This window comes from Haemaphysalis longicornis, unplaced genomic scaffold (assembly GCF_048455015.1).
Source record: "Haemaphysalis longicornis isolate Haplotype H1 unplaced genomic scaffold, Haemaphysalis longicornis Haplotype H1 scaffold_13, whole genome shotgun sequence".
Classification (NCBI taxonomy): Eukaryota; Metazoa; Arthropoda; class Arachnida; order Ixodida; family Ixodidae; genus Haemaphysalis; species Haemaphysalis longicornis.
The window spans coordinates 19,360,871-19,432,959 of record NW_027526233.1 but is presented as its reverse complement, the minus strand read 5'-3'; the positions used below and the strand labels follow the sequence as shown (position 1 = coordinate 19,432,959).

General features: G+C 46.3%; 1 long non-coding RNA gene across 4 annotated transcripts; it reads left to right on the top strand.

Moving 5' to 3' along the window:
* Positions 1 to 21,104: 21,104 nt before the first annotated feature.
* LOC144164012 (uncharacterized) lies at positions 21,105 to 58,172 on the top strand. 4 transcript variants are annotated; one of them, XR_013320994.1, is made up of 6 exons: positions 21,105 to 21,267; positions 25,072 to 25,192; positions 27,368 to 27,468; positions 46,411 to 46,508; positions 48,623 to 48,776; positions 51,625 to 51,724. It is a non-coding gene; the product is annotated as an uncharacterized LOC144164012 (long non-coding RNA). The 4 variants fall into 4 exon arrangements; XR_013320993.1 differs by lacking the exons at positions 48,623 to 48,776; positions 51,625 to 51,724 and adding an exon at positions 58,001 to 58,172; XR_013320995.1 differs by lacking the exons at positions 27,368 to 27,468; positions 46,411 to 46,508; positions 48,623 to 48,776; positions 51,625 to 51,724 and adding exons at positions 41,052 to 41,250; positions 42,115 to 42,169; positions 44,346 to 44,441.
* Positions 58,173 to 72,089: the final 13,917 nt, after the last annotated feature.

Sequence of the window (72,089 nt, the reverse complement as noted above, 5' to 3'; positions counted from 1 at the left end):
GCTAGATGTCTTTTAAAGTTTTCATGTTGTTCCACACTTCAAAAGTATGTGGGGCACTCGACTGGTGAGGTTGCCGGGAACTCCTTGATAAATGAGCGCCTTCGCGTGGGGCACAAGAAACTGCGTGTTGCGCAAGTATATTACTGCTCGCTCATTGTTGATCAGATGGCTATTGCACAAAAGGTGATATATGACCAAAAAGTGGACAAAACATATGACTTTGTTGACATGGGTCTCGGGGGAGGGGCCGGCACGACACCTCAAGTGGAAAACCGGCTGTAGTGCGTTGTTTTACGGGGATAGTCGAGCAGCTATGAAGATACCCGTTGGATATTTTTTCACGGGATACCTGATGAACGAGAAGCTGTTTTGTGTGACGATAGCAGTCTTCAAAGCTTTCAAAGATGTGGGATTTCTCGTGACGAGAGTCGCAACTGACAATCCCCAAACAAATACTGCCCGTTTCTCACGTCTTTCGGAAGCTGCCACTCTTATTGTTTATGCTGTGCCTCACCCTTTAGGAAGGCTGACCCACTTTTCCTCTATTCTGAATATAGTCATCCCATAAAGATTATGCGCACCAACTTCCTTGAGTGAGAGTTTATGGACGGAGATGGACAAATTCGAGACGGCTTCTACTTGAAAGAGCTATTCGCAATGCAGTTAGAGCTCCTGGTTAAGCCAGTAATATTCTTCACTCGTGCTCACGTGGCGCGAAATAACTTGGAAAAGATGAAAGTTTGCTTTATTCGCGCTTGATTTATTTTTTCTCAAGAAAAAGTCTTAGCTTGTAAATACGTTTTTTTGTTATTGCTGTTGTAAACAAAATAAGGCCTGCATGAAACTCCATGTTCAAACTTTTTTGTCTGCTTCGAACAACAGTGTTCCGCAAATGGGCTCGGAAATTTACAAAGCCGTTTTGCAATTTCAGCTGCAAGTGATTTTTATCAAGAGCAGTATCAATATATATGAAACTGAATCTTAAAGCTCCAATAAACAGAGTCTTTTCCCAATATAAATGTACAATGCAATATGATAGTGCGTGAAAAGCCGGCCAATACGAATGTAGTAAACACATGGAACGCTATGCGAGCTCTTAGTAGTGATGTTCCTAACTTCGGGCTCCTTATGAGCAGTTTTATGTTTGAGCACGGTTTAACTTCATTGCGGAACAACTATTAACACTCAGCAGCAGCTCGATGAGTGCGCGCCTTGTGAGGTTAGCAACGAGCGGCCGTGCGGCACGCAGGTAACCAAGCCAGGTGGCTGTTCCGGCACACGCTAGCTGGCACAAGTGAGACTTTGCCAATATGAAGGCTTTTGCCATATGAATTTTGTCTTGTCCCGCCTTGTCCCTCCATCCGGCGTCGGCGTCGTTGTTCGAATTCTTGCAGATAAAGCAATTTATTTACCACTTCAAAGGGAGCATACAAATTTTCGTCCACTTGTTTTCTTGGTTCTACCAGCACTTAGCTTGAAAAAATCCCTGGCCTACACTTTCGCTTATACTTTCGCCTACCCGTACATATATTGGTTACATATGCAGCCACGGGTATCACAGTGAAAATTCAAAACTTCTTATAGCTGGAAGCATAGCTTCCCTCACCAAAGACTGGCCGGGTACCTTTGCATCCTTTACGATATGTTACAGAGCTTCCGGTTCCCTCCCGGGACTACAAACAAACCTTTCTGCCCCTGCTCGTGGGCGACTACCGCCTCCAGGCATGCCACAATCTGCATGGTTTGGTAAAACTGCCTTAGAATCACCTATCTCACCTCAATTTCAGGTGCACAACCACATACTGGGGCACCTCTACATGAATGGTATTTGGTTTGGCATCACAACGTCTCAATGCGAAGAATTTTTGGAGCTTACGTTCTCGTCCTAGCTTGTTCGATATCACACTGTGCAGCGACTGCTGGGATCAGGTGCCGCATCAAGATAACGGACCCAAGTACAGCCCACGGCGTCATGGGGTTACAGCGTAGAAAACTAAGGCAGAGGCGTCGAAAAACAAGTAGTTTATATAGTCATAACTTTACAAAACTTCTCACAGTTGCTAGTCCGCTCCGTCCTGTGTGTCTCTTCATTCGTCTTCGTGTCTAAGCAGCGCTTTTTAATCCCAAACATATACCAACAAGTCGAACTCCTCAACCGCTGCCGCTATCGTCATACATCTCTCCGTTGCTTTTCGGAAAGAAAACTGCAGGAACATTTCAGGAAATATCTATGTATATAAGCGGCAGCCCCAGCGGTATTTTAATTAGAAACGCTCGTTGCTTTGGCCTTTACGATTGTAAGGACAAAAGTAGCCGCAAAAAAGACGCGTTCCCTAGAGCGCACTAAGGCGCCGGCACGTCCGGAATGAAAGCGAGCACAAAAAGAACAGAACTGCCGCTCACGCTGTGCACGGCTGAAGACGCGCGAACACTGCGAAGGCGGCAAACTTGAATAGTGTTCGACAATCCTGCGCTCAATTCATCAAGAGAGGAGTGAGACCAGGAGGCGAATAGCGGGACGGGCACGAGGACGCGTGAATGTTTATGGTGCAAGGCCGACTGACGGCAAAGAACGCCAAAGGTTGGCTTGTTCATTTCAATGATAAGGTATCCAATATTACACGTAAAATGCAACAAAAGTCAATAAAGATGACTGGTGTAAAGGGCCAGGTTGTCATGATGCATGATAAGAGATGAGATGTAAAAATTTGACATCAGCAAAAACTCTAAAAAGCACTTTATTGAAAACATAGGCTCTTCTCCTAAAAGTAGGGCTGGTGTAGTGGGATGTGTTGTCTGTAGATGTGGGAAGTCTTTGCATGGTGTTGAATACAGGGTGTTTCAGTGAACGCTTCCAAAAATTTCTGAATGTTGGCTTTAAAAAAAAGGAATTCTGTTAAGGAACAAGTCAGCAGGCTCAGCGGACGTCAGCAGTTACGAGAAACATGCGTATTACATAGTAATTAACTGAAATTGTCCAATTACTTTTATTTTCCGAAGTTTGTCGGGTATTACCAAAAGCGAGTTTGTAGCCACGGAGACGACGACAACCGATCAGTTTTTAAAGCAAAGAAAGAGGCACTCTGTAGAGCCCTGCAGCCCGCAAAAATCAAGTATTTTCCTTCATGAAACTGAGAAGCAATGCACATGGTGCGCCAGAGGTCTAGTGCAAACGAAACATCAGCTGATGACGTATTGCCGTGACTGTGTCGCCTAATTAAAGAAGGATCTGGTGATTCCCCACGCTAGAGAATCAGCTGATATCAACGCCATCGGCTGCTGTATTTTTTCAATCATCAACGCTCAGCTTATACCACGGCTAGCATTATCTTTTTTTTCGTTGGTAGGCGAAAGAAAGGGGTTAGCCATCGCCCACAACACGGTCGTCCGTTTCGGGAGCCCTAGTGGGCGTTGGCGGCAGTTTTGCTTTTTTTTTTATTTTCTTGACCACATGTGACATGGCTAGCAGACGTGCAACGTGTGAAACGTCACCGTCCGTTCATTCGTTTTCGTTAGCTTTGTCTGCTGCTCGTTTATAATCACTGCGTGTTAGAAAGCGCATCAGGCAAGGGAAAGGTTTGTTTTCTCGAGGAGGGCTTTCGCGGCTGTTGCTACATTCTGTTATACGTAGTCTTGCGACTTTTTTCTTTAAAATGCTTCTTTGCGCGGTGTGCGTACGGCATAGCCAAGACTGTACCACTGGCGTCACCTCATGCATTTGAGGACCGAGGTTTCAACGCCGAAGCGTTATTATTGTGAAAATGGCCATGCCAGCCAACTCCAGTACTCCGTTGCCGAGAAAGTGGACATTGTACTGGCTTTGTGAGCGCGCAAAAGGACGCGCAACTGGCATCGATACTGTATGCTGCCCAACATCCTGGCCGTCGTGGGCCACCTCTCCCCACATTCGTGTCGATAATTAATCGGTTTAGGACCACTTGATCAGTCCATGCTCAGAAAAGGAAGCGGCCAACCAGTGCAACCGATGTGTTTGACATCGATGAGCGGGAATACGTCGCTGTCAGGCCGGAAGCAAGCGTTAAATTGCCAGCGCGTATAGAGCGAGCCCAGCTTCAGTTTGGAGGTCACTTCCAAGGCACAGCTACCACCCATATCATGTGCGTCTTCACCAAGAGCTGAGGCCAAGCGACTTTCAAAAACGGCTTGATTTTTGCAACTGGTGCCTTATTTAATGCGACGATGATACGGAATTTCTCCACAAAGTGCTTGGGACTAACGAGACCCTATTTTGTAGGAATTCGAACGTCAATTTGCACAACGCACATTATTCTTCTGATAAGAACCAGCACTGGCTCCCTGAGCGTAGACACCAGGTAAGGTGGTCAGCAAACGTACGGTGTGGCATTTATAACGGCCGTATTGTTGGTCCTTACTTCATCGACGGAAACTTTACAGGAAAGAAGTACACAGAGTGCATCTTAAAGGGAGTCGTCTCCTAGTTTGCCTTAGAGTTGCCACTGGATGCGCTGAAAAAAATGTGGTTCCAGCATTACGGAACCCCGCCGCATTTTTCCTCACTGGCTCGTAAAGTCATCGATGAGTCCTTTCCCAACCAGTGGATTGGGCGTGGTGGAACTACACCATGGCCGCCTAGGTCACCCGATTTGTCGCCATTGGACTTCTTCCTTTGGTGATATGTTAAAAATGATGTTCTCGAGAATGAGCCGGCCAATCTCGAGGATATCAAGCAACGTGTGAGGAGCTCTCTCGACAACATTCCCAGGCAGCTGCTTTTATCCGCTATGAACTCCATGAAAGAGCGTTGCAATGAACGGGAAACAATTTTAGCACATCATGTAAAATATTCTGTGTGGTCGTCCAAAATGTTACTTTTGTGGAGTGCCCAAATAGGCCCACAAGCAAATGAAACATTTAAATAACCTATTTTTGTTCATTGATATTTGTTACATGACTCAAAACAGGTAAGCTTTCTATGAAGTAAAGATTTTCTATTCCTGTGCCAGCACTTCTTACAACAAATGGAATGGGAGCTGGTACAAAACAACACCGTGCTACAATTCGAAAGAGCTGCCAGCTGCGATTTTAGCTGTCAAGCCGATACCACGTAAAAATTACTCGAGTGTTGCATTCCTCCGCAATACCGGCACCGCAAAACAAGCTCCACACCGTCACAAAAACGTGCCTTTATACTTTGAACAAAGCTAGTGTATTGTAAATAGAAATTAAAGGCTGCTTTCGGTGGTAAGTACACTCCTAACGGCATTGAAAAATTCGGCAGCTACGTAGTTGGCTGTGACTAGAATCTGCCTTTCGCCCAGTGAGTAAGCAACAGGTACCGCTGGATGCACTGCTGCCTATGCCTCGCATCGGGGCTCCCTAGCTAGGGAAAATTGCGCTTACTTTCGAATTGGCCGCAAATTCATTTAAAAACGTCACCAGCGGACGTTGCGTTCACTCAAGGCTTCAATCGCCCCTCGAGCGCCGAGTTTCGTTTTCGAGCGAAAAACAAGGGCAGGTTTTCTTGCGCTGCAGGGCTTTCAACGCCGACTTTTTGCTGTTTTAAAAACTGATATTTATTTATTTATTTGAAATACTGCCAGTCTCTTTTTGAGACCAATGCAGGCGGGCATACAAGGGTGTATTCATATACATACAAAAGTATTTAGTCGGTAGGTAGTACAACAGTAATGAGAAGGAATATCAAAACAAGAACTAGGGTTAAGTAACTATGGTGTAAGCGTCATGTTTTTAGGTTACACATATTTATAAAGGATACAAAGGAAGTGAAACGTGCAGAAGGGTTGAGCAACGCATAATACAAGCATAATAATTTGAGGTTCCTCAGTTTATAAAGGATATCAATAAAAAAAGTGCACTCAAATAAGCCAAAAAAAGCAACTTGTGTAAAGAAAAGAGATTGGTATACAGACTATCCATACGTTGCGCAAACCATAACGAACAATACCGCGCCAAGCGGAACCGTAAAAAAAGTCTTAAAATCATGAGTAATCAAGTAAAAACACTGCGGGAAGTTTGCGCATTCGGGTATATAGTATTTACTACAAAGCATGAAAACAAAAGATAAGGAACATTTTGAGGCAAGTCATACATATTGTATTCCCAGAAAATACATTACAGATAAGTTAGTACAGTCAAAATTCGCAGTGACTGAACATGATGCTGTACGTTATGTAGACGCAAGTTTAGGGGTGCTCGTCATGAAGTGTACAGAGAACATAACATCTGAGTCCACACTTCTTAAAAATTAACGTTGCATGTTTTACTTTCCTGTTAATTGGTAATGTTAGCGATTCTGGACAAAAAATCAGTAAGTGAATCCCTGTTAGTAACCGATGAGTCCAAACGATTCCATTCTCGGATAACAAGCGGGAAGAAAGAATACTTGAAGTCGTCATTATTGCAAGGATATTCAGTCTAAGTGTGCGCGCGTTTTTGCCTTGTTTGCCGGGATTCTGAAGGATGCATGAACTTGTATGCGTCAATTTTCAAATGATTGTGCAATAGTTGAAAGAGAAATTTTAGACGGGCTTGTTTAGCTTTAAACTGAAGTGTATGAAGTCCACAGTCAGATAGCATATTAGTTGGTGAGTCAGTACGTTTAAATTTATTGCAGATAAATCTTACAGCTTGCCTGTGTACCTTTTCTAGTGTTTTTAGGTTAGTGAGCGTATAAAGGAACCAAACGGTGCTGGCGTATTCTAATACTGGTCTGACATAAGTGGTGTAGGCTAAAAGTTCAGTTGATTTAGGTAAGAGCCTTAGACACCTTCTAATATGAAATAATTTGCGCAATGCAGTGGATGTAATGCGAGTGATGTGTAAGTCCCATTTAAGTTTGGATGTTAAAATTACGCCTAAATATTTTTGTTGATGTAATTTCACCAGTTTCGTGCCATTAATGTTGTAAGGGTAATTCATGGGTTCTTTCTTTTTCGTTACGGTCATGCACGCTGTTTTACTGAGGTTAATCTTAATTTGCCACTTAGTACACCAGTTATCAAGTTGGTTTAGAGATTACTGTAGAGCGACCTGGTCTTTGGAACTGTTGATTTCTTGATACATAATGCAGTCGTCCGCAAAAAGTTTGATTTTACAAGAAATGTTTGTCGTTACGTCATTTATAAATATAAGAAAGAGCAGAGGGCCAAGAACGGAGCCCTGGGGGACTACGGATGTTACGGGCATGCTATCTGAATGTACATTTTCAGAGATTACAAATTGCGAGCGGCCGTATAAAAAGTCTTCTATCCAGTTTGTTAGGTTTCCGGTACCGAGTAAACTTTTGAGTATTGCGTTTAATTTTTTATGCAATACTGAATGAAATGCGTTTGAAAAATCTAGCAGTATCAAGTCTGTCTGCGAGTGGTTATTACTAGAAAAAGCGAGGTCATGTACAACTTCAGTTAGTTGCGTCGCTGTTGATAGCCAATATCTAAATCCGTGTTGGTAAGGTGATAAGGTGCCTTTTGTCTCTAGGAATAGTGTTATGTGCTTCAGAATGATGTGTTCAAGTAATTTACATGATGTGCTAGTGAGTGAGATGGGTCTTAAATCAGATGGGTCTTCGCTATTGCCTGATTTAGGTATCCGTGCGACCTTTGCTGTTTTCCAATAATCCAGAAGCTTTGAAGAAGACACAGACTTACAGAAGACCAGTCCTAGATACCGGCTGCACCATTCCGCATAATGTCTGAGAAAATTGTTGGGGATTTCATCGGGCCCGCATGCTTTTTTAGGATCGACGTTCAGCAAAAGGTTCAGAATTTCCTCATTAGTGATAATCGAGGGGTCAATTAAAATACCATCGGCGAAAGGGAGATCATTGGTATTTCTGTTATCTTTTGTGAAGACAGAGTGACAAAATTATTGTAATGATTAGCTCCTCTTCTTCTTCTTCATCTTCTCCGGTGCTACAAAATCCCCATTGGCCATAACAACCAAACTCCGCTGATTAACAAGTTCATCAGTAGAGTTTATTTATCCACCTAATTTATGTGCACGCCCTTGATACTACATGGCGTCCCCCGCAGATAGAAGTCTCCTTCAAAAGGTTTCTTTTTTCTAAAAGAGCCCATTTGTACGAATTTTTGAAAGTGTTCGTTGAAACACCCTGTATGTTGAGTACGGATAGGCCCTCTTCACACCTGCTACACATGGGTCTTGGTGATTGTGTGAGCAGGTGGGAGTTTGTATTATGTGTGTGGCTTAGTCTTAACGTTTCTAAGGCCCCCTTATGGTGCCTACTGTGTGTGTCAGTTGTGAATCGTCCCAAATGGGAGTTTATAACATGTTCGTTGTCTGTCCTTTGACTCCAGTGTGTTTCTCTTGTTTTACGCAAGTGTTGTCTGATCTGTGGCTTGAGGTCTATGTCACCATTATCATCATCATCTCCAGCCTGTCTACGCCCACTGCAGGGCAGAGGCCTCTCCCATTATTGTCCAATTATCCCGGTCCTGTGCTAACTGCGACCAGTTTATCCCCGCACACTTCTTGATCTCATCTGCCCAGTGAACTTTCTGCCGCCCCCCGTTACTCTTGCCTTCTCTAGGGATCCACCTTCTTACCCTAAAGAATACCGGCTATCTTGCCTTCGTATTACATGCCCAGCCCAAGTCCAATTCTGCTTCTTAATTTCTACTCATATGTCCTTAACACGCATTTGTTCCCTGAACCACTCCGCTCTCTTCTTGTCCCTGAATGTTAAACCTATAATCTTCCGTTCCAACGCTCGCTGAGGCATCCTCAGTTAAAGTTGAAACCTAGTAGTAAACCTCGAAGTTTCTGCGCCGTAGGTGAGTACCGGGAAGATGCAGCTGTCATAGTTTTTTTCTTTATGGACAATGATAGGCTCCCCTTCATTGTCTGAAAATGCCTGCCGAATGCACTCCACCCGATTCTTATCCTTGTAATTATGGCTGCCTCAAGGTTGGGAACCCGAGTAAAAACTTGGCCTAAGTAGATATATTCGCTTATCACTTCCACTGAAACGCTACCTATCTCAAACCACTGTGCTGTCGCGAGGTTACTTGAATATTATTTTAGTTTTCTGCATATTAATTTTCAGGCACACGGTTCTACTGTGTTCAGTGCGGTAAGCATGTTTTGTCATTCGTCCCCCGAGTTAATTAGGAAGGCAACGTCATCAGCAAATCTGAGATTACTGAGGTATTCTCCATTAACCCTTACTCCCACCTTTTCCCAGTCCAATGTACTGAATACTTTTTGCAAGCGGGATGTAAATAACATTGAAGAGATTGTGCCTCCTTGTCTGGCGCCCTTCCTTACAGGTATTTTACTGCTCTTCTTATGGAGGATCCTGGTAGCTCTGGACCCATTGTAAATATGCTCCAGTATTTTAAACATAATGCTCGGCTACACTGTTATGTCTACATTGTTCCTGAGTGCAGCAGCAGTGGCACTCTCGTCTGCCAACTCGTTGCCAGCGAAACCAGCGTGTGCTGGGAACCAGCACAGAACCAGTTCATGCTTATGTGCATAGAAATATATGTTGTTTAAAACAATATTACCTATGTAAGATTCTTCTGAGCTTATCGCATGACAGTGCGTGAGCAACACTCAAAGTATCTGCATAGATAATGGAATTGACAACTTGATTTTCAAGAACGTACCGTACAATGAGTAGAACTCCATATCCTTCTGCTGAAACAATGCTGGTGTGTACGATCATGGTCCTGGAGGCATGAAAGTCTGGTCCATGTGCAACACTAGCCACCATAGTGGAGGTTTCAGAAGCATCACTATATTTCTGCACACGGGTATTTATATTGGAGCGATAGAAAGTGCAGCCATTTTGAAGCTCCTGGAACCCAATTTTCATGGTTTCATAAACAAACGTCAGAAGACGACAGGGAACTTCCCAAGGCGGAAAGTAACTGAAAAAGATTATTTTACACCGCTCAACAGGAAACGCTGAGATCCGAAGCTTGCTGTCTCGCTATGAGCAAAAATGGCAGATTTACGGTCCGGTCCTGTACAAAAAGTGGAGATGTGGAGGTATTATAAAGAGCGGAATAAAAAGATGGTTATTTAGCGATAAAAATTTGAAAGCATAAAGCAACTCCGTGTACGTCGTTGGTCCTCAAGGCATCACATTTTACATTCAACACCCTAAATTTGCACCTGGCTAATGCGCAGAGCACCCGACGCAATTCGAAGCGTCATTGCACCACTAGGTCAAGCATTCGCAACGCAGTTTCAGCCGCCGACCCATGCACCACACTGCTATAGTCCAAACGAAACACAAGAGACGCAGTATACCAGCACAGCAAGAGTTCTGTCTGCATCAAAGGATTGGTGGGAGAAAGCCTTCAGAATATTGATTTTTTCAAACGTTTATGATTGTGGTCCTTGATGGGAGGAATGAATGGGAGTTTGTATTCAAAAAAAATACCTAAACTTGCGCTGTTTGTTCACAGGTATTGATACGACATTAGGAGTACTGTTTGGGTCTGGAGGGACCTCACGCTCCCTGAAGAACACAAGGCTACAGCTTTTTGCAAGATTAAGTTTAAAACCATTCTTTCACGCCAGTCCGGCAAGTTTGTTGACCCCAAGTTGGACTTCACATTCGTCGATAGGCATATTACCTGATTTAAAACATATCTGCACGTCGTCTACATACATGGACTAAGAAATTGAAGGTGGCAATGTCTTCTCATGAGAGTTTATCTTGATTATAGAGGAAGTGTTATCTACGACACATAACTAGACACGAGGCTCAACATGTTGCCCGAAACACCGAGTGACTTCAAGACGCTGGAAATCCCGTAACGCTAAGGGTGTCATAAGCCTTCTCGAGGTCCAAAGACGCTGTTACACAGAAGTCATTGTGGACAAACGAATCCTTTATGTACGTTTCAAGAGCCCCAAGTTGAGCACTTGTGGATTGCCCCACCCTGAAGTCTCCATGGTAGCTCTCGTCAATGCCGTTTTACTCTAACTACTGCACGGGTTTTCTGTTAATCATCTTCTCGACGAGCTTGCAGAGGCCCCTTCTCAGAGCGATGGGTCAATACCTTGCGGGAGAAGAAGGACCCTTGCCCTCGTTCAGGAAGGCTACAACTACTGCCCTTCTCGAAGTCTTTGAAATTCGCCCTGAAAGTCGTATTTTTTTGTAGAGATTTAGGACTGTTTCAAGGGTGTCTGAAGGCCTACATCTGATTAGAGCAGCCTTAAGCTAATAAATAAATAACGGGGAGGGCTGAGAAATGTTCTACTTGTTTTGTCAAGTAGGGTCTCCTTTTCGCTTGACATTTTGTTTTTGATGAATGTGTCTGTGTAGTGTGCAGAGTTGGACACGTGTTGGAAGTGCTGTGCCAGTGTTAGGCTGGTCATAAAGTGTGTCCCCTGTTTTACTAACCAGGGGATGGCTTCGGGTCGGTTGGGCAATGTACAGAGAGCATAGTGTCATAGGCCCATTGAAGATAATGGTTCCAATGGTAACCGACTCAATAATGGTCTGTAGCGGGATGGCCTGGCACGACAGTGTTTTTCGGGCATTGAGGGCCCCACTACGTGAAGATCTACCGCCACCATCCGTGCCGTTCCTTAATGCCATATAACTATCAAATACATTTTTGTTCTCGGAGTTTAGAGGTGTTTTTGGAGACACATCGGGCATGGCCGAATAGAATGATATAGCTCATAGACATCAAGATTTTTAGGAGGCTTCTTCAGTTCAATTGGATTATAGTTTTCCTTCCCATTAGAGACATTTAGGAGGTACAGGTGCTTGTGTGTGTGTGGGGGGGGGGTGTGCGTGTGTGTGTATGTTGATGAATTGATTGTAGGGTTTAACGTGCCGACGCAACGCAGGCGATGAGGCGAACCGTAGATGAGGGCTTCTGATTATATTGACCACCTGGGGATCATTACGTGCGCCGAAATCTCCTATACACGGGCGTCTTTGCTTTCAGCCACCATCATAAAAGCGGCCGCCGTGGCAGCTTATCAAATCCGCCACCTCGTACTAAGCAGCACAACGCAATAGCCACTGAGCCACCGAGGCGGGTGTGTGTGTGTGTGTATGTGTGTGTGTGTGCGTGTGTGTGTGTGTGTGTGTGTGTGTGTGTTGTGTGCGTGTGTGTGTGTGGTTGTGTTGGTGTGTGTGCGTGTGGGTGTGTGTGTGTTAATGTTTTTTTATATCGGAGCTTGTACTCAAGGAGCTGCCACTTTGGTCCTTTGGGTTGGCTTGGATGTCAGAGGCCGTTCCTGGCGCTGCGTTGCAGACAGAAGCGGCCCGAAGTACACCTCATCAACAGACGCCCTGGAGGCGTCCGGCGGGTGCCCTTTATTTTAGCCGCTACTGCACGAAACAGTAGATAGATGCATGATAGCGAAGATTTCATCCGATTACCGCACGATTCGAGCTACCGCTCACGTTGACAACAGAGCATATGAAGCGAACGTTGTCAACACGAACCTTATAATGAAACAAGGAAATCAACGGCGCTGATTCTGGTGTGCTTGGCAATTTCCAGTGACTTTATTGCTTGCGCCCACTAAGGCACCGCACATGCCAACAGCCTGCTGTTGGATGTTCCAAACTACGCCCCGCTCAATGTGAAGTAATGAATCAAAGCGAAATGTTCTTACGTGCAGCACCAAAGGATCGACTTATCAGCAGAGAGAGTTGAAATGAGAGAGAGAGAAAGTTTTTAATAATATGAAGATATTTACAGGGCGAAGTTCTGCCTCTCGGTAGAGGGAACAGGTCTCGCCGGGGGAAGAAGGAGTGAGAGGGAATTGTTGATTAACTATGATAACAGGCTATGTAGAGAATATGTATAAAAGTACAGACTATATACAGACTATGTACATAGGCTCTCAGGTTACCTACAGCCTATTTAAACACACACGCACTCACACATACACAGCCACGCACACAAGAGGGCTAACAGGGGGTGGATGGTCGGTGGGATCTGGTTTTAACAGTTCATGGGCGGGTGTTGAGGCCTGACTCGTCGAGGTACGAGAGGAGCAGCCTGAAGGCCTCCCGGTGCAGCATGAAGGGCCCCCTAGGACGCAGGATGTCCTCTGCGGTGCTTGATGGTAGCCCCAGCCGCCGGTACCCAGACACCAGTTTGTTCTGGGCACCAGCGTACGCAGTGCAGGAGCAGAGGACGTGATGCAGTGTCTCGGGGTCGGGACAGTGGGCACACGTGGATGTGGCCTTCCGGCCCTGCCTGTGGAGGCGTGCTGCTGTGTTGTAGCAGCCGGTGCGGAGCCGGAGGAGGAGGGACCACTCAGTCTGGGTTATCCCTCTGGTGGGAAGGAGCCGCGGGGCCTCGCCGGTGGCCACTCATTTGCAGGGGTGGCGGGCGGTCACCTCACGCCTGATGACGTCCCTGGCAACATCATAGCGCACCAGGGACGCAGAAACTGGGGCTGTTGGGGAGTGGTTGGCTGCTTTGGCTAAATCGTCTGCAGCCTCGTTCTCCGGTATACCGACGTGGGCAGGAAGCCACTGCAGTCGGAGGTTGCAGCCTTGTCCCTGCAGGTCGCGCAGCTTGGCAGCCAGGGACATCTCGAGGTGGCCACCTCGCCCCCGTGGTGCAGATGCCTCCCTCGGGCGAAGTAGCGCCGCCGGGAGTCGCAGAAGATGGTGGCCGCTGGCGGTGGGTCTTCTCGCAGCATGTCCGCGGCCAAGTGTAGGCCTGCCAGCTTAGCCGCTGTGGAGCTGGTGGGGAACGGCAGCCGGCATTGCCGATGAGCTCCCCTGGCGGGGGCAGTGCAGGCAGCAGCACCTCGGCCCTCACTTGGAAGGACCGAGCCATCTGTGTACACCAGCAGTTGTCCCGGCGGTTCCAGGTCTATGAGGGCAGCCGCTTCCTGACGAATCGCGACCTCCGGCAGTCTCGCCCGGGACCTAACTCCTGGCAGCGTGGTAGTTATGTCTAGGGGTGCGGCTGCCAGCGGCGGTGGGGGCAGAAGGCACGCCCTCTCAGGGACTTCGACATAGTCCTCTAATAGAGCAGCCATTGTGCCCATGCGGGATTGGCCTCTCGAGCGGAGCCTGGCGTGGAGGTGGTCACCTCCAGGTGCTCGGTGCAGGCGCTCCACATGTCGCAGCGCTGTGTGCGTGGCGAGCAGCTGGATGGGCCAGCTTCCAGTTTCCGTCAGGGTGCTGGCCACTGGGGAGTCTCTTGGGAGGCCGACGCAGCGCCGAAGGGCCTTTCGATGGGCCAGCTCCAGGGTCTTCCATTGGGCGTCCCTGAGGTTCACCAGGGGGAGTGCGTAAAGAACACGCGAGACAGCGCAGGCTCTGTAGATCCGGAGCGCCCACTGGTGCGAGCACCCTCTAGCCTGTGCCACGAGCTGGTTGATGCCCCTAATGGCGCGGGTCATCTGGTCCAGTTGTGCCCCGACGGCGGACTTCCATGAGAGGGTTTCGTCGATGGCCAGGCCGAGATAGACGACTTTGCGTCGCCAAGGGAGGGGTCTTCCGTTGAGATGCAGTGGAGCAATGCGTCGGACTTGAGCTGGGCGCGGATGGACTGCGATGGCCTCTGTTTTAGCCTCGGGGAGTCTGAGTCCCTTTCTTGTCAGGTGATTCGCCACTGCATCGAGGGCCAACTGTAGGGTCGCGCGAACTCGCCTTCCGTCTTTGGTGGGGCCCCGGGTCCAGAGTGCCACGTCGTCGGCATAAATGGCCATCTCTACCGGGTACTCCAGGGATTCCGGTAGACAGCTGGGTAGGTCCGCCATGGCAAGGTTGAAGAGGAGCGGGCTCAAGACGCTGCCCTGCCGGACACCAGTCCCCACTCCGCGAGGGCCGCTCAGGGTCTTGCCGACGCGTACACGCAGTGTGCGGTCTCTGAGAAAGCCACTTACAAACTTCTGAGCCTTCCTTCTGCTCTCAGGCGGTCAAGAGCATCGTGGATGGTCTGGTGGGGTAGCGCGTCAAAAGCTGACTTGACGTCCAGGAGCAGGAGTAACGCCCCCTCTTTCTCATGTCGGGCCTGCTCTAGAAACGACACCACATCCTCCAGGGCGTCAGCGGTGCAGGGAGACCCTCGGAAGCCACTCTGCTTTTCATCAAGGGCATTTCGTAGGCCTGTTAGCCATTCTAGTCTGCCCAGGACCACCATCTTCATGAGTTTCCCCACCGCTGAGGTCAGAGAGATGGGGCGATACGAGGAAGGCTCGCTAGGTGGCTTGCCAGTCTTCAGCACCGCTGTCACAATAGCCGTCCTCCAGTCCTCAGGGATGGTGCCGGTCCTCCAGACATGGTTAAAAAGGTCCAGTAGACGCAGCTGCTGGTCGGTGTTCAGGTTTCGGAGCATGGAATAGGTGATGCCGTCGGCGCCGGGGGTGCTGTGCCCCCGGGGGCAGCGCCGCACAGCCGCCAGGAGCTCAGCCAGTGTGATGTCTGCGTTGCAGGCTGCTTCTACCCGAGGGTCAGCTGGTCTCCGTGGCGGCTCGGCGAGGGGGACTCTGTATGATAACACGGCCAGGTAGAGCAGTGAAAACTCCAGAGCCAATGTATGCGTGAAAATTTGTCACAGTAGACCAAGTCGCGTGCGCATTCAAGTGAAAGTCGATGGCCACTCAACATATGTCGCCTGGTAAAGAACAACAGATATGTTGTTGCCGAAGGCTTTGTCGCGCGGATGCCAAAATAAGTGATTTGTTCAAACGTCGCCTGTGATTCGCCAGCGTTTTTGCCGGCTGGGCAGTGTGAGCACGGCACGGCCCAGGAGACGGATTCAAATTCACAAGCAGCTACGTTATCATCGTATTTGATTAAGCGTATGCGTGAAACATTTCTTCAAAACCATTATTTGGGGTTTTTACTGAACCACACAATAGAGGCTACTTGTGACATCCATGGTCGGAGGCAAGTGCAGCTTCGACATCTTGCGCGCCGTGTCGCCTTCGCCCGCAGCCGTGCTTTCATTCTTGGAGAAGCGAAGTTGTCGAGGGCAAGTGGAGCGCCACCACTTAATGCGAGTGCGAGAAATATTATATCTGTTGATGCTAAAGCTGAGAAACGGTTTCGAAGCGCCCTAGGTGAAGCACGCTGATGTTTATTTTCTGGGAAATTCGGGCTCATCGCGCTTGCGCAGGCGCATTGGGAACTATCATGAGGTTTTTCGGTGTTTTCAAGCGAAGAAATGTCCCGCTAGACATGTCAATAAATACGATCTACAGTCACTATCGTAGCTCTCACAAAACCTGTTACGTACTCATCCGTGAAAGCGCCCTACATAGCCGCTGAAGCCGAAGTCAAAGCCCCTCACACAGCACTATGCATGTTTCGAGACTCGCAGGTATGACAGGACATAAAGTAGGGAGGAGATAGTGTACTTGAATGCTTGGTGCCCTGTTTTTTGAATGCTGAACATCATCACCATTTATTTGCCCTGGAGGGCCCCTCTCGGGGTATTATTTACATATCAGAGGGAAACAATGAAAATACAATTGGCAGTGAAAATGACAATTATGGTAACATTTGTTGAATTACCAAAACATACCAGAAATACAGACGGCAGCAAACAAACAATGAAAAATACAAACAGCGGTTATGAGTGGAGGGTGGATAGGAATAAATGTAAATTTAAAGGCAACTTGTTTTGATGATGATCGCATCCGTCAATTTGTTCCACTCCACAAACGCCGCCGGCAGGAATGATTTGTTAAAAGTGTTAGTAGAGCCAAACCGACGCTGAATGCTCTTGAATTAAATAAGCGACGAGATGTGATGGCGGTCGGAAGTATAGGTGAGCGGTGTAGTTGAGAAATGATGTATAGTTTGTGAAAAAGACAGTAGCGTGCAATTTTTAATCGGGCTGAAAAACCAAGGAGACTGAGGGATGACTTAATTGACTGATACTAGAACGTTTGTCGTAATGGGAGGGGATAAATCTCGAGGCGCGATTTTGTACGCATTCAAATATGTTAATCTGTTATATCTGACAAGCGCTCCAGAATGTAGATACGTATTCCATTTTAGTAGTTTAGTAGAAAAAAGTTTCAAGGGCCATTTTTCGAAGGATTTCAGGTGATAACGGCAATGGCCTTGTGAGATACCCAATAGCTTTTGAGGCATCGGCAGCTAGCTTTGTAATATGCTGGATCCAAGTTGCCCTGCTTGTAATTACAGCGCCTACGTACCGCTATAAATAGACTTGCGAAAAATGTGCAAAGTTTGGCAAGTATAGATAGGGGCCGTTAGTGTTTTTGAGAGACAGTCGTGAGCTTGCAATTGTAAATTTCAACCCTCATCATCCGTTCAGCGCCCAGCTCTTATAACGTGTAGGTCTTGCTGTAGTAATCGTTGATTCTCGGTAGTTGATATACGGTGGTAGATAATGAAATACTCCCCAAAAAGATACATTTTGTGATGAAATGGCGGCTGAAAGATAATTTCGCATCGATTAAAAAGACGAGCGGACCAAGAACAGAGCCCTGAGGGACTCCAGAGATTACTAATGGCATCGGAATGGGCACCAGCGAAAACACTAAATTAAGACCAGTGAGCACTGAGTCCATAATAAGGCCAGATGATCGAAGGAGAGGCAAGAAAGTTTTGTGATAAGTCCTAGATGAGGAACGAGATCAAAGGCCTTTTAAAAGTCGCTGAAAATTCCAAAGGTATGAAACGACGAAAACCCTCATTCGATCGAAAATGGAATACGATTCTTGCATCTGGGATCCGCATACTAACAACCTCATCACTGATTTTGAATCTATTCAAAACCGTGCGGCTCGTTTTGTGCTATGAAATTATTCCAGACAGCAAGTGTCACTCATATGAAACTAACTGTGAACATTCCTGATCTTGCTATTTCCCCTTTGTGTTTGTTCCTCAACAAATTTTTCTACAATGAATATCTAAAACACGCACGTTTTCAGTACCATCGTGTGTCTCGCACCGGACGGATCATAGGTTCAAAGTTGGAGTACCCATGTGCAAAATAAATCTGCATTTTTACTCTTTCGTCCCTAAAATCAGCTTCAAATGGAACCACTTTCCCGCCTCCATGATCAGTATCACCGATCCAGCTCATTTCAAGTCTGTGGTGTGGGAGTTCTAGTAATGGTTGTTACTAATATTATATGCTGTATTACTCTTTATTCCATTAAAATGCCACTCCTCTCTGTAACGCCGTGCGGCCCTGAGACCAAATAAATGAAATGAAATGAAATTTAGAACTTTCGTCCCAAAGATGCGATTATATTATTTACGTGTCCAATACAGTCGACATCGCAAATATAGCCCTATTTTTACAACGTGACTAGCAGGGGTACTGCTTCAAACCAAGCTTTTGGACGCTTATCCTACAGAGAGCAGATATTTCCTGTTACGGCTGTATTGCTGGTCATTCACGTTTATTTTTAAAATCTAACAGGGCCCTAGAAAAACGGCTCTATTTGCAGTGTTGCAAAATGTGGCTTTCAAAGAGAGTTAAATACCAATCAATCCGGACATCATGAAGAGTAAAAATTAACTTGCCCACTGACATGAGTGGTAAAACATCCCTTATCACTTTTACCGTTGGAAATAATGCAACGGGTCCCCAATATCTGTGCTGTGCGGTCCACTAAACTTCAAATGCAATACATGTAATGCTTGCGGCTCGTCAGCAATAGTAAGCATTGAAGTTATGCGCATTTTTTCGTCCTTGTGTCCTCTCGCTGTGTTAGTTCGAGAAGTTCTATTTGATCCGGTACTCATACCTGGCACCGAAAAACTCCACCTTAAACGTTCCTTGAAGTCCATCGTGCTCTCAACTGGCTTCTGGTGACGTTTGCAAAACCGGCTGCCGGCCGCAAAGCAAGTCGCAAGATCCTGCTTATCAGCACGCTATCGGAAATCGTCATGTCTAATGGGCAGTCCGACAATTCATAAAGAAAGTTAAATACCGATTTTTTTGTCGGTGAAACCCGAGTACATTGGCACGACCAAGTTTAATTTAAAAGATACGCTGCAGCGACCGCTGGATTTTGTAGATTCTGGCGCCTGATTATCCGATAAAGCGTAACTGTTCAGCCTGCTAGCTTCAAGCATCAACAGTTGCTTTGCAAGGTCGGTCTTTGCTTCTATCAGTTGAGGCATCAGATCGAGAATTGGCTGAGTGTTGTATAGCGGATAATTCAGCGCAAAACCACCAGAATGGTGTGTGCAGGCGGTTCTGGTTTTGGTGTTCAGGCTTAGCGAAGCAACAGCATGCTCGTGTAGCCGCATAGTTGTAGCTGCTAAAAAGTCAGCGCAAAAAAAACGAAAAAAAAGAAAATGCTCCGACTTCGGGCACACAAGTTGAATGAGCGGTTACCTTTCGGCAATAAGGGCGAGTTACTCGCGGGATTGGTTGAGCAGCTTTCGGCCGTTGCAGTGCAGGCCAGCGTCGTTGTCAGGCGTGGGCTTGTGGTGGATGTTTGCAAGCATTCTCCGCTGGTTCGGGGATGCTAACGCCGGTGGTACAGCGGGCATTTGAAGCGCGTAGTCTGCCGGCGCGTGAAAAAAGTTAGCGGCGCGAACAAGCCAGTTCTAATGACGTTCAGAAATATTCGGATATTCGGGCTGTAATATAACTAGCGGAGCGGGTGAAAGCCCTAAAGTGACGAATGGAAAGAAAAACAAAGAAAAAAAATCACGTTGGGCGCCAGTCAAGGACCCTCCTTCCTGTGTGAAGGGTTCGAGAGCCTGAACCCGCCCGAAGAAGCGACGCACACAAACAAGGAATAGAAATCTGGTTTATTCCGGGCAACCGAAAGACATCTTGGGAACACATCCACATGAAACAGAATGATCAGGGGAGCATCGGGACCGGAGAAAGCGAACTGCCTCCATGGTACAAGAAATAACATGGCGCTTCCGCGACACTCACAGATGTGTCCGAGTCCGTTGTCCTAAGCTGCACTGTCCACGTCCACGAAATGCGGTGCTTAGGCGTGAATGTAATGGTCGTTGTTGCCGTGTACAGCCTCTTTCCGCTCCAAACCCGGCGATCAGCTGCGACGGGGATGTTTCGTACAACTCCCCCGATGCCCCAGTGAGCGCCGCTTTAAGCCACTTTGTTGGTTGTGCGGATGATCGAGGGTGTGTGCGCACTACACGTGTTTGCTGCGGCCCACTGTGAGTCGCTCACGCACGCACGTGCACATGACGCTCTGACGTCACTATCGGTGGTCGACGCGCGCTCACTACACTGTAACCACCCGAATCGGTGCACGCAGGGGCTGCGTCCCTACAAATAAAAACTTATAAGTAAACAAACAAAATGCATTTTCGTGGCAATATCAATGTCGGATTTTCTGTTAAGGCTGTGCACATCATTAAAGTCAAGGTCACGTTTTTGTTTATTAAATGGGTTTTGATGGTAAGTGAGCACGTTTTAGAAAATGCCCTTATCTGAGGTGATTTTAGGTTGTGTAACGAAAAGTGGTATAGTAGTAATAAAGTATCTCATTGGGAAGGGAAAGTAGTGTAAAGACCCGTGCTAAAAGTCCCTTCAAATCTGAGAGGCACCGATGTGAGCGATAGCTTGATCATTAGTGGTGGCCTAGTATTAGACTCTCCGTGGCAATCGAAGCTGCGTTATTTTGAAAAAGTGTATCCTTTGCAGGCGCTGTCTTTGGTATTGCCAAGACGGCAGTATCGCTGCACATAATTATGCAGATGTAATATTGTATACAATTCGACCAAAATCACTAAAACAATTGATCGTGTTCCATATGTGTGGGCAAGAACGTAGCAAAAAGCGGCCCGAGAGACCTGCTCTGCATAGAATTTACGAGCTATACAAAAGGATCTGTTCGCATAAAGGCACCATCTCGCTTGGCATACGTACGGGCCAAGCAGGTTTGAGCGAGCTTCCAGGAAAGGTGAATTACTACAGTGAGAGTTGCTATACTTTTGCGCCGCTCCATTGTGTTAGTCTTCTTGGCTCGAGAAGTTTCTACGCAGGAACTGCAGCCAATCGCGGTCAACTGCACGTGGCTAAGTTAGTTGCTATCCGCTGTTGGCAGCCAATGACGTTTTTCTGCGCAGGTAATGCAGTTGCTAACCACGAGTGGCAGCCAATAATTTCCTGCTTAGCAACACGATAGCCTTTCCCATTCGTGGAGCAGTGCTAAGAATGAACGGTGGCGTTTGTTCCTAGCCAGTAAGAGGTTCCATGAAAGGTCCTCCTTATACACCCTAGCGTTACGGTTGAACTCACACGGCGTGGCTCCCTTTGGACCATCCGCTCCTGCACGAACAAACGTTTTCGCCTCTACATCAGCGTTGGAATCAAGGTAAGCCTGCGGACCGAGTGCTCAGATATAGCGCGACTAAGCCCAAAGTTTAGAATTCGTTGCGTGTTCATAACGGGTGTGTTTTGAGGATTGAGACATTCCAAACGTTGCTTTGTAGAGATATTTGCATACGTTAAAGGTAATCATGCATACCAAATTCTTCCATAGCCTGTATTTCGCACAGCAGGAATATAACTGTAGTTTAGTTTTTGCACAAAACATTTCAACATGAATTTTTTTATGACGCAAGGCATGCCTGCAAGCGCCTTCTGAGAACATTGTGCACGAAAATTCTCCACTTTTTAAACACACTGTTATTACTATTCGTACCTACACAATTTAGGTCCCTTTTACAGTTCAAATCGTCAATCCAGACTGGCAAAAATGCATTTTACAATGCACCTTGCCATGGATAGTTGTATTCATTTGCTCGCATTTCACTATCCTTTGCCATCGTTCATTAACAATGTAATACGAGGTTTGCACATACAAAAAAGTCATCACGAGCGCGGCATCACTACATGACATGTCCGCTTTCTACATTACAATCCCAAACGGATCCACTATTCGATTCTATTTGGTTCGACTCCTAGAGACGCATGAATCAATTGGGCGACCAGCTCTCTTGAAGCAGCAATTCTAAAGTCCAATACTTTGCGACAGTAGACACAGGAACCCGTGCCACTTGGCCCATTCAGTGGGCTCTAAAGATAGGCTGCTGGGCCATCATAGGTGGTAAGGTTTGGTGAATGAGCCCCGTAATAACTCCGGATCGCATGGTTCTCTGCTCGGTGGTTACGTCACAAGATCTGTCAATGATTCCAGTGAAGCCACGAGCAACTAAGGAACTTTTCATCTTCAAGTCAGGCAGCAAAAGGCAATAATGCACTGTTTTGCAACCCACAATGCAACCCACAAGACACTGTTTTTACGGGAAAAGCTGAAGATACGCAATTTCTGTTTTGGAGTAGCTTGGTGCAGAACGTCGAATCATCACTAAATGTTCCCTTTCGCCATTCTCCTGTGCTGCATGTGTCGTGTAAAAGAGCAAAGTACAACTTTTTGGTTGTATGGAGCTCTCTTAGCAGCGACGATTTCACCACCACCCCACTTCTCAAACCAGATTGGTGCATGCGGTGCTGCACTGTGCATTCATGCATGTGAACACCAGTCGTCTCTCGATTTTTTTTTGCGAAGGCAAAACCATTCAGCGCAGCAGGCGCAACAATTCTCTAATATTTATACTCGCTTTGCGCTCGAGTACGACGCTGATGCGGACCGTCGCACTTCCCATATTTATTTCGTACACGCGGATTGTTATGCTTACTGTCTCCAATTGTCGAAAGAACAATGATATGTTCCTTCGTAGAAAGGTTCACAATGTGTCGCCACTTTTCATCGCGCACCCCGGGCACGTTGCGGCCGCATAAGCTACACCGGCCTGCACGAGGGGGTGCTGATACAGTGTGATCAACGTTAAGTCGGCAGGTTTTTTTTAAAACTACCCGCTTAAATGTATGTGAGGAGCACCTCTACAGTAAGGTTGTGTGTGCATTATTTCACATAGTGAGGTAGCGAATATGGATGTGTGGCGCCTAATGAAGTAAAATTCGATAATTATTCTGTTAGTGGCTCCAGTAAGCAGGCGTGTTTCTATTGAAAAGTTAGACGCAATCGTGCTTCTACGCAGTTTCATTTGGCAGCATTCTCCTAGCGCATTCGTAGTGCAAGATATCAAACTGCGAAGCTCAATTGCTGTTCGCACAATTACGCATGCAAAACAGTCTGCCGCGTCACAAAGCTCTTAGGTTTTGGGACGTGCCTGTTGTGTAGGGCGTTTAATTCGACAACGGTGTGGGCGCAGAAGCAAAAGTGTTAACTGGCGCCCATTTAGTCTTGACTGGCGCCATCACAACCTATAGTTCTCACAAGCGCTATTGAATTACAGCACAAAAGGCTGGAGCTTAACGCCGGTCTTGACTCTTGCATGCGTAATCATGTGGATGGCATAAACCACAGTTCGACATCTGAGAAGATGCGCTTGAAGAATTCTGTAAATCAAACTGGGTCGGAACACGATTGCCTCTAACTTTGTAATACAAACATCCTTGGCTACTCCACCAACTTAAAATTTAATTACTCAATTTTTGTAATTAGGCCACCGACATCGATAATTACCACCTAACCATGTGTTTCTCTGGGCGTATAACCTAACCGTAGAGGTTGTCATCACGTAACCTAAGGGCTTAGTTTAAAAACCACCTGTCGACATAATTTTCACCACCCTGTACATAGCAAAACTGCCAGTATCTGAAGCATCTTTCTCACGAACATTAATAAACACCAAGGATTATAGTGGTTAGATTCGTATAGAACGTCGCGCTAAATCGTTCTTCCATTCACTTCTCGCCAGGTAAGTATAGACTACACATTTAGCACGGCTTCGAGTCTAAAAATATGTGGTGAAAAGAATTGCCGAATATTGTTTCTTTCACTGCGGGCTTTAGAGATAAAATAGCTTCATCTCCACAATCGTATATAATGCTACTGGGACGTAGGCGGGCAACCGCTCGATAAAGTTCTATGTGGTGGGGTGTCTGCCATGTCAAGCAGCTATGATGATACGCCAGCCTCTCACTAGAGCACGATGCATGTACCCAGGGGCACGCTGTGCCGTGTTTACTATCAGAAAGCTTTCGACGGTAGGACGAAACCTAATCATAACGGTCCCATGCAAGCAGGTGCTGTAGATCAGTTCTCATTGTAGGCCGTAGCAACCTCTGTTGTGAACGATGGCGCTAATTTCCATTGTACGGCATTTCCGTCCAAGTAAAGGCGGGACCATTTACTTTGGGACAACTCGTTCCGCATGATACGAGGGCGCTGAGTGTTAAAGTGCCGTGTTCTTGCTTTTTTCCTTGTCTATAGCTTTTATTGTCACAGAGGTATTTCTTCAATACCAAACGACGTCCTCTTCTCTAAAACTTTAAGCATAAAAAAGCAGGTGTTCACCAATTTTTGCTTCTCACTGTCTTATTTGTGTATCTAATTAGGTTTTATTTTTGAGGTAGTGGACCTTGTAGAGTTGCTTTTGGGGCATCTTTTCCGACGCCTTTGTGCCGGAGCGACATGATCTGTATTTTTGGAATACAAGTTAGGTCTGGTCATCCCTTATTTCTGATATTATCATTTAAAATTACCAACCTAAGCAGTGGATGTTTGACTATACATGCATATCTGTCAATTTGGGGGATTTTGGACTCACGCCAGAACACTGTATGACACTGACTTGAAGGTTTGTCCCTAAAAGCTTACCGTAAGTCCTTGGTTGTTTTTGTGTCGCTTGCTGTCTGGCGCGCCATATCTTGGGAGACTTTTAATCTGGTTTGCGTGGCCCTCCAGCTACAATCGCCCCAATTGAACTTTGTAATTAGAGTTGCAGGAAATTTTTCTTTTATATTTATTTTTTGGTGTTTCCTACCTCAGTAATACCACCCACCTAAATGTGGAATGTAAATAAAAGTGCTGGCATCACTTATATATTTATGTTTTGTTCAAACATGGGAATTTGGTTTTTAGAAAACGTGTTGAGAGCTACGAAGTATGCAAGCTTCTGTGCTAGTTGGAAAATGTTTTTCATGTGAAAACGTATTGTTTAAAAAATTTTATCTGTAGTCCCGTCGGATGAATCAAGGGGCAGAATGACAGACTGATAGACAGACGTACAGAAATTTTCGCAGTTACAAATCCAAGAGAGAAAATCGTTTTTACAAAAAGTTTTGGTATTTTTTGTTGCAATCGTAGCGAAAAAGTCTCAAGTCCAGCCATGACGACGCAGTTCCGTCTAAGAGAAGAAATGGACGTTGACACACTTGCACAGGTTGTGGAACTTCGGCAGAGAAATGGGCTACACGTAGACTATCAGGTACGTTCAGTTCAGCCCACATCTAGGGAATTGTCACCGACGAAACACAACAAGGAGAGTCACGTTTATCGATGCTTAAGGATCTAAGCATGTTTAACCGAAGGAGTGACAAGGAGGAAGGCGCTGTGTGGCGGCCTAAAAAGGTAAAACCTGCACGTGTATCCCCAAGAGTAATGGGGGCATATACGTGGTACACAATGCGAGATATGTAGCTCGTGCTAAGCGGTAGGTGAAAGTGAGGTAAGCTGAGTTGGGAGCATACGTGTAAAAATTGCTGTCGATAATAAAGAGGTTGGGTGCTGCTACGGAGCTGGATGCAGTTCTTCCGTTGTATTCGCCGGCCACACTTTATCAAAGGCCGCTCAACAAAGTCTGACCACGTTTATCGTCAGCGCGGCACTTAAAGACACGCTGGAGAAAAAAATGAAGTTGGTGGAAATAGGTAGCTGGCGGCCCCAGGAATCGAATATACTAGTCCTTGGCCGTAAATATAAATATTCTCGTAAATATTACAAAAATGGAGCTATCAGTCACCCAGCAGAGTTGGCGTAAACAGCGGCTGATGTGCCAAGAGTCACGCGATCATACAGAACGACAACGGAGTATGAAAACTCTCGCACTGATAAAATACCTTTTTACACGTGATCTTTCATAGCTCGCATGCAGTTATAAATGCACAGGTATGATTCATGCCGTGCCGACTATGCAAGCTGCCAAGAGGCGATTGCGCTGGTTATCTCAGGTTCGTCGCAGTCGCATGCCCGTTATATCTTACTCTACGTACACCAGGGCTCCGTTACGTGAGCCCATCCGTCGAGCCGTACATTTGAATGATTTTGTTAAGTTTTCGGATGAAATTGCAAACGCGTACTGCAATTCCGGCGCTCGTACACCGGAGTACGTAGGCACTGCTTAGACATTAGGCATTCGGCGCATGTAGAACTAACAGATCTCGTCCTGTAGTCAAGCCGAGTGCAGCGAAGCGCCCTAAACCCAACTATTCATAACGAGAGCGCAATGCAAAAGAGCGCCCCTTACGTCGTTCTCGCCACGGTTGCGCTGTCCGCTGCACGTTTTCAAGGTAAAGCAAAAAGACTCCCGGCAGGTATACATTGTTTAACCACCATCGCACGTCCAGTGCTTCACCAATACTGGCCCAAACAGAGCGGCAGGTATAATGACGGAGAGGGCGGGAAAGTTCTTTTCTCGTATGCCCCGAGAGCGCGATTAGTGGCTCCTGCGGCTGCGATGCTGAGCTCTGTGTTTCCTGTTAGACCACTCCACTGCGTCACGCCTTTCCCTTCACCGTCTGCGCCACATGAAACGTCATGAAATGGCGCGAAAGCAAGATTGCGTTGTTTATTTGTAAGTTCTCAGCAATTAAAGCTTCTTTCACTGCGGAATAAATGCTGAGAGGGGTACGGGGTGGTACATCTTTAGTCTGAGCCCACCTTGCTGGTTGCTTTCAGTGCCCCTTCGATTCACAATATAACATTTCCGTTCAGCGAACCAAGATGCAACAACGATTTGGTATTGTATAAAAAAAAATTTCTCGGCGGAAGATTCTATGCCTAGCACAACTAATGTTTTCGAGTATATAGTCAAAGGGCCACCGAGAACAGACGGCACTACACCGGCACAACAAGAACTGCATCTTGTTTAACCTGCACAGTTTTTTTATTAGCGAAAAAAAATTGCAGGCTAAAGGTTCTTACAGCCCACATAGTAATTATTATAGCACGCATGGCAATTCCGGTACTTCAGCAGAAACGTTACCGTGCTACGCAATATTACGCTGTAGGTATGGCTGCCTGAGAACCCAGAGCATTCCTCAATCATCCGTATACATTTGCTCTCTTCACTAGGCTATTATTAACACCAGTGGTGGACACTGGAGAATGACGAATTGTTTTTCCTTGTAACTCTGAACACGCAGTAGAGCTCCAGTAAAAAAATGCCCGTCGAGAGTCAAGCCACACGCATTCTGTTAAAACTGGCGTCGCCATTTTTCTTTATCTTAAATATGAAGAGTGTTAAGTTCGCAAAAAGAGCAATAAATTTGAAACCCGATTGCTCAGATATACGGAAAACATTGCATTGACTGAGACTGCTTTAAAATACCCCATTCTGAGGATCTACATTGATTTGTTTTACACTCCTACTCTCTATTTGCAGTATGGCCACAGAGTAGGAGGCCACGACTGGGTCTTCCCCTTCCCGTCACCATACTACGAAGGGTGCAGCATTCGATTATTTATTTACAACAAGATTTTATCGTGAGTTGGCAGCGGGCTAAGGCACCCTTATAAGACGCGCCGCTCGGTCATTTGCTTTCGCGTATCCGCCTTTGCAGAGTGTACTGTGTCTTATCTGTATGCTTCAACATGAATCCATGTTGTCCATTGTTGCTTAATATTTTCTCTATAACGAATGGTTACATTGTCACAAGAAATGTCCCTTCCTTTCGCATTAAAACGGGCTAATTAGCGTAAATACAGCGTCGTTTACAGCGTAAATACAGTGTAAATACAGCGTCACCGTTTAATACACGCGCAAAGGGAAAAGGAACAAAAGTATAGGAAAGCCCACTGAATTAAAATTGCTTTTTTATTGCAAAAAGGTTGTTTTTTTATCCCAACCAACCTGCACACAACCTCCTCGGATTTGAGAAAAGGTACATCCTTGCTGAATTGTATACATAGCTTAGCGAAAGATCTTCATTCAGGTATACATGCAATCACGCCGTGGTAGCAGACACAGCTGTTTGTTTTCACTTTCGTTCTCAAACGTTCAGCGTCTTCTACGCCCTCGGAGGCGTAACTTTCAAAAATCAACTATTAGTGGGTCTATACAGGGTAATAGGAATACATTATGAAAAACTCAAGTCCTTACGCCCAAATGTGTTGCTGACGTTTGTAAATCAATAAGACTCTCTTTTTGATGGTTGGGTATCTGTGGTAGACTGTATAAGTTTGTAAATGTTTAGCTAAGCCTTTCACCGGTGACTCGTCTGCTGTGACGTTGCACCTGAAAGACGTTGCACATTCGTCTTTCGGACGAATACTCTCTATAGAGATATTTCATTCGCATTGTTTTAGTGCATATGTCGCCACTTTTCTTTCACAAACACAGTGTCACAGAAGGAGGTGTCCAAGCAATTTACGTATTCGTTCCTCCTGACCAACATGGCCAACAAAATATGTAATGTAAAAGGCAGAATGTATACAAGTTGATGCTATAAGGTGGAGATAGGACAAAGAATTAGTGACGCGAAAAAGGCAATATAAAAAAGCGAGTCATATGTTCAGCGTATGGCAAGTGACGGGTGGTTCAGGCGTGCTTTATGGCAGTGATGCTCTGAAAACGTGGATATAAAACAATATAAACTTTGCTCCTGTTTCTCCACAAGTTCAAGTAAATTGTTTGGTAATCGTAGTGAGGGTGCCATATAAATTGACTCCGATTCCAAGGTTGGTCCAATGAGTGATGTATATACGAGAAGCTTTGCACTCAAATCCGTAGTTAAGCCAAATTTTTGAAAACGTTGATTGGGTACGTACAATATGTAATTGTCACAGCTCAGATGACAGAAGATAAACTTCCTAAGATATTTATATGAGGAAGAAGATTGAACTAATCAGTCCTTCATTGTACAGCATTTGGAGGTAGTTTAAAAGCAGAAGGAAAACCATACATATTTTTGTTTTGTTTTTAATTGGATAGCGGTATTTTATGCCAGACCATTTTGATAGTTGCGTTACATGGAACTGAAAAGGATATTCGTTTGTGGCGTTGATAATTTGCAGGCAAATCCTACATTCGCCTGCAAAGTGCCGTATACCACTGGTATGCCATTAACGATCTCATTAGAATATGATTGCGAAGAGGCGATACGCACACGGTTATATTCACATTGTTATTCGTATTTGCACTGCAATATGAGTGTAAATAAGGAGGCTTATGGAGGGCAAGTGATTTGATGTATCTGCGTCCTTATGCTTTCACGGTCGCAGGCGTAGTTGGCGGACGTCTCTCTACTGGACGAGTGGCAGCTTTTACGGTCCCAAATGGGTGTGTTATAGGGTTTTGCCGCACCGTCAGTGAGTGGGGAGGAAGTTAGTGCATGAAATTTTTTTAGAACTGGTGGCCAACGGATTCTATGCGTTCCTCTATATAAACCTTGTTTCTTGCATCATGCGTTAAATATGCAATTAATTCGTTGTTTTGGGGGATTACCACACGCCAGAATTTTCTAGGTCACTTCTTGAGGCATAACGAAGCGTTCTAAGTTGAGGTTTCTCAGTTTGATTTTTGGCCTCACTAGTGATGTGTTATAGTTTGAAATATCCTCGGAGTTCTTTCTTGGCGCGTCCTTCTACGATCGTTTTTGTTTAAGCATTTCTTGATATTTCGCGTGAACCACGGGTCGTTTATACCACCTTCCCTGTTTTTAGGGTGCGCACACACTTTTTATACCTTAGTTTATCACAAAAAAATAAACCAGTTTTTGTAGGCATTTAGAATATTCAATTTGGTAGCAAACTTCGACGTCTGCGGTTAAAAACTTCCCAACTTCCCATTTTTGTCTAACTTCCACCTTAGTCTGCACGTGGCAAGAAAAGTCTGCATTGAACCCACTTGTGGTCACCGGTTTCCTTTAATACATGGGTAATGACCTCCACTGCATGGTTGATAAGGATTAGGTCTACATGTGTTTGCTACGCGTTCAGTCTAGCATGTGCTCGGCTAAGTAAAAATACCGAGACAAATTGACCAAAGTAAGGCTTCTGTTCGGTATTGGTAGGTTTAACTGATAAACTGGGCCAACAATTGCAGAGTAATTAAAGTCTCTGGCCAAAACAAGTACGGAAATAAAAAAATTGTATAAATATTTTAAGACAGTCGTTCAAAAAATAAACACAGTATGAGCTGGAGTCGGGAGGTTTACCACACTCAACAATAATGCAGGTTACACTATTAGGCAAAATTTTACGTATACGAGTTCTAGAGTCAACTCGAATCATACGGCAGATGGTCTAAATCTATATTTGATTAAAACAAGCACGTCTCGTCTTCGTGAGTTATTCCTATCTTTACGAAAAAGTTCCAACAAATGTGAAATGTGGAGATTGCTGCCAGCTCTGTCGAGGGAGGACTTGAGCATATCACTGCCTTTAGGAGCAGTATGTTATTCTGTCAGGGACAACACTGATACAGGCTCAGCAGCTCCACGGTTACAAGGTTTTTTAGTAAGGTGGCAGTTTCTTCGCTTGTTTTCTGAATTTTTTAGATAATATCTTCACTGTATTCATTTTCACCTGCGTTATATACAAATGATTGTTGATGTGAAAAATTTTATAGCGTTGCACAGTTGTATCAATACATAAAAATATTACTTACCTAATAAAATTGGAAAATTTACAGCGATCAGCCTCTATTCAAGCATAAAATACAGAGTGTTTATGCTAGAAAATGTAGTTTACAGTATAAAGTACCGAGTGTAGTTTACAGAGCCTAAACTACAGAATACCAAGCCATTACCACACAGGTTTGTTCAAAGCTAGGCCACGTCATTCCAATGCATATACAAAGCTTTCCCTCCCTATAATATTAGCTTTAGAGTACATCGCAAGTGCTACAGGCGCGGTTGCATAATGAGGTAAGAATTCATAGAAACCGGTTTCCCGTATTCGCACTCGGAAATTACCAATCAGAAACTTTTATTTGGAGTATTACCTCTCTAGTTGTGCAAGTAAATATTTTTATTTGCTTATTTATTTATTACACGTTCCCGCAGCTCCCGTATGGCATTATTCCAGGGGGGCTATTTCGAGCAGTCTACAGTACGTAAATTTGTCTGTGTGAGATAAATAACCATGAAACACCTATGTGAACAACAATAAATCAGCAAATATCTGGAAATAAAATTATACGGCATGCTCTATAGCCGGAGCCAAATTCGTGGCAAAAAACACTTCGTTAGGGGGGGGGGGGGGTGGTTATTCCAGTCACTAATAGTGTTAAGAAAAAAATTAATGTTGGAACACAATATTGCTACATTCGTATTTTTAATATATATTGCTTTCTCTGTGCGTGCGGATTTAATAACGTGGCTGTTTTAAAGGCAAATATTTATCTATTCCGCCGTGCGTATTGTAAATGTTATGTAGAAAAACAACCTTAGCTGTTTTCTTTTCAGATGTAACGACTTCCATCCAACACGGTTTATAATTTGTGAGCTCCCGACAATAAAATTTTAATTACTGGTTACAAACCGAGCAGGTCTGTTTTGAACGCCCTCTAGTTTTTCTTGTAATATTGCAGTAGAGAGGTCCCATACTGTGCATTCATATTCAAGTAAAGGTTTTATATTTGTAAAAAAAGCGTTTCTTTTAGTGTTTGAGGGGCATCCTTAAAATTTCTCTAGAAAAAATAATGGACACGGTATGCCTTGCTGATTATTGCGTCGATATGGTTGGTCCAGTCCAATGTTTCTGTGAGGTGCACACAAGACATTTTATCGTGTTTACAGTCTGTATTTTACTTTTCTTGAACGATAATGAACAGTGCACTTTGTTTTTATGGTTCGTAAATTGGACGTCGTAGCATTTAGAAATGTTTAACTTTATCTGGCATACCGTACACCAGGTGATAATTCTGTGAAGGGCTGTTTGTATTACGTCGCGGTCTTCTACAAATGTCACAGTGTGATATATGATGCAATCGTCAGCGTATAATCATACAGTGCATTAAAGTCCAATGGGAAGATCATTGATGAAAATAAGCAAACGTAGTGGTGCAAGGACGGCGCCCTGTGGGAATCGAGATAAAACACGAAGAGGAGATGATGAAACACCATAAACAAGCACCTACTGCTGGCGATCACTGAAGTAATCTTGCACCCAGCTTAGGAGATATTTGGGAAGGCCTAACAAAGGTATAGTGGAAAAGAGAAGATTGTGCGAAACGACATCGAAAGCTTTTTATAAATCTAAGAAAAGTGAATCTACCTGCGCACCTTTGTCGAAGCCTAAAGCAATATTGTGAAAAAACGAAGTAGGTTGCGTTACACCTAAATGGGTTTGTGCCTGAAACTCATTCTGCCACGGCGTGAAAAATTTGTCGTGAGGGTGCTTGATTACACATTAATATACATTATGTTCTAAAGTTTTATAGCAAACGTAGGTTAGAGAAAATGGCCTGTAGTGACAAGGTTTGTCTTTGTCACCGGTTTTATGTGAGCGTGTAACGTTCGCTTTCTTCCAGTCTCTGAGCAACGCCGCGCCGTTTAAAGTTAGTCTGAACAGCATGACCAGAAAAAGAGCAATATGGGTTCCTCAGCGTTTAGGAAGTTCATTTGATATGCCTTCAGGGGCATGCGCAGAGTGTGCATTCAGATTAACGAGCGATAAGTTTCCACCGGCCTCAGTTATCTGGATATCATTCATATTTATACGTTGCGGAAAGGCAGTGGAAATCCCGGCGGGGTTTTGTTCCGAAAAGACAGAATGAAAGTAAGAGTAAAGCATTCACGTCCACCCTTATTGTGTTTTATTATTACACCACTGTGGGACACAAGTTTTATTGATTCATTGATTGTGGCGTTTAATGCCCTACGCAATGTAGGCGATGAGGCGCGCCGTACTGGAGGGATCAGGAAAAATTTTGACCACCTGGGGATCTGTAACATTTGCCGAAATCTCGTACACACGGGCGGTTATGCTTTTCGCTCCATCAGAAAAGCTTTCACCGCGGCCGTGAGTCGAACCGGCGACCTCGTTCTCAGTAGCGCAACTTAGCCATTGAGCCACCCCGGTGGGTGCGGGAAAGAATTCTAATGCCAGAAGAGTCTTTTCATTACTTTTCGTGTAATGCCATATTTTTTGGGGGGTTTGCTTTGATTCCGTCAGCGCGAGACGTTAAGTACTTGTGTTTTGCCTGTTTCATTTGTTGGTTTAGTTGGGCCCCCAGAACCTTTGCTTTTGCCAGCAGCAATGGCTGGTTTGTTCTGCGGAAGATTAAATACAACCGAGCTTCCCTAAACCTAAAACTAAACCTTTTTTCGACAATAGCACAATGTTTCTCCCCTGTCGCCACCATGATGATCGTGTCTTTTTTATGAGCAAATGAATTTTCTCGCGTTTTTGATTCGTCGCCATCTTTACCGGGGCAAGGAAGTTGGCAAGAGATAACGTAGCTTGAATTACATCAATTACTTTTTGTATCAAGCATCAGGCGTCGATACCGAAGTATGGCCGTTAAACCAGTGACTCCATGGAAGCCTATCGAAAAGAAGCGCACAAGGAACGGGGCAAAAGAATTAACGACGACACAGGGCTGAACTCTCAAATGTGTTTTATTACAAAAAGACACATATATATATATCCTCCACACTGAAGAGCCAGGTGGCGTCAGATTTTGTAATCCGCGATTACATCACAAGTTAAGCATTGTCAAGCTGCAGGTGCCAAATACCTCACAATGCGCAACGCGACCAGACAGTAACACAAATTCACACTATCACCTTCATTTGGTCCTTAATTCTTTTTTTGTCCCGTTCTTTTTGCGCTGCTTGTTCAATATTGTCACTATAAAGCAATTAGCCCAACTTGCAATCCTTCTACGACACCACGAAAACCTTATTCGGCTACTGCCATTTTTCCTTCAAGGTTCTCCGCACAGCAATGAAGCCGCGGGAAAATCTCTTTATAAATTCTGCGTTGTCATCGTCAGCATTGACGGGAGTAAACATATGGACACTAATTTTTGTGTACTTTCTCACAGGTATGCAAAAGTTCGAATGTTCTTGGCGAATAAAGAAGAATATTCCTATGGTCAAGTAGAGCTAGACAAGACAAGTATCAAGGTCGAGCTTCAACAGTCATATGGCTTGTCGCCAATCCGATCCTACGATCCTACAGGTGCTATTGAGCTTAGTAGGTTTTTTTCTATTGGCCTTCGCATGAAGGGCCATGTGATCTACGTAAGTTATCGTTCAATATTTTCATCAGTACCACTTCATTATTTGCAAGCGTTTTGCTTTTCATGAGGGGTAACCATTGATCATCATGACAAAGTAACATCGCTAGCCTCTTGTTTTATACTTCGTTACTCTCCGACACGGATAACATCCTTTTTTACTGAATTTACTTAACTCGGGAGTAATTGCATCACCAACAAAAATCATTTTCTTTCGAGTAAAGAATCTTACCATGCGGTCAGGTTCATTTGCCCATCAATACAAAATTTAAATTTGTTTATTTCAAAGTAAGTAGCCTTGGGCCGTTCACTCAGCTTTATTCCTTCCACAACAGACGGGGGGGTTTAAACACGCACAGCGGAAAACCGATTGTTTAATTTTGTCACAGGCTTGGGCCAGCTTCGTTAGAAAGTGACACGACGCCTTGCCGCATATCCAGGTGGCCCATCTTTCCCTATCTGGATATGTGCTCGTGTAGAAAGGCGTTGGCCGATGGCCAATGGAAAGAAGAGAAGGCAGATGCAGTCGAGTCCCCGCTGGACAGGCTGTGTGTGGTAAACTTGCCTTTGTGCCAGAGATTACGGTGCCTGCTTGGTAAATAAACCCATTCCGACATTCTATCTCTTCGCTATCACTCGACATCTTTGGTTGAGGTGGACTTCCTGTTTCGTGTTCCTCTTCCCCGGGCGGCTTCATCACAGCACGGAAACTCGGAGCGGGCGCAATGCTCGCCGCCTAGCCATGCTTAGCGACGAGCCCGGATCATCGTCGCCATTTATCGTTTTGTCTGGCCCTCGTGACACCGGCGACTTCAGTGCCGCGGGCGACCCTTATGTAGACGGTTCGCTCAGCATGTTCGAACGTCTGAGCACTCACAATTCATGGGACGGAACGCTTATGCTCGCCAATGTTGCTTTTTGGGTCAAGGAAATGATGACCATCAACTAGGGTTTAGCAACGAGGCCAGACTCACTAATTGGGATGTTTCCGAAGAAGAGCTCCGAACTGTTAACGGGAAGTTCGGGGCTCGCCTGCTCGCGGCAGACACGTGCTCAAACTTCTGCTTGATGTTACGTCACCTAACCAAGCACGTTTTGGCCTGTGCTCCAAAGTTGACGAAAAAAATATATAAAAGAGAGGTTGGGCACAACGTCAAAGGCATCGCCGAATCGCCTTTCCCCTGCTCATTTGTAAGGATTGCACCGCAGTTGACTCCATCACCAAGAAGGGTCGGCGATTTGGGCAGGCTAAGTGACGCCGTATATCTGAACAATTTGCCAGGCTTCTGCACACATGCATGACCTCTATCTCCCCGCTTCACTTCCACGCATGGCGGACCATGTGGCCCCGTCTGCGTATATCACCATAATCGTGCGTCACGAACCCAAAGCTATGAACCCGACCCCCGCACTTCCATGTGCAGATGACCCATGCCAACTGCCTACGATCTCTGTTAACCAGGCCGTCGTTCGCGATGAAATGGTAAGCATGGGCTTTCATCCACTCTGCAGTATTGTACCTGCCCATCCTCGTTTTATCCAACCATTTCTGCCGGTCACGCACGTAAGCCCTCTGGCGCCTTTTGGAAACCGACACCGCAATCCTTCTAAATAGCGAACGCCAGACGACAGACCAATTTGGTTTAGCTGCTCCCGCATTGGTCACGTCGCTCGTTACGTTAGCAACTGCTGAATACCACCCCCTCACAATGCGTCACCTGATTACGGCTAGTGGTCTTTCTCCTACGGCTACACTTCCGATGCACAGCGCCGTATTCCTCCAAGCTCGGATACCCAGCACAATAACGCTGACCCTATGCACACCCGGTTCATCCGCGCCGTCGCGCCGGAATGTAGCCAGTCCCGGTTACCGCAACCTCGCTGCTCGTCCCCTATGCCCTACCACGCCACCCCATACTCGTCGGAAAACTAGGCAGTGCCGCTCCCAGAGCAGATGCTGCATTTCTGACCTGGCTGAAAAACTTCCTTGTACTGGACCTGAAAAGCACTTTCTGAAACTGAACAACTGAAAAGCACTTGCTGTCGATAGTGCGCCGGCTACTGCTTTAGTCGATACAGGTACGCAGTTGTACGTCATGAGCTCATATCTTCGCAACCGCCAATAGAAAGTCATCACGTGTGCCCCATCCCGTGTTCTGAAAATTGTATATTTTGGGATGGCTTCCGCAGCTGGCGTGTGTACTGCTTGTGTTGGAATTTTCGGCCACAAAATTCCTGTAATATTTGCGGTACTGGAAACGTGCCCTCATGACGTTATTATCGGCCTGGATTTTTCGCGCACCACGCAGGTTTAACCGATGGCACCTCGAGGGTTATCCGTCTCGAGCTACCGCCCTCCCTTGGTACTGATGTCTAACGTCAGCCCCGGCTTCATTCCACTGAGCACATTCACATGGCCTCCGCCCGTGTTTGATGGGGATTACATTTCTTGACTGGTTACCATCGTTTCCTCGACCGCAACGTGACTCTCCCGTTTTTGGTCGCAACCATTGCCTATAATCGGACAACACTCCCGTTATTGAATATCGGACTTTTGACACAACGCCTTCGGCCAGGAATGGCGCTGGCCCTGCTTTCAGCTTTGCATGACTTCGAGATCTGGCATGGCCACTGACACAGCCCAAGTTGACGAAGCAAACTACCACAATCTAGCGCAAATCAGACGAGTTTGTACAAAAAGAGGGGAACAGCGCAAGAAAGAAGAAACACAATAAGAAAAAAGTACCAACCACTTGAACAGCGTTTGTGGTTGTTACTTTCTTCTTCGTATGCTCCTTCTGTGCTCCGCTGGTCTTCTCTTTGCAATCGTTCGTGGTTGTCCCTTTCTTCTGCCTGGGTTTCGTCTGTGTTGCGCTGTTTTCCCTGTTTGTAATCATGCACCAACTCGCCCAAGCCTTAAGCCTTGAAAGGAGCTTGTGATACTGATTTCCCCGGACGTTCCCACTCACCAAGCTCCCGCGTTCCGCTGTCTTGTTGCCCGCCATCAAGACACATTTTTGTCTTCGAGAGACCCCCTTAGGGTGGACGTCCGTTGTGAAGCATAACATAAACACAGGCGATGCCAGTTCTATACGCCGATGCCCATATCGCGTGTCCCAGACTGAACGATGTGTGATTCATCGGGAAGTAGAATAAATGCTCAGAGGGAAGGTTATCTAACTTTCCTGTAGTCCATAGAATCACAAATTCTTTTGGAAAAAAATAAGGATGGCTCATGGCACTTTTGTGTCGAATACAGGGATTTGAGAAAAGTAATCAAGAAAAATGTTCACCTATTCCGTCGAACTGACACCTTCGGCTGTATACATTGTGCATGCTACTTTTCATTCAGTGATTTGTGGCCCGCGTACTGGGAATGGGCTCGTGACGAAAGCGATAGAAAAAGCCCGCTTTTGTAAAACATGACAGTAAGTACCAATTCAAACTATTCAAACTATTCAAGTACCAATTCAAACCAATTCGATGTTTGTAACGCGCCGGCAACATTCGAAAGGTTGACGGACTCTCCACTTGGCAGATTCCAGTGGACAACTTGTCTGTGTTACCTGGATGACGTCGTCTTCTGTTCCCCCACGTTCGAGACTTACGTGCAACGTCTCTCGGGCATTCTGGGTGTAATTCGCAGATCCGGTCTGCAACTGCACTCCAAAAAATGCCATTTCGGATGCCGCCAAGTCAAGATCCTCGGTCACCGGATCTACGCCACCGGTGTTCAACCTGATCCCGAGAAGATAAACGCCTTCAAAGACTTCCCCCTGTGCACATTGGTAGAGCTCTGTTCGTACTTCCACCGTTTTGTGAAATATTTCTTTGCCATCGCGCGCCCCCTGACTGATCGTAATAAATATGCAGCGTTCTTTTAAGGCCAAGCGCAAGCTTTGGCTTTTTCCAAATAACTCGGGTACGCACACTACCCGCCAGTCCTGGCTCACTTTGACAGCTGTGCTCCGAAGTAAATGCGGGTGACCGCAGCGGCCATGAAATAAGAGCAGTGCTGGCCTCAACACAGGCACGTTACAACCGAAACAACCGAATTGTAGCTTACGCAAGCCATCGTTTGTCCCCATCCTAGCGCAACTCCTCTATAGCCGAGCGCGAAAGTATTGCTCAGGTGAATGCCGTCGGCTAATGTAGGCCATATCTGCATGGCAGGCAGTTTACCTTAGCAACCGACCATTATGCCATTCTTTTCTGTAAGATCTCACAGGTCCGCTCGCTCGGTTAGATCTATATCTCAAAAAGTCTGATTATTCGGTTGTTTACATGTACGGTACACTGAACAGAGATGCCGACTGTTAATCTCGTCATCCCGCCGAATAGCCTCCAACTGATGAGCCCTACACAGATTTTCGTGTCTTTTCATTGCCCGATTTCAAAGACATGGGCCACCACCAGTGCCATGATCCGACATTTCGGCGTATTGTTGACCGTCTCCACTCGAAGCCAGCAGACCCTTCTCTCGTGCTGCGGCATTGTGTCCTATACCGCCGCAACTTCTGGTCTGATGAAGCTTGCCTGCCTCTCGTAGTACCCGAGCAACTTTGCCCGGATGTCTTCTTCAAGCTTCACGACGTGCCAATGGCTGGCCACCTTGGCGCCGCACGCTGGTATTACCACGTCTGCCGGCGATTTTGCTGGCCAGGTGTCGAACGGACTGTGCGTCCCTACGTCGCGGCGCGCGATCATCGCAAACGCCGAAGAACACCTTCATTACGTGTCCCCGGCCAGCTGCAACTTTTCGACACTCCCACCGAACCGCTTCGTGGGGCTGGCTTAGGTGTTTTCGGCCCTTTTCAGTTGTCCTTCTCCGGAAACCTTTGCATTGCGGTAGTCACAGACTATGGCACTCGCTACGCTATCACCCGTGCGCTTCCAACGAGCTCTGCTACAGATGCCGACAGTTTCCTTCTGCAGAATGTCATCCTGCGTCTTTGTGCTCCGCGTCAATTGCTCACAGACCGTGGCTGGTACCATTTGTCACAGGGTGTCAAGCAACTTCTTCGCTCTTGTGAAGCAAAGCACAAACTGACGACAGCATGCCATCCTCAAACAAATAGGTCTTACCAAGTGGTTCAATAAAATGCTCATTGGCATGTTGCAATTTACGTTTCCAAGGACCATCTCGATTAGGAGGTTACACTACCTTACGTCACATTTGCCGATAATTTCTCCCGACTCGACGGCACTGGATATTAACCTTTTTTTCTTCTTTTTGTTCGTGAACCTACTTTACCGTTCTCCGGCTTTCTTAGAAACTGACATGAAGCATACCTGCATATCCAGGTGGCCAATCTATCCCTATCTGTGTATTGGCTCCTGTGGAAAAAAGCTGGTCGATGACCAACGGAAAGATGACAAAGGAGCAAGTCTGTTTTCCCACTGTACTGGCTGCGTGCCATAAACCTTCCCTTGTGCCAGTGACTAAGGTGTCTTCTTTGTAAATACACCCACCCCGTCCGACATTCTGTCTTCGCTGTTGCGTAATAACATTGAAAACTTTTACGTTACTGTGACGTGTTATGTGCAGGAAGTGGGTAGTGAGAGAGGGAATAAATCTTGCAGAAAGCAGATAATTGTGTTCAACGTGCCGGAACTGTGCATACACCATGAGGCCCACCGTAGTGGAGGGTTTCGGTATAATGTTGACAACTTGGAGATATTTAACGTGCGCGACAAGCTGTATAAAACGAGTCTGTGCCTTTTTCGTGACAAAAACCTTTATTTTTCTTGGAGAGCGTGGCGCAGTGTTTCTCGGCCCATCAGACAAAATTCTTGGCTTTAACTGGCTGTCTTCAATCAGTCCTCCACGTTTTGCGGTGTATCCGTGTGTGGGCTGGCCAAGGAAACTATTAACTGTTTGAAACCGGGGATAAAAAGCGGAAACAAAAAAATAGTGCGTTGGCGCGTACGCACAATGTGGTATAGTGAACCAGGTAGGGGGCAGTAGGCGCCAAAGGAAGAATACTGTGTGGGGAAAATAAGGTGTAGGTGGTTGCGATGGGGGACTTGTTCGTCTCGAGTCGCCGCCAAGTTGGCCCATTCTCCAGGGAGAAGCACAAGTGTAGTGGTGGAAGGAAGCAGCGAATGTTTGTAATGAACTAGCATGTGTCCTTATCCAGTGGGCGGAATGGGTTTTGAGTGTGTTAGTGGGGACTGCCACCCTCGGTGCACTAAATGCCATGCCGCCGCGCGGGCCGCTTCATTTCCGTGTATGGCATTGGCTGTGTCCAGTTACCGAGACGATGCAGGTATCCCGGAGGGGGGTTGGGAAGTTGCTGAGGACGCGTAGACTAGATGAACTACTGTAGCCATTGTGGTAATTTAAAGAGGCTGTATGTGCGACATCAATGATATTCATTGCTCCAGGCCTTGAAGTCGTTGGCGAAACAATAGCTTACTATAACTGTACAGGTATAAAACAATAGCTATGGAGTCGTTGGTAAAACAATAGGCATCGATGCATTGGCCAGCATTCTTAACCACGCAAGATACGTGGCCGGACGTTCCGATGTTAGAAAGTGAAAGTAGTAGTTTATTTTAGTGTTCTTAAACGGAAACCCAAACCAGTGTCAAAAGGCTGAACATCCTTACGAAGGCTCTGCTCACCGTACAATCTCGCCGTTAACGAAGCAGAATTATCTAAATTTACGCCTTTACCGCAGGTGAACCCAGTGCCCTCCTCCAAAGACATTATGCGGTGGCAGGGTGAAGATAAGAACAACAATGGTAGATGAGGTGATGATGTAATAAGCAGCCGTGATAGCACGATGGAACACTGGCGCTATCTTCCTAGCATCGTCTTCTTCAGCCTGTGTTCAGTGTAGTGTGCCATTGCCGAATTCAGCATTGTCTTCTACAGCTATGAAGAGCCGGAGGCAAACAGATGGCTGAAGGGAGAGTGTGCGCGCAAGGAAGGATGGAGTGAGCGACTTTTCTTGGTATATGCAAGCAATCATTAGTAGCCGCACAACAGTCTCTGGATTTTAGATAAAAAGAAACTGCCTCACACAGTTATTGCCCACATCAGCCGGTTTCAGGCGCACACCCCACCATTCAAGGTATTTGGATGTCTTTATTTCTTTCCGTTCCTTAGCCATGCCACTGAAGTCTTTCTTTAATCAAAGCCTACCTTTCTATGCCCGTTTGATTCCGTCTTGCGTCCGTGTAGAACACAATGCAGGGAAGCCAACTTTACTCCATGGGCTTCACAACAGGGTGATGTTGAGAAGCCAAGGCATACCCAGCAGGTCAAAAATAAATACTTACCTTGTTCCAAATCGAACCTGTGTCCTTCGCGTTATGAAACCAGTATTCATTCGAATGCTCCATGCCGACAGCGATAATATTCCGACAAAGAGACCACAAACAACAAAACCAAATGAATACTTTAGAAATTCGAATAAATTAATCAGAAATAAGTAATAAAATCGCATACAGTAGTGTACAAACACATAGATAACAAACGTCCACTGGCACAATCATGGGTGTCTTTTATTAACAAATCTGTAAAAGCCCTTTCATGTAGTCCGAAAGATGGTTGCGATAATTCTGTTTCGAGCATGCAAAAATTTATAGAAAGACGGTTTAGCCTTGCTTGCCCGGAGAAGACCGGTAGTAGCAGCACACAAAATATTAAGAGTAAACGCTGGTATGAGAAACAACTGTTCCGGTAAATACGTGTGAACTCAGAGCAATACCTCAGGTAAGGGAAGTGCGAAGCTACACCCTTGCGTGTATTTTTTAGTAACTAGCATATAGGTTGAGATTTTATTGTATTGACAGCGTTTTTTTTTGTGGCAATGAAGTGGCTTCAATGTATGAACTCGTAATTTGTCCCATTGCTCCTTTAACCTCTACACCCGCCTATCGTTCCTACAATAAAACATTAAGGAGATTTCGCATCTCGTGAATCGTTTTTCTAGCCTCTCGTGAACAAGTGGGTTGGAAATGGATCGCTAATAGGAAAAGAAGGCTCAGGTGAGTGTTCCTTTACTCACAACTCGTGCCCTGTCTCATGCATTATCTCGACTTTGTTGACCGTGCTTTTACTGCATTAAGAAATAACAGCCTAATGTCCCCATTTGAAAATGAGTGAGGGGAAACTTCAATGAGGCGGGTTTTAAATATGTGAAATGTCCCTTTCTGAAACCTCGATACAGTAAGAATACTGCATATAGTCGTACTGAGCGGGTTTGGTTGAGCATGCGACGAAATTCTGTGTGGTGAGGCGTTTTACGAAAAAACCGTATTGCAGTCCCTGACCAAGCCAAAAACTAGAAAAACATTTCTGAACCCTTGCGGGTTTCTTGTAACCAATGAGGCGAAAATGGACAACTTGCGAATTTGAAGATGATGTTTGCAACGCAATGAGCGATTGTATACCAACGGCAATGCTCTTTTACTCCGATTCATCGTTAAGTAATGCTTTTGCATTGACGATAATTCCAGTAAATGCCGTGAGGTCACGTTTTGTATTTTAGAATGAACTACAGCGTTGCCCAAGCCAATATTGGGATGCTACTTGTCCGTATGCTCGGCAATGACAATAGAGATTGCGTATGGGTTTTTTATGTCGCGTTGGTGCTCTTTTGTCCTTCTGGGGAGCGTTTCTCTTTGGCCGATGTAAACCGGGCTGGAATCGGCACACGGGATGTAATAGACAACGCCGGAAATACGATGGCAGGGCACCGGGTCCTTGACTTTTACTACCTCACTTAGAAGCTTGCTTGTCGGCACGTGCCCACTGCGTAGGTCGTAGTCCGCAAAAATATGTACCAAAGCTTTACTAACCACAAACCCCGTATGGTTGGCAGGCTTTCGTTGTAGTATTCGCTTCTAGTTTCTTTGCGCAAAATTTTGAGGGCCGACGTTGACAGAAAGTACTTCAATATCCCTTCGAACCACCCTGTCGCCAACGAAAGAGCCGTCGCTTCATCGCTGGTGAACCAAGCGAGAAAAATCTGCAAAGACGGGAAGAACTCAGAAAGAAAACCTAAAATAGTACGCCGAGAACTTTCTGCAACAACTACCCTACACATATTGCGGAAAGAATCGAGAAGCAAACGCTCCAACCAAGGGCTGCCAGTTTTGAGTTTGTCACCACCACTGCCGGCATTACCTACGTACTATCGGTGTCAAATAAAATGCGGACACGAAAATATGAACCTGAACACAGACATATACGCTACTTTGTTCCATGCAAGCCTAAATGATGCGCGACTTAGTTACAAAAAGAAAGGTGTGGATAGTGGATTTCCAGACATACAAATAGGAAGCCATTATATGAACTCTACAAATTTATTTTTCAATTTTGCATGTTTTGGTTCATATTTTTGTGTTCGCGTTTCATTTAACGCCGAAAGTACGTGGTATATGCGAAGTTTTGAAACTTATTTTGGCGCAATATTTGCTACGCAATCGGCACGTTGCGGCCAGCAAGCTTCCGAATGAGCTAGTGATAGTCATGGACCCGCGGCCCGATAATCCTTTTCCCCGACGTTGTCTATCGCATTTCCTTTGCTGATTATACCAGGTTTACATAGGCGAAACAGGAAAGTTTGTGGTAAAAATAAAAGAGGAACAACGCGACGTGACAAGCAAAAAAGTGATTTCCACCATGGTTGGTGAGCATGCGCAGAAGCAGCAGCACAATATTGAGGGGGAGAACACTACATTCCTGTCTAAATAACAAAATGTAACATGACGACTTTTACTGGAATCATCGTTGATTCAAACTCACTTGATACGATGAATCGGCATTGACGGATGTTGCAAAAAGCCCAGACCTTCGGATTTTTTCACTGCAAACGCACAAAAGGTTGACATCTCTTTCCGGGGCATTGTAAAAGTGCTCCATTCATGGCAGCGCTTTGTGTTTAGTTTTGAGTGAAGGTTTGATAAATCATGTACGGTTGAACTTTTCTTTATACGAATCTCTGAGGAGGTAATGACGGTGTTTGTTGGGCGTAACAGAACCATCTATTGCGCGTTTAGTGTGGACATAGAGTACCTCTGTTGGTCGTTGCCCCGAATTTTAAGAAATACTGGAGGCCTTTCGGTAGAAACCTTTCTACAACTGTTATTGTCTCTTTGTCCTGCAAAATTGTTTCTTTCGAGCGCAGTCTTTTTCCACATGGGTCGGTCGTGTGCATAGGATCTAGAGTGAAGCCAGTGCAAATCAATATTTTCCTGGAAACTTTTGGCGCAGCAATACAACCACACTTCCATGTATTGGGCAACACGTATTCAGGTATGTGAACGTTGATATGGTGTTTCCTGATCGCGCTCATTTTTTGCGATCTCTGATCGAGGTCTTGAAAATTTCTCAAAGAGGGGCGAAGGCCTGACTTTGAAGTCTTAGGTTCCCAGGAACGATGTGCTGCGGTTTGTCGAGCTTTAGCTGCATTTTCAACATAATCATGTTTACTTGTGATCCTCTGGCTCTGCCAAACCATCTCAGAAATTTTTACACAGTTCATTCAGCCACTCTAAAGCAAAGGTTGGCCACGTTGTGTCATTGCTCTGAACTGAGCAAGCCACATGCACTACGTGAACGTTTTTGCGCAAAATATCCTGATTGAAAGTCACAGTTTTCCGGCGCTTGGATCTTGGTTCGCGGTGTCAGAGCGCTTGCTGAACCGATTGAAGCAAGAACACCAAAACGTTGGTCTAGTTGAATGAGGAACGGTATGAGATATGCGCAGAGCATTTGCTGGTATACCCAATTCCCATTTAGTGTCGCATCGCCTAAAAAGGTTTGCTGGCTAATACAACAGAAACTTTGTCTTTGGAGCGGGCAGGAAGATGGGGAGCGTGTGCGCAAGTACAGATAGACGTGTGCCAAAGGAAGGAGCGGATGCTGGTGGTGGTAAGTGCTTCGTAATTGGTGGTACACGTTTCAGTGACTGTGTCTGTATAGGTAAACACTGCATACCTCTCCACGCATGCGGTGACAAGTATATTGGCCAGCCGGCAGGGAGCTTAAATGTTCGTTTGAGTGGGCATGCGGGTTCTCTCGAGGGCGACCCGGCCTCGCACCAATGCCGTGACGGCCGCGATCGCGTCTGCTCACTCACCCCAGTGACCCAGTACGTGTTCTGCGGCTGAAGAGGCAGCGTGCCAGTGAAACCGCCAAAGCGAAATAAAAGTCAAACCACGTGCGTTAGTTCCTCTTCTATTGCGCTAACGGATTCCGAGCTGGCTTTTCTGGATACCTCGTGTACACGAGTTTATCAGTGCATTGTTTTTGTTTTATATTTAAGTTTTTTGTTTTTATGGATCGGCTTTCCGCAAGAGAGGTTTGTAGAAATGACTGCGGATAGGCACTTTTTTCTCCATTAACATTTTCTCCTATTAAAAACTTGAGTGGTTAAATGGTACTCGTGTTCTCCTCTTGCCAGCTCTATTGTTTCGCCGGCCTTGAGACACAAAGGCGAGCAACGGCATTTTTGTCCGTCATTGTAATGGTTTGGTAGTTGCTGTCAGTGAAACCAGCAGGCGCGCAGGCATCTTGATCCGCGGTGATCAAGGTTCCCACTACAGTGAACGCGTCTCACGCGACCCTAATCTTCATTCGAGCAAAGCATTGCGCGTGTTATCGTGGATAGCATCCACTGGCATCTAGTGACTGTAATGATACGGCGTTTTTTTAGTGTCTCTTTTTTTATTACCTGCTCTACCCTGTTTTGCGGGTGCTATAATTGTGGAACCTCTACGTCCGTGATGTATCAGGTAAAAATATCAGTTTGGCGGTGTGGCAACAGCACTGGTGCTCGGAAGCCGCAATTCAAACATTTTCATACGGAAAGGTGCACACCAGGATCCCCTGTAACGATCGAAGTGGCGATCACTGCAACGCGGCGTCGTGTTAGTGTTATTAATGCAAGGTGAAATAATACACCAGGGAGGGCAGTCTGACTCTGAGTAAACTAACATATTGGTTCGGCCATGTGTAAGCCTTCCGACTAGAGCAGAAGCAGACATCTTGGAAGGTGCGAAAGAAATAAATGACCGTTTGTGGACAGCGGTCACACATTTTTTGCCTGACTTGCCTTGGCGGATCGTGGTCTAGGAGGCCTGGCCTGCCTTGTGAGCTGTAAAGTGATAGGGGAAGTACTCGGGTCAGGTCTTGTAATTTTGTCCGTTCGTGAAGAGATGACTGCAGTCTGAACTTGTGTTATCTATTTTCGCAAAATACTCTTACGGCTGTCTTCTCATAGATGTAGACTGGAGAATGAAGATCCAGACTGGCGAAAACTATATTGTGTCCCTTCACATATGCGATGAAGTTGGTAAAAGTTTCCCACCCAAAGGCCTGGTGAGTGTAACATTTTTCTATAACTATTGTCTTGGCGCTTCCAAGTATTGGGGGGTATGGTAAGACTTCCGCTTTTTCTTATGCGGAAACCATAATTGGTGAATACCAGGGAACTAGATCGTGTTGCGGTTTTGTAGAGCATGTCTCGTCGCTTCCTGATGAGTTGCACCCAAACGGACTGGACTTTGGCGGATGTGTTTTGAGGTTGGTCACCTAAAATGCGTCTATTTTCGTCTCTTCTTTCCTAATGGGCGGCAGCTATGTCGAAAATAAGCAGTTTGCGTTGCTGCACGCTCTTTGACGACAGTTATTGGGGGTTTATCAGCCCCTTTGGGCGCCTCCACCTCGCCGCTTAAACATGGCTGCTTCAATCCCCTTGGTGCATGCACAATGCTAAGCTATTACCAAATTAGGGGTAGAAAACTGCCACAATGGCTAATGTAAATGTAACCCTTATCGGTGACATTGTAAAACCGGTACTAAACTACAAACGGAACAAACTAAGAGACAGTGTATGAGTGTAATTGCGACTTCGTACAGCGTGCGCGTATAGATTTTCAAATGGCCATATTGTTCAAAATAAAGGACACCAGAGACTCTAAATATATTCACTCATCTAATATTTCACACAGACACGGTGTCGGGTTCAAATAAAGTAACATCCACATTTTGAGCACTCAAGTCACTCGCCATTGAAAATGACACCACGTAAGGTACCATAGCGTATTGCCATGATTTCGGCAAGTGAATCTAGGTTCCACATTTTACATGCACTATCAAGACGTTTCTTGCACCGGAATTCAGATATCGAAACACCGAGTAGGTTGGCGTATTTATAGAAATTGACGCACGTCAACTGCTTAGACAAGATGGTTGAAGAATATACTGCGCGTACCATTCATTTCGTTTGCTATCTTCTGTGTTTGGTTTGCACTGGCCGGCCGCACCAGGCTGTGTTATATGTGCGGAGGGCGTAGTGCCTGTTCCATTTTTTCACGCCGCACGCGGTATCATGGTTGGTAGGGCGAGTACGTTGCCCTGAAGGCACTGGAATAAATTATTCTGCCTAGAGATTCAGTGTTAACGATGTAATTCGACGGTTGGAGAAACATTCGCGCCGAAAATTAAATTCTCGCAGTGCAGACCCTGAGCCATTTTTCTTGGCGAGGCCAGTCTGCGCGTGTCCCTTCGTTGACTGCTTCTACGCAGACTGTATTTTTTTTTTGTATTTTCCGGGCAGCAGGCCGGCTGTAATAAACGTTTCTTCATTGAAAAAAGACCTCCGCCGTCATTGCCTAAGTGGCATATGGTGGACTTGGTGGACACGCACCCTTTACGCACCCTACGGATTCTGGAAGCAGACAAGCCTCCCCAAGCCGCAGTAGCCGCCGACTGAAAATTTCACGGCTGGGTATGACATCCTGCCAGAAAGAACCTCGAATAAGAGTGCTGAAACTGAAAACCCGGTGATAAACCAACTCCCCCATAGTTTTGCAACAGCCGATGGGAACACCATTGTACCGCGTATTCTTCGGTGAACAGCCTGAAGACTGGTTTATTTGTTTATTGTACCCTCAGAGCAATGAGGGCTTAGAGCAGTTTATAGAAAAGGAGCTCACAAAGAAGCAATAAAAATCTGCAAAAATGCATGCGACAAGTGTATCAGGTTGTACACACACTGAAAAACAGTAATGTCTAAAAAACATGTAGTACAACAAGCCCAACAAACACAGGAATAAGCACAATCAGATTTGGAAGAAGAAACCAAAAAAGGATCAATGCACCTAATTCGCAGTACAACAACATGAATATGTACACAGAAATAACGAGTCCATACAAGTATATAATATACTGAAAAAGTACAATTAAACAAAATGAAACAAAGCACACTACAATGATGCTACTAAATAAAAAACATACAAAAAAACAAGTTTGAATTTGAAAGGTCTTCCTGAAACGGTCAGGGTTAGTAGTACAAGCTAATGAAGAAGGCATGTGGCTTCCGGCACGGCACGTTTTCGGCAAAAACGAATGGTGTGGGAAAGTTACGCCCGTCCGCAGCTTTACCAGGTGGGACGACATAAAAGCTTTTCAGAGTGTGCCCTTCTATTCAGATCATACAGCTGGAACTCGTTTCGGGAGCCCGGATAGCTCTCTGGCTGACTGGACTCTCTTCAACACCGAGCTCCATGGAACAATCGACGCCGTTCTGCAAAAGCCACCAGACGTACGTCTGTTGCAACTGCACAAGCAAGACCTCAACGAAAGGTTCGTTCTCTGTGTTGACGTGATAAAGAGATTGTTTCTCACGCGGACGAGGAAATGACCGAAGAAAAGAAAGTAAGGTTTCGGATGGGTAAAGCAAGAGCTCTTTCGCAAGAAGTAATAACTAATAAAAACGGATAATAAAATAGTAAAAAAGACAACGGACATTCCGTCTCCCGTATGCGAGCTGAGGGGTTGAACGTCCCAGAATTGCCTTGTTCGTAACCCACCTAATAAGCTGGCCGAATTCGCCTGGGGGGTGCCTGCGATGCAAAAGATGGTTGAAATATGAACCAGGCAGTACGACCAACTAGTCAGTGCACTGGTTTCCGAGGCGAGAGGAGCGGGGGATCTCCGACATAGTACGCGAGACATTCCGTGCAGTGATCAGGCAGAGCAGCGGAAACTTTTGACGAACATGCGAAAGCCTGCAGTTGCTTCACTGACTGACCTGATCACAAAAAGCTTCAACGCGCACTGGGAATTACCACCAAGCGGGAAGCGCTTTGAGAACCTCAAGCTGTGGGCTTCGTCCGAGCTGTTCGTCAATCCCGCAGAGCTCTACCTCGTCGTCAAGAGGCCTCACAGTACCGCCGTCCACTGACGCCCGCCAAACCATCTTTAGTACAAAATCGAACAAGGAAGACGGACGTATGGGGAACCCCGATAATTCTCCGCTGTTCTACCGTGGTGACCCCATCCATCGTAGCTGGCCATACAACAGACCTGGGTTTGACTGTCGATGCACCCCGCCCACTGCCCGGACAACGCCCAACGAAATTGACGAATACCTATCAGAGACCAACCAACGCCAGCCGCACTTGAACTCTTTGCCATCGCTCTACCAGTTCGAGTCACCCAGGTTCCGGGGCAACCCGGGCGATGCACGTGGAAGGTCCTCCAGCGCACGAATGGAATGCTGAAAGCAGTATCTTTTGCAGGTCAATTTCTACTACCGCTAATAATCGAAAATCACGAAACGACGCAACGACGCACCGAATCTCATGACGAATGACGTGACCTCAGCCCGACGCCCCGACCTAACTAGACGTGATCCCACAAAACGACGACAGCCACATGGCACGATGCCTACAAGACTTCGCAAAGCACGCAATAAGCAAGTCAGGGCAACGACGCCGCGCAGCCAAGACTGTCTCCGCGAACATCATGCGTTACGACGCCCCGACTCACCTGAAAGTCGAAAACAAAAAATCCTGACATATAGTTTTGCGGTGATGTCATTTAGGTAGTAACGCTAATAGACACGGTGAGAGGAGAATCATTGGCGTCAGAATTAAAAAAAAACTCACAAGTTCGGACGTACGCACAGCTGGAGGCCATCTGCTCATGCTTAGTGAAACATGTACGTTGCGAATTGCCATAAACGGCAGCACGTAACCTGCTGAATTCGTAATACTGCCTAACTACATGGCGCCGTAATCCTTGGAATAGAGATTTTGACAGACGACAGCGTTGCTGTTGATTTACAGGCCAAGTCGATTAGGTTTTCCGGTGATCATGACATAACACCAATACCAAGCTCCGAACGATGTACGTCCTTAAGGATAGCCGATGACCCTGCCCCGCTGGCTCCCTCTGAGAGCCTCATGATCGCTACCCAAGATGGTACTTTTTACGCCAAAGCTACTGTGGAGAGCGACCAGTGCTTGGTTCTGAAGCGTGGTGTCTCCATTGCCAGAGGTATTCAGCGCATGAAGCAAAAAAGTTTTCCCCTGATCCCGAAGTTATTGATGAATATTAGCAAATAAGGAAGGGCATTTCAATTGCATTTATAGAAAAAAATCAGGAAGGAAAAAATCCCCCCACCTCCCCGAAGGGGATCGTGCGGAAATGCGAATGCATTGGGTGCACCGATGGTGTAATGCTCAGGTTGCATTATGTTACACTTCGTGCTTGCGGTATCGTTGCCGCGAGGGATTCGACTTCACCGACTTCCATCGCTATCAAGGCACCAGGCGCCCGCTCCACTGCATTATATAGATTCCGAGCGCAGCGAGCGGAGATAGGGTACGCGGAGAGGAGAGAGAGCCCGCCGAGCTCCGCGATGCGAGCGTCCTCACACGCCCGAGCGCGCTCCTCCTCTCCACTCACTCTCCGCTACTCCGCCCGAGCTCCGCGATGCGAGCGCCCTCACACGCCCGAGCGCGCTCCTCCTCTCCCCTTGCCCTCCGCTACTCCCGCCCGAGTTACCACCTGCTCCGGTTGCTAGGCGCGCCACAGCTCTTGCTAGGGGCGAGGAGGAGCGCGGAGAGATAACACCTGCGGGCGCACGCCGACGGAGCACGACAACCCCCGACTAAGAAATGCATTCGCATTTAAAAGACGTGATTGCCGTCGAGGGCTTTGAACGCTCATCTGGTGTGTTCTTAAAGTCCTTCACATGTTTGACGTCACCCGGCGCTACCAAAAAAAAAAAACTAGAATAGCTGAGAGGTTTGCTACACCGCTACCCCGAATACTTTCACCGACTTTGAAGTACGTCAGACGCTTCTTGCGAAGCACCGTATAAAAGCCGAAGAGAGCGCTCCAGCAATGTGACCGTCATGTTACCCCGCGTCTTCTCACGAGCGTCAGGCCATCCGAACGCAATTAAACAACATGCTGAGCGAAGACATTATAAACCCCTCTAAAAGGGCCTGGGCTGCTCCCGTTGTGAAAGTGAAGAAAAAATCACGCCATATCCACGGAATGAATGATGATAAGTGGGGCGAAGCTCGAGAGGGGGAGATCATCGGTAACCGTAACTCTCCCGTGAAAGTTCGCCCATTACATCGTTAAGAAAGACGTAAGAGTGTGTGCGTACATTGTACAAATCAACTTTTATTTTCAGAGTCAATGCTCCCAGGCCCAGACCTGGTGAAAGACCCTGCGCCATCAAGAACTACCCCGCACCTCCACCACAATTTGTCACGTAGGATGGGACACAACGGTAAAGAAAGAACTTTTATTTAGGGCGAACTTGTGCCCGAACAAGACGAGTGGAAACGAGCAAAGGTCCTTGCGTCTCGTTCGATCTCCGAGAACGACTGCCTGAGTTCGTGGCGTGATCTCTTGCGTGATCTCCCCCTCGCAGTGCACGTGCGCTCGCGCGTCCGTTGGCGAACACAGACAAGCTCGCGCTCCCGGAGCCGAGTTTGCGCTGCCGGTTGCAGCCGGTTCTTGCGCGTGCAACGCGGCCCACTTTGCGACATCTCCGAAAACATGCGGCGGTCACGTACAACGAGACACAAGGGATGGACAGATCCATGACTTAAGGAGCTTCGCCCCTAAATACGATGACATGCTAAGGTTCTGCGTGGACTGCGGACCGCCCAGCAAAATTTCAAGAAGGACGTGTACCCTCTTTCAGGGCTCCACGAAGCCTACGAGCGCCTTTGCGACGTAAACTACTTTTCGTCAGGGAGCTTGAAAACCGGGGACTGAAAAATTGAAGAGCGCGAAAGAGACCGTGAGAATACTGCCTGTATTACGCCGAGCGGACAGTACGAGTATAAGATTGTGGAATTTGTGCTGTGCATGGCGCCAGCAACGTTCCAACAAGTGAGGGAAACTGTGCTAGCCGGCCTGAAATGGCACATCGGCCCCGTGTACTTCGACGACGTTTGTCGTATTCACCCGAAGCTTCGAGGAAAATCTGATAAGGTTTCATTCGGTTTTTGAGGCAATCCAAATATTTGCAATACATTTAGGCCAATAGAGTGCCGCTTCGGATACTAGGAACTGAAATATCTGGGACACGTCGTCAGTTCCAAGGAATTATTACGATACGCCGCAAAAAGGTGAGCTACAGCCAACTGCCAAAGGCCAGAGCTTCAGTACCGACGGTCACACCACAGGGGGGTTTGTAAAAAATAACCATTTCATATGAATGGTCGGCTCTTTGGGAGCTGTATCCGACTGAAAGACATACAGCGAGTGGTTTATCGGCATCTATCCTGAATTCAAAATCTCTTCATGCTCTTATACTTCTTGACGGCGTGTTACTACTTCAAGGTGGTCCACACATTGGTACCAGTGCTTTATGATCGATGAAGCATTGGAAGATATACGGCATTTATTTTATGGAACCCCAATGTTGCAAGACGATGTCTGGGCAGGTTTTTCTCCAGTATAAATAAATAACCGAGGTACAGGGAGCAGTTGCGAAAATTGCTGCTCTCGGTATTGCGGTATACTTTTCTTTACAATATATCCTTGCTCACATTATGAGTCACAACATCAGGATCTTCAGGATACCCTTCCTAGTGCCCTCGAGCTACACGGGTTCCTTCCGCCGCAACGTTGGTCGACATGCATGCTACCTTTCGAGGGTATTTCTGGGAAGCCCATCACCACACACTCTTTTGTTTCTGAGAATTGCGACAACAATGTAACCGTCGACCCCTCCCAACAAAAGCTGCCCTAGTCTTCAGGGTCTTTTCAAGGTGGCGATCCAAAAGGACTTCTTGGTAGATATCCATGTCTTACCCGGTATAGGCCGAAGTATAACGTGCAGAAGGATCTACATACCAAAGAAGACACCGACAAATCGGCGGTAGCTGCTTTCCAAGGTTCTTAATCTTCCCCGTCATTGCTTTCAACCTAATACCCGAGTCGATGAATGCAGTAATCAAAAAAGTTCGCGCTAACGCGTAAGACTAAAGCGCTACGTTGGTCGAGCTGGTTACTGATTCAAGAATACATCGTACTAGCGAATATTAGGAGAGGGAAAAGTTAGAGAGGAGGCAAAAAACACGCTAGAGTGTGTTTCGTCTCGCCTTTGGCTTTGTCCCGTTCTCAATCTTTGCTATTACGATGAATTCCTTGACGCGTAACATTTGAAGGTCGCGAAGCCGTGCGCAACATTCATGACAATCTCGGCGTTTCGAATATTTGCTTCTTTGAGGTCGCAACCACTTTTACTCCATCATTGTTGCTATATGTGCGAGCTTTGTTAATTCTTTTTGGAAGGAATAGTCAATGGACATAGCCTTGTTGGGGCTTTTTAGGTGACTATGCTTGGGCGGCGGGCAGCCTGGAAAATCGCCGCAAGGTGCGATCACGTGAGAGCGCTGTGCATTTTTTGGCATTCTTAAGTGCAGACAGGCAGAATTACGATATGCTACACATATTCGGGGTTGAAAACTTTTTCTCCGCATTACTGTTTCAGTGTTTTATGTGATAATTATATTAATTGTTGGTGGTGTACACGCCCTTCGTGAAGACGAAACCAAAGGTCATATATACAATCTTGTGGTCCATGTGGCTATGCAGGTTTGGCCGCTCGCCTGGAGCCAGTTCCCCATACGTTCTGCGCTTGCGTCTTTCACGTGACGTATTAGCGGAGGCCCACTTTAAACGTAAGAGTGTCGCGCATCCGTTCGCGCAGTTGGCGAAAACGTCGAAGTTTCCAGACCCGCACAACCAACCGTTTTCAAGGACGCTATCGGAAACACTTGGACATATATTGAACCAATTTACTGGATGGCGGAACCTTGGTTACGCAGCGCACTGGCATGCCGGAACAGTAATAGAAAAAAGGTCTACACCATCGTATGGCATGGGTGGCCTAGTAACCAGCCGATAAGCGCTATCTCTGAAGAGGATATCCCTGTCGTCCACTGCACCCGTTTACTGACATGTTTGGGGAACTGGCGCGCGTTCAGCGTTCTTAGGCGAATGGTCCGCGGGCTCACGCTGCTTTCAACATTCAATTCACAAAAGATAGATGTTGCGCCTGCTACGATTTGGTGATCGCAGCTGTCAACAGCCGAAAAGCACTGTCACTGTACATGAAAATGGCGTCGTCGACAGCAGCAGGGGTAACGGTATTGAACGTTTACTCTCATAAGTTGGAACTTTTTGCCCGTTTATTCTCCTCAGGCGAAGAGGCCATGAACTCAAGCGGCTTCCAGGGCTCAAGTCACTAAGGATTGATATTGCTCCTGGGGCGATTTGGTCAGCGTAGTCACCCATTGTTATAGGGTAGAGTTTGGTGTTCTGCGAGGTAGTTATTCATCCTACTTCTACGCTCCTGCTTTATTAACGTTTAAACATTGTGGCTTGAGCAAGTGCAGCACTATGGACAGTTTTTTTTCTAAATTGACATAAATGTTTACGGCGGGTTTGCGAGAGAATCTTTACCTACCTTGCGAAATGTCTTTGCCCTAAAGGCCAGCTTTAGGAAATACTTTTTTCTCTTAAGTCTCCCTGCCCCGAAGATGTTGAAGTTGTACTTCAACAAAATATATAAATGATGAGCAAGGTGTTTGAATCGTTCCTTGAATTTTTATGGCTGCTTTCACGGATATTGTTAGGGCATTACAAGGTTTGATTAAGATATTGGCTACATTGTTCTATTTCCAATATACCAAATATTTCGTGCCTAGACACATATTTGAAAACCTTGAAATCCTAGATAAAAGCAATTGTGAATAAAGAATAATTCTTGCCTAATAAATGCGCGCCTTGGGCATGTCGTATCATCTACATAAATCATTTCTAATAACAGTGGCGACAAAAGATACTGTTGGGCACAAAAGAAAAGTCCAGATTACAATGACAAAAACCAATAAGCATACTGGTGTAAAATGGAAAGAGAAAGTTCAATAGTTAGATCAATAGGTGGATAAACACATAACTACAACGTAAAACTTAGTAAGAAAAAAATTGATAAATATCAGTAGGAAACTTGAGAAGGGAAGATCGCAACAGCCGATGAGATACACTGGTGGGATTTGCCTTGAGAAATACCTTGTGAATGATGAGCAAATTCTCCGATAAACAAAAGAATAGGAAGCAGACGTAGAAAGGTTCCGAAGGTGCAACAAAAGAAACTTGAACTAATTTTACCTGAGAGTCGAGTTATTGTGCAGGACGTACAGGTGGGGCGTGAAGTTTGGTGCTACGATCATAGAATTCTTAGATGAGAGGTGAGCCTTAATCTCAGGCAAAAGAAGCACAATCTTCAAAATTGAGAAAATAAGTCGGGATTGAGTCAGAACCGTGGCGGAAGAATTCAAATTCACTCTCCAAAACAAATTTTCGCTGCTAGACGAGAAGAACATGGATATAGTAGACAGGCTAAACGGAAACATAACAACCGCAAATGCAGAACCTAGACCAGGATCTGCATCTGCATCTGTTGGTTCTGCATCTATGGGAGAAACAGGATGTAGAAAAAATACGAGAAAACTCAGATAAAAAACGAATCAAATAATTGTGAAACGCAAGAACACGAAGTTGCAAATTACGATGGGTGAAATTCAGTGAGCAGACGTGTCCAGATTGCGTAACAGGAGTAAAAGAAACGATATTCGTCCGCATAACTTGGCAGTGTTCGAGGAAACGCTGCAAATAGGAGGAAGAGTGAAAGCAACTGAGAGAAAGCTCGCCATTGGCAAAGACAGAATGCGCGCACTCAGCGACGACTAAGGTAACGTTACGCAGAACATGGACAAGGTAGTCAATGTTGCAGAACGGCTCTGTACCAGACCTGCATGTCAGCGATGTGAAATCACGGGAAACTAATGAGAGCACGAGGTTAACTTGCCATGTCCCACTAGTTAATAAGGGGGGGTAGGAAAGGCTCTCATGAACACGAAAGGAGAAAAGGCAGCAGGTGATGACGGCATAACAGTGGATCTTTTGAACCGACCATATATAGTGCTGGAAAAGCTTGGTGCAGTACTTTCAATATGCGTAAAGGCTCAATAGGTGTGGTCAAAAATACCATGACTCCTATGAGTTACATTACAATCAGTCTACCCTCAGTTGTTTACAATCTGTTTACCAGAGGTAACATTAACCGCATTGGTGGCAGCCTTGATTCCCAACTACCGAGAGTGCAGGCTCGCTTTAGAAAAAGGTACTCAACCATAAATCCCATTCCTGTTACCAGCCAAGTGATAGAATGATTCGCAGAATAACAAAAACCCCGTCACATGCCATTTATAGACGATGAGAAAGCGTTTTACTCAGTACAAACCATTGCCGTGCTAAAAGCATAAAAGAACAGGGTATAGAATACGCCTGCATGTGACTTCTAGACGATATATATAAGCTGTACGGCCAGCATGACAGTTCCCCTACGCAGCGAAAAATTCTGGATCGGAAACGGAGTAAGACATTTAGACATCTCGCCGAAAGTGTACCCAGAAGATATGGAGGGGGTATTCAAAAAGCTGTACTGGGAAAACTCATTATTAGGCATAAACGTAATTCGGTTAGGTCATTTATGTTTCCATACGACGTAGTATTGGTTAGGTAGCCTGTAGAAGACTAGCGAAAATTCTTGATGACATACAAACAGAAGGCATCACCATGGATTTAAAAATAAATAGAAATGCCTTTAAAGCAACGAGGAATAAGCATGCCAAAAGCCCCCTTAGGAAAAGTTCTCTATAGGAAAAGAAGCGCTAGAAGGAGTACAAGAATAAAACTATCTCGTGAAATTGGTAATGCTGGCCCCAACCACGAGAAAAAAATCCTGCGCAGATTAGCTATGTGCGTGGGAGCAGTGTGCAAACACTCAAAAATATTGAAAATTACGCTACCACTGTCACTCAAAAGAAAAATCTACAACCCGTGCCTACTGCCAGTGATGAGAGCTTCAACTGAAACTTGGCACCTATTTAATAATTTAAGGCAACACTTATTTCGGCTCAACGGGCCATGGAACGAATAATGTTAGGAATAACAGTCGCGGTTAGGCAACGAGCAATTTGGATCACAGAACAAACTAGAGTGGAAGATATTGTAGTGCTATAAGAGAAAAAGAAATGGACTTGGGCTGGACATGTAGTGAGAAGAACCGAACTGATGGACAATTAGGGCAGCAGAGTGGTTGCAAAGAGACGGGTCTGGAGGAAGTAGAAGTCGAGTAAAATGGTTGAGGGATGGGATAGGAAAATCCGATTGCCAATGGTGGAATCGAATGGCGCAGGAAAGGAGCTGTTGGAACTACTTCGGAGTGTCCCCGAGGGTGAGTAGGCTGTTGATAATAATACAGTGAGGGATCGGTAATGGCAAGGTCAGATGCTGTTTTCGGGAATCACTTGAAATGTACTTCCACAGAATTTAGGCAAAAGCAAGCACAAAAAGTAACATCTTTGGTTTTAAGGCAGTAACAACTTTTCTTATGTGTGCGCAGAAATTTGCGCGAACAAATAACATAAAGTAACAGCTTTGGTTTAAAAACAGTAACAACTTTTCTTTTACGCCCGCAGGGCCATGCTTACGCCTTTTACCTGCTTCTGCCTGTTGGATCCTACGTCACCGTCTTTGCAGTCTTTGTGGGTGGCCCCTACGATCCTCAAAAGCAAGTATTTCCAACGTAAACAATTTAGGTTATGTCAAAAGCATAGAAATAGATACTTGAAGTATTGGACAGCACATTTTACATACAATAGCATTATTTACAATGAGATATGACGGCGTATGCTAAACAAATACGAGACAGGGAGAGAGGGAAATATTTTTATTTTTAAGGGTGTCGCCCTGTGAAGGGCATCTCTAGTCTGGTATTCTTTGGCTTCAACTGCCTGCGCGTACGGGACGAAAATCTGAACCTGCAGCTTTTTGTAACTTTTGCCCAACCCGGTGGTGCAGAGAGAGGCCTCCTACCTCTGCACTATTTGTGGCCGAATATGCTTTCAAACACAACCGTGCGAGGGGAATGTACAACACGTTCTCTGTATAGCGACCTTATTGTTTTTCGTACAATTTTTCATAAACAATAAAAAACAACTCCCTCGTTGTGATGTCGCGTCGGTGACGGCCCTGAAGGCCGAAGCAGGAGACGTACGCTCGAGTCGAAGAGTCAAGCCAAAAGACAATAAATTATTCAGTGACGGCACACATATGCCCCTGGGTTAGCCCCCTGGTGGTATGATCACTTGACATCAAAAGTGAAACGAAAACCGAAACCACCCGGATACTATATTCTCCATCCTTTAAAACTTTTTTGTACTTCATTTTTCCCCGTTATAAGGAAAAGTATAAAACGAGCAAAGGACATTCCCATACTCTACACAAACCACTGACACAGTCCACACAGCAAAGGTAATATCAGCCATTTGTCCAAAACTGTCACAAATGTTACTGATATAGCCCTATCCACTTCCTTTACAGCGCACTTCCCTTTCACTTTGAAGGCACTTCCCGCTTCATTTCATACACTGTACTTTTTCCTTTCCACTTTTTTTTTCTTCTTTTTCTTGTCGGCAGGCGCGTCGTCATACTCGACGTCCTCGATCTTGGGCTTATCCTCTTCGTCGGCTCTTTCCGCTTCTCCATCAGGCTTGTCAGCTTCTTTCTCTTAAAATCTTGAGCCTCACTTGTGCCCTCCTCAACGTAAGACGAGTTCGCTCGAAATTTCTCTCAAACATCTGCTAGTTGACACTATGCCAAGCGCATTTCTTCGGCCAATTTCGCTTCTCTCCTTCTGCTTTTTGCTAGTTCTGAAACATGACCCCGTAGTTCAAGGCGGAGTTGTTCAACCACTTCGCCCAGTTGATCAACTCCAGAGTGGCTCTCTATAGTTGTTTGCCGGTATCGGAAGTGGTCTTCTGTGAGAGCTAATTAAAAGCAGAAATAGCATTTATTTCAAGGAGAAATGTGCCTTTTGGCACCACTATATGAGATAGGTTTCTGGATATTTTTGAACTGAGCAGTCGCTGTGAAACTTTCTGACACAGGTATGGTACCTCCCGAGTTATCTTACAGAATTTGGGGTGGATCTTCAAGGGCTATTTACGTAGCAAAGTGACGTTAAAAATTTCTTCGGATAGAATGGAGATAGTTGATCCTGTATCTACCAGAAGGGAGAGTAAAGTGCCATTCACCTTGAGATCGGCGTAGAATCCCAGGCGTCATGAAGTTTCGTGTTTGCCCAGCTGGTTGACGAATATTGCCTTGTCCTCGTCTGGTGGGATCTCGATGTTTCGCAACGGTGCCCGGGTGTGTCGTTTCACACGAGGTGACGACGGATGCGTGGTTGCAGAACAAGGCGTACTTTATTTTATTTATTCACAATACCCCTAAAGGCCCCCGTGAGGGGGTATTACATAGGGGGGTTACATAGCACACGTGTTGTATTAGCGCAGTAAAGCGGAAAAAATAAACAAAAAGAAGCAAGAATGTTCACACTGAAAACAAAAATAAATACACTTTGTTAACTTGAAAAAAGTGATAACGCAGTAATCAAATCATTATAGCACACAAAAAAGACAGGAATATAATACAGATGGTTCAAATTCAAGCACGACACGATGTACAATCTATCAGAACAACATGAGCAAAAATAAAATACAGAGCAAAAATAAACATGTTCAGTACACAATTTCAAGGACGGGGAAAAAAAAAGAGGAAAGTGCTAGGTTAGCTGTTGAATAAGTTCCTGGAATTTCGTGTTGTCTTTTTGAGAAGCGATATGAGATGGTAGATTATTCCATTCGACAATGGTACGTGGAATGAAAGACGGGCAAAGGGACATGAGTGGCAATTTGTGCGTTTAACTTTGTAGGAGTGGTCTCGGCGAGGGAAAATGACTGGAGGTGGCTCGAAGAAATCATCGTGAAGTGACGCGTGGTGATACAGCTTATGGAACAGTGATAGGCGGGAAAGTTGGCGGCGATGTACTAGATCAGGTAGTTCGGCGCGACGTTTTAGTGCTGTGACGCTAGAATGAAATGAGTAGTTTGAATATATGAAGCGAGCAGCCCGGTTTTGCAGAGATTCAATATCAGTTACGATGTATGTCTGATGGGGATCCCAAATGGCTGATGCATACTCAATTTTAGGACGTATTAGTGTAGTAAAGGCAAGTTTTCGAATGTCGAAAGGAGCATGTTTAAGGTTACGCTTTAGAAAACCGAAAGAGCGATTAGCGGAAGCCAGGGAGTGTTTTATGTGATAATGCCACGACAGATCGGGTTGAAGGTGAACTCCTAGATATTTATAAGTGGATACGAGGTCAATTCAACGGTTATTGAGCACGTAGGAGGTATGAAAGCGGGAGGTACGGCAGGCATTCCTGAAGCGGCGGATTTTAGCGCACCAGAAACACGTTTTCTCTAGAGCGGGACACTGTTCAAAAGGGTGCCACATCCTAGCAAAGCGGCCGCACACTCCAGGAGAACGCCGAGCATTGGTCCGGGCTACCCTAATCCCCGGACGTGACGGTGATGCACTTTTGTTTCTTCTTGAGATTGTGGGGCGGAACTCCCGGCGTGCAAAACGAGTGGGGTGCTGTTGCGTCCCATCGATGACTTGAACGACGTCTTCCTTGGTTACACGATATTGCTGAAGTAAGTCGTGGACTTGTGATATGTTTTCTATGACTTAATTGGCTTTATCAAACGTCAGAACCGGGCCTTCTACCAGCAAGCGTTCCCTGGTGCGTTCTGGCGCCAGTCCGACGATGAGTTGGTCAACTAATGATGATGTCCCGTCTGAGCCGAAATTGCCCTGTCGACCCACATATTCACCCGGCTTGCTGAATCGAGTGCTGATTCTGTGTCGGCTTGACGTAGGTTTCGGAACTGTATACGGTTGGCTCGTTGTGAAGGAGAGCCGTATTAAAGAGCCGCGAGTCTGTTCATCACTGGCGCCGGCCGGTCTAGCTGACTCGACCATATGCGCAGTTCGATTCATTTCCGCTCCCAAAAAGGTCTTCAAGAGGGCTGCTTTGCGTCGCGGAGTGAATTGCTCACAGCCTGCTGAAAGAAGGTATGTTTCAAACGAGCGATGCCACTCGTGCCATGGGGTGGCCGGCCTCCCCGGGTCCGGCAAAAATGGGGTGGCTTTGCGGCTATGTCAGCCATTTTGACAAGATAATAAACGAAGTGGTGCCGATTTACTTTGCTTTGTCAAGCTTATATAAACCTGGTGCAAGAAATCCCTTGTGCCAGTTGTCCATATCTTGTAGTGTTGCTTCACGGTGACCTGCTGCTGGACGTATTTTCTGCGCGTCGCTCCATGAAAGCCGAATTTGGAACTATGCCACTGGCCGCCGTCTTCTTCCCGAGCCGGTCGACCGCGCAGGCCTAACTCTCTATCAACATTTATGCAAATGACTTAAATTCATTCTCTTTTTCGTCCGATCTGTATCAATATGCAGACGACACTGCGTTAATTTATGTGCAGTCTTCGTACTAACATGCCGTTGTGAAGTTATGCAAAATGATGTAAGCAAGCGGTTAACTTGGATGTCGACAAACTATGTATTCGTAAACCAAAAAAAAACAATCTTGTGTATCAGAAGCCCTTACAAAGTACTCTGTCCAAACCTCGATCTTTTTCTACACACAAGAGGCTGCGAAAACTGTTCTTGCTCACCGTATATGTATGGTAATAATATAAAGTACCTAGGTATTTACATTGATGATCAGTTAAACTTGGACGAAGAAATTACGCAAATATGTAAAAACTAAGAGCTGTGTCAGCATGTATTTATAAGCTTCGGGACGGTTGGAACATGCAAACCCGATACCAAGTATACCAGTGTTTAGCTGAAAGTGTGATTCGATATGGAATAACAATATATAAGGCAAATGAAACTAAAAAACACCGGCTGTACTCCACAACAATACACCGACAGCACTTCCTACCTCGATGCAATAAAACAATGGGGAGCGCCCCCCTTTACGTCCACCGCCTAAACTACCAGGAAAATGAAAATAAATATGATTCTTTACAGAATATCCAAGAACATAGTGCTGGAACACGATTGCATGATATTAAAGCTACCGAGGTAATGAATGAATTACAGATGTTACATTTTCACCAAATATGCAGCTATATTATCCTGACTACTCGATATTATGACACAGAATATAAATCATCCATGAAAAAGGACATGTTACTCTGACAAACCCAGCGATACTACATCCCACGTGTTTTTACTTATTATGGAAAGAGAAAACGTGAATATTATGTGCCGTTTTTGTTTATTACACTCCTTTGGAATTAACTAACATATCCAGCCTAAAAAAATGTAAAGAAGACTATAAAGAAATAGTTCCTTCTGTATTGATAACGTGCTAGGACACATTTCTTGTAGATTACAATGAATTGTGATTGTTATTGACGCATGTGCAAAAGGGCTTTGTTGAATAGTGCCTTCGATATTACGCTTTATCTTTCTGTTGCGTGTCTTTTTCACTGTTTTCTGTGATTATTTTTTCAATATTTTTCTTTCTCTTCTTTTCCTTTTAAGTGCGAATGCACTTTATAAGCGACCCCAAACCATCCACCGCCGGCGGCGGCGGCGTCCGCAGTGCTCCTCTATATTTAAAAAAGAAACAGCATCCCGCACCAGGTTTCGATCCGAGGACTTTGCGGCCGCAGCGCGACGCTCTACCGACTAAGCCACGGACGCCACGCTGATATCACTGTGAGAACGCGCCTTATATCTTTAACGCATTCAAACTACGTCGTCAGCGGCGTGCGTTGGCGACTCAGCGGCGTTATAGCGGCTTGATAACTGCGTGGTGTACACGTGATACTACAAACCCGATGGAAGAGATGGAAGAGAAGGTGGCGAGGCGGTGGGCTGCGGGGGCAGAGCGCAAGCGCCGCAAGCGGGCCGACAACCGTGCATTCGCACTTTCACATTCTCCCCCTCGGGGAAATGCGGGGGAAGTTTTTTTAACCGTACCAGTCCAGTACGCGTTTACCTTCATGATACCGCTTGTCGTTTTTTGTCACGTTCTTTACCTCTTTTTATACGTCAATGGCTGCTTGTCATCGCAAACCTTTCTTTTTTACATTTTTTTGTTCACTTTTTACAAAAAGTACCTCTACTGCCGCTCTGGTCGCGTGCTGCTGTTCTGCTTGCCTTCCCACAAGCACTGCGTGCATAGGAAGGAAAGAAATCTCATATACAAATATAATGTGAAATACAGTATCCTTCCGTCCGTCCGTCCACCCATCCATCCATCCATCCATCCATCCATCCATCCATCCATCCATCCATCCATCCATCCATCCATCCATCCATCCATCCATCCATCCGTCCATCCCTCCATCCATCCATCCATCCATCCATTCGTCCATCCGTGCATCCGTCCGTCTGTCCGTCCATCCATCCATCCATCCATCCATCCATCCATCCATCCATCCATCCATCCATCCATCCATCCATCCACCCGTCCATCCGTCCGTCCGTCCGTCCGTCCGTCCGTCCATCCATCCATCCATCCATCCATCCACTCATCCATCCATCCACACACCCACCCACCCACCCACCCACCCACCCACCCACCCATCCATCCATCCATCCATCCACCCACCCACCCACCCATCCATCCATCCATCCATCCATCCATCCATCCATCCATCCATCCATCCATCCATTCATCCATCCATCCATCCATCCATCCATCCATCCATCCATCCATCCATCCATCCATCCATCCATCCATCCATCCATCCATCCACCAACCTACCTACCTGCCTGCGTGCTGCCTGTCTCTCCGCATGCGGGTCAACTGCTGGAATCTGCACCGAGACGGGCAAAAGGACTCTCCTACATGTTTGGACTGTCCGGAACCAGAGACCCTAGACCACCCACTCTTGGACCCTGGACCACCTACTGGACCACCTACTGCCCCCACTACACGGGGCCTAGAGCAGAGCGCCAGCGATCGCTCCAATATTGAGAACGTCCCAGCGCCGGCATGGAGGACCTTCTGATCCCAAAGAGGCCTGCGGCTACCCAACGGGAAGTCTTCACCCATGTGCTTCATTACCTGGAGACGACCAGCCTCGCGCAGCGGCTGTAGCCCTGAGTGCAGTGATTGACTGATGATTTCCAGGACTGACAGCTCGCTTTATACCTTTCTGTCTCTCGCTCTAATTTATCCCACCACTCCCCCTTTATTCCCTTCCCTACACTGGGTTGTATGCAGGCTGCCCTTTCGAACTAAAAAAAATCCCAGTGCATGTTCTTTCCTTTTCCTGTCGCAAACCACAACCACCACCACCACCACCACATCTGGATTTCCGAAGAAAATACGGAATTCGTTTTTTTTACGCTTGCTCCAATCCATGAGGTAATTTGCCGACCAGAGATAGAAATTTATAAGTTTGACATTTTTACGTATGCTTGACATGTAGGTCGATGTATTTGCCCTATGCTCAAGCCCTAGTGTTTCATAAAAAAGTGACAGAAACTGAAACGGGAACCACGGAAAATAAAGAAAAAACGCACTAAACCAGTTTCATCTGCACTGGCTTATACAAAACACATAGGTGGCCCTATCACGCTTCATTTACCTCTCGCTCCACAGACGAATTTAGTCAGCGCTTCCTTTTTGCACAAACACCTGTGCTATGGTAACCTTCCCCTGCACAAATTTCTATTCTGTGTACTCGCTCTCAAAAAAATCGGTTGCCTAAATTTAAACACTGGGCAAAATCACCACCGAAAGTTTAATAATGGTTTGTGTTAGCCGGTTCCCATCTTATTACTGCGAACCAGTAAATGCATAACGACCTGCGGTTTTCATTGCGCTGTAGCCAATTTACTCAGCGCCACACCGGGAGTCTTTCTTCGCCACCACCGACCCCTTTCTCACAACTTTCTTTCTACTGGCCACCTCAGATTGCTCTTTCACAAGTTGGCGAATCAGCTGACAAAAGCGGTAGTGCAATTATCATGTAATTACGGCGAGTCCACCCACGACCGCATTGGCGTTTCAACGACCGAAAGACGCCGCATGCGAACATGCAACCGCCGCCGTTGATACCTGATATTCCACACCACAGAGTAGGTCGAATCCCGCTCGGTTGAAGAGCAACTTCACCGGTTGGAACGCCTCCATAAGCCAGTAATTTTTTTCAGAATAAAACCCTTTCAGAGGGACTTTTTCCCCGTCTTGTATGACGCCTTGATAGGCGTCCACCACTGGTTGGCGGTTGATGTGCGCACAGGTCGGGGACGGAAGGAGGGCGGTGTCCGCCCACAGCATTCCTTTATGCCGCTACCGATAGCATGCCGGTTGTGCGCGTTGGAGATTTAAATTTGTAAATCTGATGGTGCGCTGTAGTCTGTAATCTAGTGGTTTCGGTCTTAGTTGGTGTGAAGACTTAGACTACAGTCAAACATGGTTATAGCGAACTGTAATATGCACCGCAATTAGTTCGATATATCCAATGATTCGATATAACCGAACCAGTCTATAACGAATCTTTTGGTACAAGATCACAATGCAGGGGCCCCCTCCTCCCACCGGCACTCCCGCATAAACAAATACGCAAAGTATACCCTTACCTTTAACAAAACAAGCCATTCACTGGAAGCAGTAAACCTACTTTTCGCCTAACGTATCTAGGTCGCAAAAAAGTGTTGATTGTTTTTTCACTTTCATGGTTGCGGCGTCAACTAGCATAGCATTCTCTACAAGAGACCTCCTTTGCACCAGTTCAAGTCCGTGTCCTTCAATATGGACGCAATATTTGGTGGTGCACACCGTCTGGTGAAGTACTTCGTTAAGCGTCGGATGGCTTTCCCTCGCTATACCCGCAGTGTCTTCGGTGCTTTCAGCAGCACCAGCTGCCATGACATTGGCGACAGTATTTCATCCCGAGGGGTTACCTTGGACGGCAAAATCGTCGTCGACATTCAGGTCCTCGAAGGACACTCCATTCGGTAAAGCTTGGGGGCGCGTTCTTCGCGCAGTTCACTGGGGATGCGGTCTTGGTCCGCACTCGCTGACTTGCCGGGTTCCGCCATGAATCCTGTGCGTCGGAAACAGTTAGGCAAAGTGTCGGAAAGATCGTAATCAGTACTCAGAGGCGTTGCATTTCGGCGGCACTTCTAGGTGTGCGTGTTTGATATATAACATGCGAACTTCATGAAAAGGAATGTGTTTCGTATGCATTTTCGTAACGTATTTGCTTTTGTTCGAAATATGGCATGATTCTTGGCTCTCTCCGGGTTCGGTATCATCGGATTTGACTGTTATATGCCCACAACGGGAAAGCCATGAGGAGTGCGACGTGGTTTTTGCTGGAATACAGGTCGAGGCCTTCCAACTTTAAACCCCGTATCAGCCGTGCGCATGTCGTTCGCTTGTAGGAAGCAGAGCGTAAATTGTAGAAGGGCCGGCCCCAACAGAAGCACCCACAGACACAAGTATTACGCAAAGCCGCTGCCCCTGCCATGGCTGCCTCTGGATCCAGCTTGTGGAGTAACTGCGAATGAAGAGCAACTTGCCCAATGTTACTTTTTGGATGGCGTCTACCAATATTTTCAACGTAACCTGTTGCGGTTTATGCGTGCGCTGGTTGGAAGTAAATGAGGGGGTGGGTGTTCACGCGCAGCCGTATGATTCATTCCCTTTCTAATAACATGTCTGTTATACTGGTGGGAAATATAACGCAGAAGCCGTACGACGCAATAAGACCTGGCCGGTGCCCTGAGTAGTCGAGCGCTTTTGATTGGTGTGTCACTTAAACGACCCAGGAGGCAACCAGCCGGTGCATACTTTGTGCGCTAGAATAAAGCTCAGGTCATTTCAAGTTTAAGGCAGTAAATGGCTAAAAGTACTCAATCGCAATTTACAACGGAACGTGTTTGGTTGCGGGCACACCGTTGATTGTTTCCAGCTTGCAGGTCATCTTTCTTCACATAATAGAAGGGCACTGCTTTTTGTCGATATTTAAGTATGCTACGTTGGGGGCAATCCACTGTACTTTCCTTTCTATGTTTTTGCAGCGTTTATACTAGGTTTGAGCTGGATGGTGGCAAATATGTGAGCAAATTTTACAAGGATGTACCCTTGAAGGCCAACGAAGTGTTCCACATATCAGCCAGCAACTCCAACGAGGGGTGGCTTTTCGCAACGAGCTTCCTCGGAGAAAATCAGACTACTGAAGTTGTAGATCGGAAAAGCCAAGAACAAGTCACGCATGTTCATGTATCTACCAACTGCTACATAACACGCATCTTGGCCGTAAGTAATCATGCTCGCGCACTTTACATTCTTTCCTGCGAAACGCATGGGTATAGGTTTCTTCTTGTTCCTGCTAACAACAGGCTCCCGTATATTTGTCGACCATTCAGGGTATCCCCGATCCCTTCAGGGTAGTGACGCAGTGTTAAAATCAGCAGAAGTCATACATAAGAGGTTTACGGGTACAAGTGTGTCAAATTGAACAATTTTGAGGCTGCTCTCGTTCGGTTGTGACATGGGATTCTTAGACCATCGGTACCGCAGTGTTGGTGTGGCACATGCACGTCGTTGCGCCAGTTGAGTGATTGATGGAGGGATTTTTTTATTGAAGCAGTGACGGCGTGCGCCTTGCGGTTGGAGGCGGAATGGAAGGAATGGGATTTTGATTCTAGTACCGTAATCAAATAAGTGACTGTTGTTATGGGGGTGTTGCAAATAGTAGAGAAAGAAGAGGTGGTTGCTGGCTCTAGGGCACTAGCATCATCATCATTGTACGTTTAGACTGTCGTGGTCATTAAACGGGCTCGATCGGGGCTCTCACGGCTCCGTTCAATGGTGGCTCAACCGCAACGAGGTGGTCCCTCCGCAACATTTGCTGGCGAAACCCAAGGGAAAACTTGCGGCTCCCAACGATGTAGGCAACAAGCGACGGCCCCCACGAGTTTAACCGAAATACACCCGGCACAGCACTTGGTCTTCCTTGGAAGCGCACCCAGGGAGACAACGCGCAGACCTAACCAACTCCCGTGCGAGTAAGCCGGAAATTTCCACCAACTCTGGACCGGCTGAAATGGGAACGCGCTGCCAGCTGAGCCGAAGTTACCGAAGTCTTCACCGAGGCGACCCCGTTAATTGAGAGTGCCTGCTCTGACATAACATCCATCAGGAAGGTGGTAGAGAAGCTCGTGGCTAGCCGTGACAAGCTTCGCCAGATCGACACCCAGGTTAGGACGTGAGTCCTGTCGAAGAGCTGGAAAGCGAGTACTAGTCGGCGGCGCATTACAACGATCAGATGCTCGAGGCTCTGACTCGCCCTACGTACCGCCTCGACGACCTCAGCGTCAGAAGCACGGCGCAACCTGTCCCCTCGGATGCAATTACTACGCCACTTGCCCCAATGACAGCTCCGTCCCATCTCTACAGACCTCGTTCCAAGGCTTACCATCAAGCCTTTTAAGTGCGAATGCACTTCTTAAGCGAGCCTGAAGCGTCCGCCGCCGTCGGCATTCCGGCGCCGTCCGCATAGCAACAGCTGCGGGTGCGCGCGCTCCTCGTCTTCCTTGGCAACGGGGGGAGATGGGCGCGCGCTGCCTGGCCGCTGACATCTCACATACCCACGTGGGGGATTGGCCAGGAATCTTCTCGTCTTCCTTGGCAACGGGGGGAGGTGGGCGCGCGCTGCCTGGACGCTGACATGGCACATACAAACGTGGGGGATTGGCCAGGAATCGGGCGTGAGAAGTGCTAATGCACCCGCTTAAAGGAGTACTGACACAAAATTTCAAAGCTGAGATCCGCTCTAGCAATCAAGTACAACGACAACACAAATAGGTGTCTGTGCATGGCACATACCAAAGTGGGGGATTGGCCAGGAATCGGGCGTGAGAAGGGCTAATGCACCCGCTTAAAGGAGGGTATTAGTCGGCCGCGCGCCGTCGTCGAGAGCGGTCGCTGGTCCTGCATCTCGATAACGATGATGGCGGACCGGGCAACGGTACCAGCAATAACGAGTGAAATATCTTTCGTTGTAATTGTGTGCGTGTGTGTGATCTCTCGACTACTCATTAAGATCACGATATCCACCGTAATCGCGCAATCAACAACCGTACATTCGCACTTACACACTCTCCCCCTCGGGGAAGTGCGAGGGAATTTTTTATGGGAACGCGTACCAATAGACATCGTTATGGGAGCAGTTTAGCGAGGCAGTCCACACGAACCCGACTCTCAGCACGACCGACAAGTTTCACTACCTCCGAAACTACCTGGAAGGTGAAGCAGCAGGTGCAATTTCCGGACTTCCAACAATGGAGGCGTGCTAAGAAAGTGCCAGTTAACTGCTCAAAGATAGGTTCAGTGACCCCAGGAAGATTATGCGGTGGCATTTCCGAATGCTTCGCGGGCTTGAGCACGTGGCACCTGCATCATACACGAGGGAGCTGCGGATCCTATATGACTCTGCTCAGCTGAACTTCCACTGTTTCACGTGTTGGCCGTCCGAACGAGCAGTTTTTCTGTGATGTTGTACGACGTGTTCCAGGAGGAATCGAGGAAGAGATGATTGTGGTGTTTCACCGAGAAGTCTGCCTCCAGGAGAAATTACCGGCCACAGCATCTTGTTCTGGGGAAGTAAACGTACCGACATGCGACCAATTGTATCAGCTTTTGTGGTACATGCGGATCGAGTTCTAGGCGATAGACAGAGATGTTCTCCTGTGGAAAATTTTACAGATTCAAGCGACCCCCTCAAACGTAAAGTCCAGTCAACGTAGGTTCTTCACGCCTCGCATACTTCGATGCCTGAAAGTAATGACCTGTTTTTCGCAAATTATCAAAACACATTACCGAGGCATGCGACGCTTCTTTGGACATCCCTGAAAAGAAGTGGCTAGCAAAACCTATGCGATGCTACCGATGCGCGATGGTGGGCCATCTATCGAAGGAGTGCTGGCGAAATATATGGTGCAGGATGTGCAAGGGGAGCCATGCGACTGCCATGAGCCACATATACTGTGCATGCAGAGTGAAGAAAGACTAGGAGCAGACTGACCCCACCTCCCATCCTCCGGTGCAGACGTCGCCCACCAAGTCGCCATCTAGCTCCCAGCTGGAGGAAGGAGTCCACCCCCAGACCTTCTGGTCGTGGATCACCAGTCCCAGCGACGCACGCTTCATACGAGGCATTTTGAACAGCGGCAGCCAGCACACTTTCATCACGGAAGACCTCGTGACCTCTTTTCGAAGTTACAATAAAAGTGGTGGGAGAGAGAAGCCTCTCCTTTAATACATTTGCATTGGGCCTTCGTTATGAATCGCTGAAGTTCAAAATAGTTGAGCTGTGACTTTTTAGCCAGATCAACGATGAACATCAAGTGATCAAGGCACTCATATCACCCACGTTTTGCCGAAACGTCAAGGATACGGACATCAACAGCGGTTTCACTGCACGGCTGAGAATTTCAGACCATCGGCTGGCAGACGAAAGAACGGTTCCAGAGGTATGTGGTGTGGACCCAGGCATAAGCTATTTAGTAGACTCTGAATAACTGTGGAGAATAGCGGCCTGGGACACAATTCGCTGCAACGAAGTTAACGGTATAGTGGCCGAACACTACGCTTGCATGAATGCTGCATGGCCCAGCCAAAAAACGAACCCCGACACCTTACCCCAGCAATCAAAGGGCTGCGTTGGTGAGGCGCAAGTACTTCAAAGAGCGGACAGGAACGCTGGCCTTCGTAACGCCTGCCTCTGGGACACGAACACGACCATTAACGCAGCCCTTTGTGTGCCTTCAGAACAGCCGTCTACGGCGCACCATCCTGAAAAGATGCTAAAGAGAATTTGGTAAAGCGAACGACTATGGAGCATCCGGAAATAAGTGTTTTCGAAAAGCAATCCCTCCGTGATATCGTATCGTCTCGGTGGCTTCGAGCCATGTCACACGGTAGCGCATCCACTGAGCGTGACAACCATACAACTCCACCGTCCTGGTCAAGGAAACCAGCCGTCAATCTCAACGAATCATTGAAAGAGGAGGCTCAAGGTCCCACGACAAAAAACGGAAGCACTCGGCGTGAGGGCCGAGAAGACAGTCTCGCGTGGCTGCCCTGTATGTGGTTTTTTGCCGCATATTATTGTTTTCGCATGTGTTTTGTGGCCGGGAGTACGTTGCAAATAGTAGAGGAAAAAGGTTTTGCTTCTGGTTTTAGGGCACCAGTATCATCACCATTGTACGTTTAGTCTGTTATCGCCATGAAAGAGGTTCGCTCGGGACTCTCACGGCTCCGTTCACTGGCGGCTGAGACCGCAACAATGTGGTCGCTCGGCATCAGCAGGAATGGAAGTCTTCACCGGGGTTTGCCCTAGTTAGACTACTCATGCCACACTGCTCCTAACTGAAAATAGGAAATTCTTCATAATAAATATTCGTGTAATTCACTATATTCTTCATGTTATAGGGCGTTGGGATTCATGCTTTTTTAGGGGTTTTTGCGATGTTTCGCAAAGTGTGGGCATATCAAAACAAGGTGGTAAGGTATGATTTCGGGTCAGTGTTGCAGTAAGGGCATCTTTATTGTGAGTTTGGGTATTCGGCCATTTCTGGGTAATGTAAGGGTGTAGGCGCCCTCTTCTCAT